This window comes from Castanea sativa, chromosome 12 (genome assembly GCF_040712315.1).
Source record: "Castanea sativa cultivar Marrone di Chiusa Pesio chromosome 12, ASM4071231v1".
Lineage (NCBI taxonomy): Eukaryota > Viridiplantae > Streptophyta > Magnoliopsida > Fagales > Fagaceae > Castanea > Castanea sativa.
The window spans coordinates 10,850,745-10,922,833 of NC_134024.1; the positions used below are offsets into that span (position 1 = coordinate 10,850,745).

The following is a 72,089-nucleotide window of genomic DNA, read 5'->3' on the forward strand; positions in this document are numbered from 1 at the left end:
CTCATCTCTCTCTCTCTCATTGTATTTTTTATTTTTATTTTTTGTAGTTTTTAACTTGGTAGATATGGTCCAAATTTAATTTCAGATGTTTTACCTGCTACTACTTTTGCTCTTGCAAAATAATATTAGTGATGTATTTTTATACTTAAGTCATGAACCATGCTCTTACAAAAGTTGAGAAATTTGTTTGATAAGTTTGTTGCTTTCTTAGGTCTCAAAGATCCGGTTTAAAACACTATTTACTATTTTCATGTATATTCTAATAAGTATTACTATTTACTCAACAAAAAAAAAAAGTAGGGATGTTTATTCCACATTGGTTGTGTGTGTCTAGTGTCCATTGTTTATAGCCCCAGTCTACAACTACAAGGGTTAGGCTCTTTTGTAGTTGTACTCTGATTATGTAATGTATTATAAACCTAGTTTAAAATATTAATATTACTATTTTCGTGTGATGCTAGTTTTACTGGGCACCCAACAACATCTTGCTCACTAGTTACAAACAAATGTGAACCTTTTTCAACCCCAAGTTTTAGGTAAATGGGCTCTAGATGCTAATTTTTTTGGTCTTAGCAATAGCAGCCTCAGGCCTTCCACTGTGTTAGTGGAAGCTGTAAATATTAATTTCAGTACCTCTGCTACTCTGTCTTCGATATAACCTCTGGTGGGCACCCAACATTACTTGTGAGGTTAACACTGATATCAATGGATGGGGTGGACTGTGTAAGCCCATTACTACTAGTACTACCAGATAGTTGCAAGGGAATGACTGAAGCAAGCTACTTTTCATCTAAGATCACATAGACATATAGTTTCAATACCAATGACACAGTTTCTCCATTTGGCAAAAAATAATATAAAATGGGCATTTCATAATTTCATTACCTCCTATCTCAAGTATCAACAACCAAACAGGATATGGGAGATTTCAGTCTTATGGCATTCTTGTTCTTTTGTTGCATTTCTTGAATCAGAAAATCAATCATGAACTACTAATAATCTAACTATATATGTTTTTCAGCATGTGGATGGAGAAAGAAAGGCATTCATTCAATTCGCTGCCTGCCAAAGATGGTGTGTCCTTGGCTAGGTCCTTTTTTATTTTATTTTATTTCTTCTAATGCTACGTTTGACTACAAAAAAAGTTTCTTACCCTCAATTGTATATGACAGTATGACACTTTGAATCACGTTTCCCTTAATGTGATGGTCAATGATTGGATCAAACGATTCATTCATCATTCCCACACAACAGCAATCTTGCAGTTAGATTCTACAAGCTCAAGCTGATGCAAATTATCGATACGTGGAGCCAACATTGGATCTGTTTGCAGATTAGAGACCAAGAGAATCCTCCTCCTAGCTCATTTCTAACTTTGATTATTCTATCCAAGTGCTCAAAATTTTTGGCAGAACTTATGGTGGAGTCTTTAACAACATTTCACAATGTATCATTAGTATGGTTAAATTCAAGGAATGGAGTCTTCAACAACATTTCATTGTGTCTCAGTGAAGTCAGCTCAATTTAACATAATATGCACATGCCATTTGTGGGATCAAGTAGGGGGATCGTGTACTTCTTGTATAACCATGCAATCCTTATGATGCAACTCTATTTTATTATGTTTTCTAAGTCTTGTAAATTATTGGCATATAACCCTTGTATCTTCTAAATTAGTGTTATTTGAAATTATTTTTTATCAGTCTCTCTTATGGCATAAGCTTTGCCAGCGTCAAAATATTCATCTGTTGCAGTAATTATGCACCGCTTATTTTTTGAGCTACCATGTGCGCTGCTTAATAATTTAGTGAAGTGAGGCCAAATGCACCTGGACCTGAGTGCCACTTGTGGAAAACAAAAGAACTTGCTTGAATTATATACCTATCACAAATGCAACTCAACTGATGTCAGTATAATTCCAAGTTTCACTGTAGAACTAAACTAGTGCATAAGTGTGCAGTCTTAGAATTGATCTCTTGCTTGTAATTTTAAACAAACACATTTGTGGTAGAATGTCAAAGAACTTAATATCAAATTGTCCCCCAATTGCTATGGGCATAAAGGTGGGAAAATTGAAGAATAATGACTAATAATTGTTTCTCCATGCAAATTTTAAACAACCAGCTCTTTCCTATATTCATATTTGAAATATATTTAGTAATCTTTAAACCATTTTTGAGTGACACATCCTTCTGTTCCTATGTTTTCAAAAACATTTTCCACTTAGTTTCTTCTATTTCTTATATTCATATTTGAAATATATTTAGTATTCACAAGCACTAGAGAACCTTATTTAACAACTTACAGATTCAATCGCAAGCAGAAGCTTTAACCACCTCCCTTGATGCCTATATTTTTCATGTGTTTTAACAAAAGGCATCTCCACAATCTTTGTCCCATGTGTTCTGGAGAACCATGAGGAAATCAATTTAGTTTTAAAGGGTTATTTTCTTAAGCTCCATGTATAAAGGCTTGCCAGCACACAAAGAAGGATATCTCACAGATTATGGACATACCTCAGAGATGCTGCAGAGATGATTTCATCATCCTTCTCAAAAATAGCCATATAAAAACGTTGAAAGTTTATCCGAGTCAAATTTAATCTGAAAATAAGGAGTTTTGAGATATCAGATTGTTGTTTCTTGAACTTCAACTATAGATTATGTGAAGAATAAAATTGAGCAAATAATTTGTTCAAGAAGTAAATGACAGAACATGTTGATAAGAGCCAGCACAGTTAGTGTATAAGATGTAGTACGTCATAGTTATCTAAGAATGAATTCAAAGGACTCCTTACACTTGATTGTATGTGACACTTTGAATCAAATTTTCCTTAGTGTGACAGTCTATCTATGATTGGATCAAAAGATTCATTCATCATTTCCCACACAATAACAATCTTGCTGCTAGATTCTACAAGCTGATGCAAATTATCAATATGTGGAGCTGACAGTAGATTATTTTGGCGGATTAGAGACCTTGAGTATCCTCCTCCTAGCTCATTTCTTACTCCAATTATTATATCCAAGTGCTCAAAAATCTTTGGCAGATCTTATGTCAGAATCCTTTCAACAATACTTCAAAAAAGAAATTGGCAACATAATTTTTCCCGCTTCTTTTTGCTACACTAACCGTATGACTCAGAAATTAGACATTCTCAAATAAAAATGTGGAGAGAACATGAACATACCTCCTTGCAGCTCTTCCAACAAAATGGTTTTATGGTAGGCAACCTGACTGGAGTCAATGGCCTATTAAGATCTACCTCGACTTCAAGATAGCATTACCAGTGATCTACAACAAGAACAAGTTAGGATATGTCACTTTAGAACTAAAATCATTAAAAGCCTTCAAAGAAGCTAAGAATCCCATCATCTTTAGGAGTACTCAAAAGTTCAAATCCATATAAATTTTTTGAAAGAAAACAACAATTTATATAGAATTTTTTTTTTTTTTTGGTGTGTTATCTGTGAAAGAAACTGCCCACCCTTAAACACATGCAATCTATATGAAATGTGGAAGGACACTTATCACAACATATCAAGTCCCCTCCATCCGCGCAGATAACATGAAAATTTTGTTGAAGCCTCTTAGGGGAGATGTTTCTGATAAAATTAGCTAGAGACACTCGCCAGTCAAGTAACTCAAATTATGTATAACTGTCAAAAATATGCTCATTTCAATCACTCCAAACCAGAGTTTTATTTACATTACTGTATACTCAGCAGGAAATAGTAAACCTCCTACAATGCTAGGTTTAAACTTTAAATTGTCTCATTTATTTACATAACCGTGTACTCGGCAGGGAATAGTAAACCTTGTTGATTAGCATCTTGATATTAATTTCTCATTTATTTTTTTCCCTGCCAGGATTAAACAATCTATAGAACTTGTCCACATTGTTTCTGAAAAGCAAGGGCTTAGAAAACCTTTTCAAGGCGTGATAAGCCTGGAAAATCTGTGGAAGAATTGTTCCAATCTATCAATGGAATTATCAAATCAAATATATTAGAAGCCTCACATTTAAATTAACGGAACCAGTATGGTAAAGGCTTCAACAACATTTCATAATGTCCCATTAAAGTCAGCTCAAACTAACATAATATACACATGCCACTTTGGGATCAAGTAGGGTAATCAAGCGTACTTCTTGTATACACATGTAATCCTTATGATGCAACACTGTTAAATATGTTTTCTAAGTCTTGTAAATTATTGCCATGTAACCCTACTATCTCATAAATTATGATTATTTGTATTTATTAAGTTTTATGGTCAGTGTGTAATGTCAATTATGGCATAAGCTTTGCCAGTGTCAAAACATTCATCTGTTAGAACACTTGGGCAACTCTTATTTTTGGAGCAACCATGAGCCATACTTAACAATTTCGGGAAGACCAAGCACAAATGCAGCTTCCAATCCGATAGCCAACTCGTGGAACACATTAAAACTTGCTTGAATTATATAACTCTCACAAATGCAACTCAACTGATATCAGCATAATTTCAATGTCAAACTGAACTAGTGCATAAAAATGTGCAGTCTTAGAATTGATGACTCCCTCGGATATGATCTCTTGCTAGTAATTTTAAACAACTTTATTTGTGGTGGAATGTCAAAGAACCTAATTTAATTATTGCTTAATTGCTATTCAGTGGGCATATGGGAGGAGAAATTGGAAGAATGACAACTAATAATTATTTCTCCATGCAAGTTTTAAACTCAGACCAGCTCTTTGGCCTTCGGTTGTACATGTGGAAATTTAGTGCCATATGCAGGCAAGTATAGAGCCCATGCTGTAAGGTCTATATTCTTTGGCCACTAGAGCTTGTTGAATTATTGGTGAATAATAATCCTGAAAGGCTGAAACCTGTTTACTTTGTAGAACAGCTTCTCCAATTCTGTATTTTTAGTTTGTTTGTATAATATTTTTGAAGTTCTAGCTTTCAGATGTTGAGATGTCCAGTTCATGAGTAGAAAGTATGTCACAATATGTTCAGGTATTTACAGATCAAAATGTCTTAGGAAGAATTTTTCACTAATCATGTCCATGCAATCTCAATAAGCCATTCTTTCTTGAAGTTGTTTCAGACATAAATGATGAATTTACACCCACATACAGGGGGGAAAAAGCAAAGAAAGTGAGGAAACAAATTTCCAAGCTTCTATGAGTACTTCCTACCACATCTTCTTTCAAAAAATTCCCAGAATAAAGCAACAAAAATTGTTTTGCAGTGGCCATAACAGTGTTATCTCCTCCAGATACACTCCAAGATTGGTCACCCAACAGGACAGAGAAAACAAAGACAACATAAAATGCCTTAGGCTTCATCATTGCAACTATCCAGGAAGGCCAGGCAGCATAAATTCAATGTGTGCCAACACTATATCTTGGATTACACTCCAAGTGACATCACAACTTTCCGCTTTTCTAGCAGCCTTTTGTTCAGAAGAATAAAACAGAAACACCAGAAAGCTCTTAGCAACCTTAAGTCCCTAACAACTTGAAAGAAATGAGCATATCAACGAATATGAATGTCAAGCCTCTGGCTGGTCAAGAAGAAATGTTGGCTTCAATTTTGAGTTCTTCAGAATTTGTTTTGGATTCCTCGTAAAATTCATTTGGAGTCTGGTCAGTATGCCTAATTACATCCTTGCTAGGATCATTAGCTTCAATATCGAGTTCATCTGAACTTGTGTCAGCTTCCTCATGCATATCATTGGAAGAAATGTTGGCTTCAATTTTGAGTTCTTCAGAATTTGTTTTGGATTCCTCGTAAAATTCATTTGGAGTCTGCTCAGTATGCCTAATTACATCCTTGCTAGGATCATTAGCTTCAATATCGAGTTCATCTGAACTTGTGTCAGCTTCCTCATGCATATCATTGGAAGTCTGGTAAGTCTCCTCATGCTTACCTGCATCTTTATTAGAACCATCAATTGCTTGAAGATCCTTAGCTCGAATTTTAACACGTTTTCCTTTGATGTATCGATATTCCCATTTTGGTGGGGGATATTTCTTCTTCAGTTTCTTGTATTTGTCCATCATACCGAGCTCCTTGAAGACATTCCCAACCATTGTAACAATTGGAACAGTTGGTCGGATACCAAGCTCTTCCATGTCAGCAAATATCTACAGGAGAAAATATGCATATTAGAATTCCTGATATTTAGAGTATCCAATTACAAACTACTCTTGTGCTATACACAAGAATTTCAGAATCAAAATAACAAAAGGGAAAATGATGTTTGGTGCTGTTAAAACACTATATTGATCAGGTACTTATCAAAAAAAAAATACACCATATTGATCAGTAATAGGAAATAAAACAAGAAGACTGAAATTGGCATAACAAATACAGAGATGCAGTGAATTAGACTCAAAAAAAGATGAAAAGGTAGCTTGCTGAATCAGCGATCATAGGATAATGTAATAGTTTTGACAAATTACTGATCAAATATAGTGAAGATACACACCTATTATCAAATAGTTTAGATGTTCCAATGGTAAAACTTCTTGATGGATATGTATATAGACTTTTGAACTATGAAATCTAGCACTTGTACATAGAAAGAAAATTGTACACAAGTTCGGAGTTCATTTTCTAAGATTCATTTGACTATCGAGTTAAGTAAACATAAGGTGTTAACAAGAGAAAAAATTGGAAGATAGATCTTATGGGATTGACACTGATGACAATATGATCTTTTAATAGTGAATCCATACTCACACTGTAAGCATGTCTATAATATGAAGGTTGTAACACATACCATATGATTGGAGCACATGATATAAAACAACGGATATTAAAAAGAGATGGCATAGCATTACCTCAAACATCTTCTCATGAATGCCCCTTTTATGGTAAATAGAAATCATTTTATCATAGAAAACACGAGGTGTGCTGTCTAAGTTCTCTGTAAATATTTTTGTCCAAAGCTCTTCAACCTCTTCAAGTCTCTCATCCTCTGCTAAGGCATTTAGTAATGTGAAATAGCTTCCCATTGTTCTTCCTTGTCCTTTGCTCAACATCCACTTCGTCACCTACAACCCATATTTAATTGGCTTGATATGATAATCAGAAACCATTATTTAGAAGAAGAAAGAAAAAGTCTGTCAAAATTTTTTTTTTTTTAAACCTGAATTATTCTCTTCCATTCTCTTTGATCCTCAAGAGTCTTCAATGCCTTCTTCACCGTAATTAAAGGGAACTCTAAATCCCAGGCAATGAAGGAATCAAGAGCCCCATAAACTTCCTCTTTGACATTCGACAATTTATTAATCTACAGAGAAACACAGATCTATAATGACCATCTCAAGAGAGCGAAATACAATAAAGAAATTTATCCACAAAGTGTCCTTAAAATGCTTAAACGATTCGCACTGCCAAATGGGCAAGTCAACATTTTTTCTATATGTTGGCACAAACTCATGTATGCTGTACAAACCAAATTTAGGAAAAATAAAAGCCAAAGCCTACACAGTCAACGAGCTTTGCAGACTTGGAAACAGTCCCAATTTTCTGTCTTTTTTTCCACACTCGAGGATATCTTGGTCTCGGACCTTTTGCAGCACATACCTGGAAAAAAAAAAAAAAAAAAAAAAAAAATCCAACAATTTTGTAGGTTAAATTGATATCATCTAAGTTTGATTGCCAAGAATTAACTGATAGCATAAAAAAAAAAAAAAAATCAAATTCCCATGTAAAAAATAGAGACTCAATTAGAATCACTAAAAGATTGCAATAGTTGGTAACATGTCATGATAATAAACACCTTCTTTCAGATATAAGCATAACATGGCTGCAATTCTAATAGAAGAAACTTACCACGACACTGCTCGAAGTCCTGCCTATTTGAATGGATTCCAGTCTTTTAATTATGAATGGCGAAGAGTATGTCAATGTAAACATCCTGGTAAACCATAAAAAATAGGTTGTAAAATCCACAAGTTCACTTAAAAATGAGACAGCATAGAGCAAGTTCACCAAAAGCCCCTGTATTATATTCTTGCTTCTCAAAGCTAAATTAAACCAAACAAAAACTTAGCTTTTATAAAGCAAGAAAATTTAAGCAACAGATACATTCAAAAGCAATAAGATTGAAATCCAACAGTTTCGCTAGAATGCGAAATCTCTCAACTCAAGAAAAGACCAATATTCTCAGCTCCAGTAAAGCTTCGAAATTTAATCTATTTTCATATTTAATTTTTCTCCACAAACCATCAGAGTATTTGAAAATTTTACAGAGAGAGAGAGAGAGAGAGAGAGTTACCGGGTCGAAGTGGAGAAGAGCGAGTTGGTGGTTGAGACCTCGGAGAGAGGCGTGCGTTGCTGGAAGATATTTTCTGTGCCTCTGTAAAAAAATTTCTCTCACTTTCTTCACATCCAAACAGAGAGAAATAATATCTTCTTCTTTTTTGTCTCACTGACAAAAGCGGTGCGTTTTGATGAATAGAGAATAAAAATAACGGTATAATTCTATGAGAGGCACAAAAAATAAGACAAGCACCACGCTACCACGGTGTACTCAAAGTAAAAGTTTCGGTTTTTTCGTCATTTCAGTAAATTTCCAAGGATAGTCAAGTAATTAAGCAGATTTAAACTGTACACTAACCACTCATATATTAACAAGTGCCCAGTTGCAAAATTTTTCACCTACTATCGCGGCAGGAAATCACTACCACATGCCTCATCCTCACAAAACAGTTCTTTGAGACTCAAAAGCAATAGTAGTAGATGCTTGTGGATCTCACACTTCGATAGAAAGCGAAAGAAAGTGGACGACGACGATGATGATCGAATCAGCCATGGCCGTCCGATTCCCCGCCGGCGCAAATGTCTGCTCCTCCACCGCTTTACCCTGTAACTCTCTCTCTCTCTCTCTCACTTTTTCTTGCATTTTCTCGGTTGCCAAACGGAGGATAGCGTATTGGTATTTGTATATATATTTTTGAACAGTTTGTTTCTTTAATTGTAGATTTTCGTTCAATGTGGAGCTCGGAGGATGTGAACGGAGTCAACGTCACCTCTTTCCGGCTTTCTCACCTTAGCGGCGGTTTCGATTCTCCGTGGTAGTAAAGCTAAGCTTGAATTTATAGAGCTTTTAGTATCTTTGAAGTTAATTTGAAACAATTATAGAATATTAAGGAAGGAAATGAATGCATTTTCAAGTTTTCAACTAAGCTATTAGGAGTTGTAGATGTTAGAATGAAGTAGTAATGTCAATGTGTGTTGTGTTAAGATTGATATACACTATACAGGAATAGAAATCGACGATTAAAAGGCGGTTTGATAACAACAAGAAGGAATACTCTTGTAAAGAGCAATAGAATTCGAGCAACTGCAGAGCATTTGGGCCCTAAAAAGCAGAATGGGGGTTCGCAGTACCATCCGTATGAGGACATTGCTGAGTTGACACCGGAGAATCGCGGAGACGCTACACTTACAGCTGCAGAAAGTAGTAGGACAATTATTGAGGTATTACATTGCGTTTGCTTTGTTGATCAGTCGAAACAACTTTCAAAAATGACTTCTAGTGCAAATATATGCTGTTTTAACTATGTAGCCAATGAGCTCTGGCTCAATTAGTACCATTAGGTGTGTTTGTATATAGGATTAGCTCTTGCACTCTTCACTTTGTTGAGACCATTTAAGCTAGAGCTCTACAGCGAGCATTTATGTTAATGATAGTTGTGAAATTATTTTGGGCAGAAAGGTTTGCGAGTCACATATCTGAAGGAGTGAGGGGTAGCTGATATAAATTTTTAGAAATAGAAATCCTGCCCCGATTCACCATAGATGTCAATCACGTAAGAGAAGAGAAATGATGATATCATAAGCACTTAACTAGGGGCGGTTCTTTGTTAAAGTTCAGCTCTTTTGTACTAGATTATCATCCAGCTTTACCTTCCTCTTTTTCTAGAGAAAGTTAGGCAAAAGAAGCAAAGAATTGGTAATAACCATCCATGACCAAACATCTGAAGTAAGCCTTTCATAGTATTTGTTGTGGTTGCATCCTGGTGTTCTGACAATTCTGGAATTTGAATTGCTGTTCTTTCTTATTTCCAGCCAGTTTTGCATAACTAATATTGCCCATAGTGTGTCACATTCAGATAAACAGCAAAGCGACACTTACGTTTTCCAGTATGATTAATGGTGAAGTTCATGAGAATCTCATCTTGCCCGAGTTGCCTTATGTTACTGATGAACATGGAAGTAAGCCAAGAATTTGATGTTTGCCATTGACATAGTTACACATTATAATTGGGCTTGACATCCTCATCTTAAAACTGTCGATGTGCTCTGGTGTTGCAGATATCTACTTTCAAGTGAACAATGATGACAACAGTGCTTTCCAATCCCTAACTTCAGATAACAACTTTGTGGTATGGAATGTGTCCTGGAAAACATGCATATATATATATATATATATATATATATATATATATATATATATATATATATATATATTTTTTTTTTTTTTTTTTTTTTATATTTGCTTGAATATATGATTTGATACAAGTATGAAAATGGTTTTCCTATTATAGACGTAACAAAACTTACTATTGCAGACGCATGATTTTCTTAATTTCTCTCTCTGTCTCTTTATTTCTGTGTGTGCCTGTGTTTGCATGTTTGAGTGCATGTGCACATGTGTTGTGCATGCATTGACATGTTTTGCTCCCTCATTTGACAACACTGTTGACAATCTGTCGTGCTCCTGTGCACAATTAAGAATAGATATAACTTGTCCATTGTGCGCAATAAAGACTTAAAACCCAATAACTTGGGTTGGATATTTCTTATCATAATTGTGCCATCTAAAATCTTTTGCTAGTAGAAATATAGATGATCATGTCTTTGTACATTCCTTTGACTATATACTGTTGACATCAATCACCTCCTTTGACGCGTTAATTCATTGGTCTTTGTTGCATATGGCCAAACATTTTGATGATACTCACAAATCTTGTGCACCATCTTAGGTTCACTCAACAATAGTCTCTTCTTCTCTTTTCTTTTTTTTCTTTTTTTTTTTTTTAAAAAAAAAAACTTCTTTTATCTATAAGTATTGTTGTTGCACTTCACATTCCTCACCTTATGATAAGAAACAATAGCTCAATTGAAAATTTCTTGTTTAGAGCTTGTTCCAGGCTCATGTGTTTTAACATGAAATGCAGCAAGTCATTATAGGCTTGGATACTATGGAAATGCTCAGTGACATGGAGTTATCAGATCCATTAGAAATTGATTTTGGAATTGAGGAAATTGAAGATGAGGATAGTGATATTGAAGATGAGGATGATGAGGATACCATTGAAGATGAAGATTATGATACGGTCTGATTATATTCTTTTTTGCTTTGATATAATTGTTCACATTATGTTTAGCTTCTCAATTGTGAGAATTTTAGCTCTCAAAAAATATTCCATCATATATTAGATTATTCTTTGCAGGACTGGGTTGCTGTTCATGATGATGAAGATGACCAGGATGATTCTGATGAGACACTCGCAGACTGGGCAAAGTTGGAGACGATGCGTTCTTCTCATCCAATGCATTTTGCCAGTAAGCTGACTGAGGTAACATTTCATTGTAAATTTTTTATTTTTAATGGGTTAATGTGCAAGCACTCTGGAAGGATGCAATTGAATTGAGTTTCCCCGCCCCCCCCCCCAATCACAGCTGATCAATATGCAGAATTGCTACTCTGGGTTTTAAATGCCCACTTTTAGTGTATATGAATCATAATGTTGCCATTTTAACATGGCCCATGGACATAGCTGGTCTTGTAATCTTATTTTTAATTGATTAGGTTGCTTCAGATGATCCTATAGACTGGATGGAGGAGCCTTCTGCTAGTCTTGCTATCCAAGGCCTTCTAAGACCTGCCTTTATTGAAGAACAATCTGTCATTCAAAAACATTTATCTGACCATCGGTCCAGTAATGCTGACATAAATCAGGCTGGGAAAATTGTAGAAGACAAACCAGAAGATCTTGGTATGATTAATGGTTACAGACCTGAATCTGGATCATCTGAGGATGGTTCAAACCAGGCTGAGGAACCTGAGAAGGATGAAATCCCTGTAAATGGGACTTCATTTTACAGGTTGGAGATGATTAGAATTCAGCTGTTCTCCTCACATGGACATCCGGTATGTTTAATGGGTTTTTAGGTGTGTTTTGACGTTTTGACGTTTTGACGTCAGTGATGTCATCCTTGACATGCATTGGAAAACACAATCTGTTTGATCTTGGTTACTTGTTTAAATACTGAGCAACAAATACAATCGTGGGTAGAATTATCATATTAAGCTTGTTTAAGTAATTACAGAGGGACTGAGCAACAAATACAATTGTGGGTAGAATTATCATATTAAGCTTGTTTAAGTAATCAAATAGGCAATTTGTTTAAGCAAGTTCCCTCCATGCTTCATGCAATCTGATCAGGATAAGTCCTAGATTCATGCACTGTATAGTCTGTATTGTCACTATTACCACTACTATTGCTAAGACCATTTTAATTAAAAGAATTTCAACAGTATACCTTACTTGAATAACAACATTCTCCTCTGCAGTGCCTTAAATACAGAATGTTTTGGTTTGTGGCCTCTCATACCCTAAAAACTAAAAAAGAAAAAGAAAAATAGTTTATTGATTGGGAGACATCTTTTCATGTGAACCAGTTGGCTTCAATTATCAATGTCTTCATGGTTTACTTATAAAAATACTAACAAGTGAGCATATGGAGATTAAAATAAAATTATTTAAGCACGTATAAAGGACCTAAATAGGGATGCGTTTTATTTGTCAACTGTGAAATGGTAATTTCTGTAACATGAATGCATCATGACATGACAATTCATATGTTTCATGCACCTCTCTGTGCTTGTTAAAAATTCAAATTTTATTTTCAATAAAATTATTCTTTTGTTACTCCTCCACAGACTGTTGTTGAGGTAGAAGACTTCGTGAAAGCTCAACCTGATGCTATTGCACACTCAGCAGCCAAAATTATATCTCGTCTAAAAGCTGGTGGAGAAAAGACCATACAGGCCCTCAAATCTCTTTGTTGGAGATGTAAGGGTATTCAAGTGGAGGTAACTTATAAAAAAATTTGTAATTTGAGTTCCTGGGACATTTATATGTGGCCAAATGATCTGTGCAAGTACATGTACGTGCCTAGCTTTGAGTTCTAGTTAGTTAATACTCTCTGCAAGTACGTGATGTGCAACTGGTCCATTTTTTAAGCACTTTAAAACACAATGCTATCCAAAATGTTGATTAGGTATGATAGGGAAAGGCAAATTGAATAGTTGGTTCACATTATTGAATGTGTTCATGATCATATGAGTGAGAGAAACGATAGTACCATGTGTGAAAAATCCTTTCTCCAGCCACCTTTGATGCATATTTCATGTATGCTGCGATCTTATGTGTATGTGTTGAGGTTTTTTAGACTCTGCTGTAGATAATTACTCCTCATTGCAATCATTACAGGAGGCAGCACTTATTGGTGTAGATTCCCTTGGGTTTGACTTAAAGGTTTGTTCAGGAACACAAGTACAAACATTGCGGTTTGCATTTAATACACGGGTATGGCAGTTATCCTTCAGCTAGTGTGTGTGTGTGTACATATCTGTGTATGCATTTTTTATTCATGCTAATCCTTTTCACCTCCAGCCACCACCTTATCCTTGTCATTGAGGGCTTTTTGATGTCTGGTTCACTGAATCACAGTTTGAGTTCTTGAAATTTACTTATATAAAAATAAATAAATAAATTCTTGAAATTTCAGCCAGAATATAGTGCACTACCTTGTTCAATTGATCCCAAAGATATTTCAGAAGTATTCAATCAAGATTGCAAAGTAGTCAACGGTCCTTGAAATAATTGGTATCTTCTCCTTTTTTATGGAAGAGGAGGTAAAATGTTCAATCACTTAGTAGTGCGGTAGTTGTATTTAGCTATTAGTAAGTTAAAGGTATTCTTTCTTGTATTTTGTGAGTTAACTAGTTTAGGTGGACTGCAACAATAACCAGTCAAAATTCACACCCTTAGGATTGCCGTCTCATGTCCAACAACAATCCATGTCATATTCTTGCACTGTTGCCTCTGTCTATACATGGTCATATCTTGTTAGTTTAGTTGCGAATTCCTCCTATATGTATATTTTTATCTTTCTTTCTTTCTTTTTTCCTTTTTTCTTTTTTTGGAACTATCTTTGATGTACAAACATATCCTTGTTAGAAAGTAATCTTCTATTGCCAATAAGCTTTTGCCTTAACCAACTTATCTTTGCAGGCCCCTTCAGAGTACAGTGCTGAGAGACAGCTTAATGATCTACTATTCCCTAGGATCCACCACAAGCCACAAATGATGAAACAAACACCAAACTGAGTGCTAATATTGATAAATAGCATATTCCAGTTTAATTCTGGATGGTTGTTGTACTCTCTTGGTCGAGATTTGAATGGAAAAGGTCGAGGGTGACAGAAAAAGAAAAAAATCCATAGGCAGTCACCAGCTTATGTAATTGTTCTTTGCAACTAATGTTATAGAAATTCAATTTTTTTTATCAAGCCTCTACTATTACTCATCCATACTCGCATTACTAGGGCTATTTAGTTTCTATGGGAGCACCATTGCTTGCTTTCTCATGAGCTTTCCTAATTTCTGTCATGAGTACTGTTTATTTTATCATAACGCCCATCACATCAGTATTTTTCTTTCACCAATTTGTCTCGCTAGAAAAAAATTGCCAAACATTATCCCAAGTTCAGAAATGTTGGATCTTGAAACTCGGTAATTTATCAAAAACTTCTTTGTTTGAAACTCTCTTCTCACTATTAATATAGTCAAGTAATAATGAAGAGAGTTTGCAGATTGTAATATTGTTTAGCAACTTGTTTGAGTTGAACTTACAGCAGTGTGATAGAACCATCTTAGGAATCAAATGATAGAATATTATGAACTTCAAAAATTCTGTGTCTTTTCCTATAAGAACAGAATGAATGATCACCAAAGCATAAGTTCAACCGAAATTTGCAAATGTCTCTCTAAAAGGTGCAAAATCGTGTATTAACTGTACTGTAGTTTGGCATATCTTTGTTTAAGAGGTTTAGTCTGCATGACTACGTAGGCATGAATTTATATCACAAAAACATATGCAAATGGTATAACATAGACATAGAAATTAGACAGAATAGCAACGTTAAAATTATATATAAAAAAACAAAATGTGCGAGAAAGAGACATAGAAATGTTACAATTAACAAAATCAAAATGTGCCAGAAAGAAAACAAATTGACAAGTTACTGCTTGCCAACATAAGTTTCATAAACCAATTGTGCTGCAAGAATGTCAACAATTGCAGAGCCAACAGACTTGAATACCGTTATCTCTTCTGAACTTCTTCTGCCAACCTTTTCTCCTTTAATCAACTCTACCAAATTTCCTCCAATATCTCCCTTCTCGATTACCCTTCTCTCAAAAGCACCCACCAATTCTCCAGCTTCCACCAATGCAGCCTCATTATCCACAAACACTCTTCCTCTCCCTATAGCTTCGTCATCACACTCCCTCATCGAGTGCTTGAAGGACCCAACCAAATCCAAATGCGCCCCTGCCTTCAACCTCTCGCCCTTCACAACTGGTGTTTCCGAATTCGTTGCACAGCTCACAATATCTCCCAATCCAACAATTTCTTCCAAACACCCATTACTCTCAAAACACACCCCATCAAACCCAGCATTTTCTCTCATTTCCTCGGCCAATTTTAGTGCCTTTTCTATTGTTCTGTTCCAAATGATCACTCTTCTCAAACTGGGTCTAGCCGAAAGATGTGCTTTGATCAAATGGGGTGCCATAGCACCAGCACCAATCATCACAAGCGTTTCACTGTCATTTCTAGCCAAAATCTTCGATGCTAAGCCAGAGACACACGAGGTTCTATAAAGGGTCAGCACAGTGCCATCCATAGAAGCCAAAGTTTGCCCAGTTACAGAGCTGAAGAGCACGTAGCTTGCATGCACTCCCGGCAAGTTCAGCGTGGAGTTTTGAGGGAAATAGGTGACGAGCTTCACACCTACGTAGGGGAGAGAAGGGGATGAGGACCAAGAAGGCATGAGAAGGAGAGAGGAGGATTGAGAAACGGAGTAGCTTTGGCGAATCGGGGTTTGGAGGGTGGACGAGGCTGCAGGGAGAGATGATTGCAAGTGATCTATTAGAGTTTGGTGAGACAGGATGGCGTGCAAAGACTCAGTGGAGATGAAGATGGGAATGGTGTTCATGTTATTGGGATTTGTATCGTTTTTGTTGGGATTTTCATTGTTGAGTGGATCGGGTATGGAAGCCATTGATGAGAGCTGGGGAGGTTTTGGTTTGGGTGATAATAGAGGAGGAACTTAATGAGGAGACGAAGACGAAGACCAGGTTGTCGGTATTGTCACGTAGAGAGGTCGGAAAAAAACAAAAGGATAAAATTTAGGCAGAGACCGAGACTCGTTAGTCTTGAGAGTTTTATATAAACACTTATATATTATAAAACCCTCGTAGTTTTTTACCGAGAAGGGGAAAAAAATATGAATTATATTTTAGACTTAGACTTTATATTTTAGAATTGGTTCGTTCTCAAAAAATAAAAATAAAGACTTTAGAATTGGTTTCAAATTAAACTTATATTTTTAGAAGTTTTAAATTAAACCTACATTTTTAAATACAATTCAATTCAAATAATAAATTCGTTACATTTGAAGTTGTTAATGGAATAATGATGTCATGGACTCATGGTAAATGGGAATATGGTTTGAATTAAACATTTCTAAAACTTAGCAACCAAAAAAAATAAATAAATAAAACATTTCTATAAGAGTATAATATTTTATTATTTGAAGATTCTAAAAGTTTAAATTATAATTTGCAAGCACCCTTAAACTATAGAATTTAAAATGTTTGTGGTCTTTACTTTTCTTTTTCGTTTTTAATGACTTTGGTAGGTGGGTGGAATGGAAAATATGACCACAACAGAGATTCCAAATTAACAAGTACGAGATTCTTAAAAAAAAAAAAAAAGTTAACAAGTACGAAAATTGAACATATGAGAATTCACCAATTAGAAATTTGCAAGAAGAAATTGATCTACTCGGATCAAATGCACTCCAACGGTCAAGTTAGTTAGTTAATTTGTTGAGTAAGATTAAGGGAAAATGGCAAAGTTTTGGGATCATAAGGTACACATACATACATACATACATACATACATACATATATATATATATATTCTGGTTTAAGGGTTCTCTAATGGAGGTAGGTGCTCGGTCTTGAATGACATGTCATCCTCTCATGATGCCTAAACGGGGGATATGGATCCAATGCAATAGGTATTGCACCGAGTGCAATTACTTTAATCCCTCTCACATAAATTTTTACCATTCTTAACTTTTAACTTTAACTATTTAACTTCTTTAACTATTTTTTAACTTTTTGTATTTAATGGCTGAGATTAAAAGTTACTTTTTTCAACTTTTAATTTCAACTATCCTAGGTATTGCATCTGATCTCAATCTCCTAAAGGGGTCTTGTTGGTGCCTTCCCATGGTTGAAGGTGTGAAGGTTTTGTCATGTATTAATGTTGGGTGTGAATGGAGATGATCTGTTGTAAAATGCTCATCATAAACAAGAAGTAAAATATAATTTCATTGGGAAAAAAATTTAAAAAGAATTAAAGAAAGCATCTATTGATTAATTACCAAATTATATACCAAAATTTAAAAACAAGATATTGTTTAAACCTGTATCCTTAAGCTTACCCAAGAGGAAAGATTGTAGTAAAAGCTAAAAGACGTGTATTTCCCTGGGGGGGGGGGGGGAAGGTATTTCATATGGAACCTGATGATAGAGATGTAAGAGAGGGGGAATGGGGTCAGCCATTTTAGGACTTGAGCATGGTCCTCTGATTAGCTGTGAGTGCGATCTAACTTTGCCGGAGAATCTTCATTATCAACTGCATAACTAACCTTCTAACTTGGGGCATCAAAGACTCCATTTGCCATAAGCTTGCCTTCTTATGTATTAAAGTTTCTGCAATCTGATCTAAAAAGTATAAGAATGTTAGCTAAACAAATGTTTAAAGATAACATTTTGTTCTCAGAGCAAGTTGTAAAAGTTTTTATTTTTATTTTTAAAAAATTCTTCCAGAAATACATATATACAATCATTTCGCAAGAACCAATGGAATTTCCATATATTGATAATGTATGTGGATTACATTTTTGCTTTTCCCCATAACAATCAGATTCCAAGTGAAATGATCTACAAACCGATTCTTCCATGTAAGATCACCAGATAGTCGAATACCAACGTGGCTTGCAGTTTAAATAGTAATGCAGCACTTGTTCTAGTTGAGTTGCCAGAAGTCGCTAAAATCTTTTGTTCAAGAGAGAATGCATCTGCATTGGTATACATGGCCAGAATGTTTATCAACCAACTGCCCTAACCCACACAGTTGAAATGGTTCAATTCGGCCTGGGATGCAGTACTTTCTACAGCTATCCACCATTCCTCATATTCATCTTTAATTCTCTCCTCCTGGCAAAAAGAAACATTGATAAGGTTACAAGAGAAAAAAGTGAAGATTGCATGGGTTCAATAGTTCAAATTCTTGCAAGCTTGAAGATGCATTATGCTTTGTGTCAGTTGTATTTCTGACAATTTCAAGGTCCTACCATCCTACCATCCTAGCGCATTTACTATTCAATGGTCTGGTTATTGGATGAGAAAAATATGCACTTCAAACCACAAATTCAAAAAACACTGCATTGATGCTGTTGAATGGGGATATGCACGATGCACCAATAATTTTGCCTTTGATTAAACCATCTGTTTATCAAAACATGCACATCCAGCCCATACAAAAAGCTGCACTCACTATTAACTAAATTTAAAACATGAAGCTCCTAGTTTTGGGTAAGGGGAAGACAGGAAGTGGTGGGAATGGAAGTTATTTCCTTGAACTTCTAACACTAAGCACATTTTTTACTTCATCATTTTCATTTATCTCATGCTTAAATGGTTTGACCCTTTATTTTTCTTTTTTCTTTTTCTTTGTTTATTGCTAAGTAACACAATCACTTGTGATTGTGCAATATGAACACAGGTCACACTCCATCCTATTCTTATGAGAAGAGCGTCAGTTTAATCAAAACTCATTAACATTCTACAGGCATAGCAATGGGTGGGGTCAGAGGTTCTCCTACCACAGTAAACCAAAAAAGAAAAACTCATCCTATAGCTGTTTTGACATGGAAGATGGCAGTAGGAAAGGGCAACAAATCTAATATGTATAAGCATCATAAATATACTAACCATGTTGCTAAGCTCTACTGTATTTTTCTTATTTTCAATATCATCTGCAACTCTTATGGCTTCAACCCACCAAGAATCTTTACTGCAGTTGTCTGTAATGTTTTCATCATTGTAAAGCAAAGCATGTTCCTCATAACTATCAACAAATTGATAGTTGAGGTTATTAACTCTTGACACACCATGATTAATTGTCTGATCAGAATCAAAGAAAACCAAAGGATCAGGGATGATATCAATCGGGATTGGTCGTAAGGGAGATCGGTAACCTGAAGCCATCAACACCCTTTGTTAAATGATCAATCATGCATTAAGAGGATATTAAAGTTGATAGCTTTTAAGGAAAATACTCTTATGCACCTCTGCAGTCAGGATCATGACATTTCTGATAATAAACAGCCCTTCTTAAGTCAACAATGTACATCACTGAACCAAAAAAACATTGATGCACATTAGTATCTATGACTCAAACATTAGCTATAAGATTGAAAAAAATGGAACAACATTTGTTTACTGCCAAAATAAATAAATAAAAATTCAAGTATTTTGATGGGTGGAGTCGTATATCCATGGGGTGGGTCCAGAGGGCCTTGCCTTGGTGAGGTTCTATGTCATAAAAAAATAAAAAAATAAATAAAGGTATTCTTCTGGCAAGCAGATACTAATAAGTATGACCAAAAGAACAAGAGCTTTGATGGGATGTGGATCCAAGTCAAGTATGGATATAAAAGGGGTCTTCAAAAAAAAGTGATATAAATAGGCCAAATATCAATTGAGAAGAAAGGGCAAAGAGTATGGACAGTTTAATGATAGGTAGCAGATGCAGAAATTAAATTTTTTATAAAAAAAATTACCATGATTGCTTTTATGCTGTCTACCAATTCGCTCACAGTATCTATTTCTTGACATGCTGTAGACCATCAATCCATATTCCGAGAACCAAAACCAGCTCTGTATTTTTCCTATAATTACATCACAATATCAACAAGTTGATAAACAAAATATAGAAGGCAGCATTATGTACATACATTGTTTTGCCACTGAGTTGTGAATGCAAAAAGTTTTAATACATTAATATTCTTCCAATCAATCAAAGGATAGACCAATTAAAAGCTAAATCAATTTATCCTCATTCTTTGTTCTTTCTTTTTTATTTTTGGATAAAAAACCTCATTCCTTAAATGAAGCTGATAATATACAAAACTATAATTAAAATACAAAATAATAAACTACTTGAATGTCAGTGACTGCAGGAGTGAGACCATCTAAAAATTCTTAGGATTAAACGCAAAGAATCTTTCTGTTAAAAGGGTGAAATTAGTGAGAGATGAGATAGACAGAAGCTCAGTACTGTTACTTGTGCAGACAGATATCTCAAGCAAACCCAAGTCTAAAAATATATCATATTGAATGAGAATCATCTCAAAGCCATGTATAAACTTATTAAAAAAGTTCCTGACCCAATCAAGCTTTAAGCAAGGCATAACATTCCATATATTAAAATAAAAATCAAGTTCTTTTACTTCATTGAAACTTGAAAGTATAGTATTAAACCAGCAGTAGCACCTGAGACATTGCCAATGGAGGCAATGAATTCTACAAATTTGTCTAGAGCTGGAAATGGTGACTTCCCCAGGAAGTATGTTGTTGTAAGATCACTTGTGCAAGCACTCAATGCAAATTCTTGAGGGGCACTGTAATAATTTCCAATATTATGATTCTCCTGCAGAGAGAAGGAATTCCAGTTGAAAAATAGATCAATTTTCAATACGAAATGTTCAGGCCACTACCTACTTCACAAACCAAAGATGGTTTATGCTTCATCTCCACAGTAGATTCAGACATGTAAAACCCATGCATTAGAAATAAAATAAAAATAAATAAATAAAAAAAACCTTAAGGCATCATGAGACATATCTAATATTCTAGTGTATTTTGACAATGAAAGATGCAGAGTCCAAAACTACCTCAGTATCAAAGAGCAGGGTTTTGACACAATCTAACTCCATTTTGCAGACTAGAAGCTTCTCGCAATCAGCATCCATATTGCAAATCAAGGATGCCATGAACATCTCTTCCTCACACTGTTCTTTCATGACATAAAAGTTTAATTACCACACGCTAACAGTCAATGAATAAGGCATGCCAAAAAACCACTCAAAAGACAGGTTTCACCTTTACATGTTTATTATAATGATGGATATTATTGTAAGGATTCACTTGGTGATGCATGATCCTAAACATCAAGTTTTCGTCCTAATCTTCATAGCAATGAAACTTAGCAACAGCACATGATATTTTAAAATTTAAAGGAATAAGCACAGATAATTTTTTGACAAATACCAGTATGAGTGATATAAGTACTAAACGTATCTTGCTTACTAGTCACAAACAAACCTCAACCTACATAAAATTAATGAAGCCAAGCCATCAAAGAGAAACCTTTGTTTTCCTCTTTGAGTGCCATAGGAGTGCTTAATAGCATGGTGCCACAGATGAGGCTGAAAATCTAAAACTAGATGCCGCTCACATGCACAGTAACCAAACTTGTTTCTTAGAGGAAAGCTAATGTAAAGAGTACCATTGTTAATGAGAGGAAGCATCTGAATAGCTCCTGCATTGCTTCATATATATAAAAACAACAACAACAACAACAGTAGTAATAATAATAATAATAACATAAAAAATAATGCAATGAGAGAATAATATTGCTTACTTTGAGATTATACATTCAAAAATTAATCAGTAAGAAGATATCATACCATGTCCTTACATTTGAATCGCCCCATAGGTAAAAGCACAGAATTCTTCCCTGCCTTTGATGATAGAGCTAAACGAAAGCAACGATTTCTAGAATAGACAGCAGTGTCCACGAAAAGTTGGCTTGATGGTTCGGTGGACGTTGAATCTTTCCTCACAAAAAATTTCTCAAATCTTTCATCACTCCTCCTTGCACTTAGAATCCGAGAGCATATCTGATAATATGTCATCATATAGTGACAAGAAATGATATTTCTACAAAAAGAGAACAAAAGATTCTAGTAACTCAAGCAAATTCTATTCTAGCAGGCTAACAAAAAAGAGGTGGTGGTACTTTGTATCACAGGGATATATAACTCTCCACCCACCCACCCATATATGGGTGGAGCTGAAGTGTTATATAACTCATGATTCAAAATAAAAAGTCAAAAAAGAGACTTCATGATAAAGACATCATAACTAAATTATATATTAACTTTATATTTCCTAGGTTAATTGGAATTAATAGTTAATATCGGAAGATGCAATAAAAATTTATAATTTTAACAAGAATATATACTTAACTTCATCTTTAATTAGCGACAAAAACAATGCATCTCAATCACTGTTAGATAAAACGTTGATATGCTTCTCATGGAGGCGTACCTCGGCAACAAATGCACCTGCATGTGAGTTGTCCTTGAAAGCAGTCTTTGGTATGCGAATAATTAAATGCCGAGAGAACTTTTCTGCACACAAGAATCTCAACTATCATCTACAAAGTTCATGATAAATTAAATGCAATACAGAATACTTTACATCTTATAAATATTCAAAGACCAATATGAGACACATTGACCATACAACTATAACTTTTCCTTGGAAAATTGCTCTCTCTCTGTCTCTCTCTCTCTCTCTCTCTCTCTCTCTCTCTCACACACACACACACACACAAGCACACATGCACGGGGCAAGGAATGGACTAGAAACCTGGTGGCCCAAGCCATTCAGTTTTTGCTTAATATATGCTAACTCCAAAAACATATGGACATGTTTGTTTGGTTCTTCAACAACTTAAAACTTGCTGCAGTAAACAGAATAACAATTATAACAGGAAAAGAAGAAATCACAGGCTGAATACTACCAATTTTTAAAACTTTATATGTAGGGGAAAAGAAAATGTTGCTTTTAACACCCCAGATGTAGGGGAAAAGAAAATGTTGTTTTTAACACCCTAGATGTAAGGGAAATGTTTTAACATCATGGGTAACCACTAGGATCTACACCTGCAACTTATTCAGTAGTTTAATGTCAATTTCAAGTCTCTCCCATGGTTGATACTGGTTCAATAAAGAAGGAACACGCTCTAAGACTTTCAAGATAGAAATGCATCCAACTTATAAAGAGTATTGATGTTCAACAGAAAAATTTCCTCACATAAACAAATCATGAATAAAAAGAACTGTGACTGTTGTTCAGAAAAAGGAAAACAATATTAGCACTCACAAAATATTCTTGCAAAGCATATGGCATATATTGGCTTTGTCAAGGACAATAATAAAACAACAATGCAAAATTTTGTCAAAATTTATATTCTACCATATCTTTATTAATTAAATGATTCCAATTAGACCAAAAATATTGTTCTCATCATATTCCAATTAAAACGAAAACAAATAATTCAGTACTCAACCCAAATTTATATCTTAATCCAGAATGAGAGCTTGATTTAGAGTTGCTGGCTACAACTCATCATGCATAGAAATGACGAAGAAGAAAGGATAACTATTTTGTGAGTGATTTAGAAATTGTATCGATCAAAATTAATCAGATTAAATTGTACATTATAATGTTGCTGACTAAATTTCATAATCTACATCAATGGAGGACATCACACAAAGACAATTAGGGACTTTAGCATGTGCTAGACAAACATACCTTCAGTGGAGGAATCGAGCTCTACTATCCATTCCAGGTTTCCTTGAATGGAGTATTTATCAAGTAAGGCTTCAAAAATGACTGATATCAGGAGATCAACCATTTCATCTCCGTTGTTTTCTGCATTCACTCTCTTACTGAATTCTAAATCAAAGTAAAGGTGGCATGGTAAACCCTGGAAGAAGAATAGTTACAAACTTTTGGACATGACAGAAAATTTACTCACAAATTCTCACACTTTTTGTTTTTGATAAGTAAAGTCTCACACTATTTCTCATAGGGTTGTTACCTCCTGAATCACTTCATAATGATGACGGAATTTGGAATCCATATTTTTGTACCTGAAATTGAGCAACATAGCAGTAGAAACACTATGAGAAGGAAAGAACCTCAAATAGTTACTAGGTGCAAATAATTATGGGAGGAAACGAAAATAGTAAAGACAACCTTTGCCAGAACTCCTTATATGTTGAGACAAGGAACCTTCGTTGTCCAGAAAAATGATCTTGATAACTAAAAACCCGAACATGCATGTGTCCTTTGGCAAACTTCATTGCTTCATCCTGCCTAGGAAATGTAGCCCATATTTCCTTCCTTAAAAACAAAGGACCAGGGTCAAGTCATAGGGTAAGAAACTAAAAATTATAGTATAAGAAAAGCACCAATTGAAGGGAAGAATAGGATCGCACACATACCTCGAGCTCAATTTATTTTGTTCGCTCAGATCAACACGTATTTGATGTAATAATTGCAACAAACTGGATGGTCTCTTTGGGGGCACACCATTTGGAGACCCATAGAATACAATAGGAGAGAACTGCTTCCCAGGATTATTTTTGTTGGCTTTAACTGTTGCTGTATCAAACTGAAGCAATAAAAAAAATATATAATTTAGTGATCTGAGCAGTAGAACAAACATCAGAGCATTAGTTTTCAACAAACCAGTACAAAAGGACAGCACTTTCAGCATTCACCATTAAAGCATGAAATGAAAGCAATGCATAGTATATACTTTCTCAATGGAGAGTTGCACATCTTTTGCTTTTTTGGGTCTTTCTCCAGCTGATCCTGAAGATGGAATGCCAGGAGATGTAGAGACCTCTTGTGTTGAATTCCCATGCTTCAATTTGTTCTTTCTTCTTTTTCTTTCTCTAAAAGCAGATTCTGAAACAGAAGTACCAACAAATTTCTCACAATCATGAGAACAAGTCACACAAGGAAATAATTGCCATGAAATCGCAAAAACTGAAATCCCTGAGGGCCCATATGGATTAAGAGGAAGTGGAGGAGAGTAGAGTAAAGTTGGCCGGAAATGGGCTAATTTTTGGCCAACTCTACTCTGCTCCCCTCCACCTCACTTCCTCTCCCTCAATAATGGACCATAAGGATGTTGAATTTTAGAAAAAAATTGTAAGGTTCAAACACTAGCATGCATTAAGACAACACAGCCGTGAAAATTCCAAATGCAGCAAGGACTGTACACGAAATTTGAGTGCTTTCGGTAACTACAACCCTCTTTCATTCCCAACTTATATAAATCAAATTACCAATACATATCAACCATCTCAATTCAGTACATATGGCTAATCATAACGTGCTAATACGAATGTCCTATGTACATATATAAATAAATACACACGCGTGAGCGCGGACACACACATATATAATGCCCAATTGACACCAACATAGAGAAATCCAACATAATGAACTTTATCACTGCTAATTAAAATCAATGTCCTTCAACCCTAAACCTTAGAAACATAATAATTTCCCCAAACCCTAGCATTGAAGCCACAGTGTGACTCAGAAATTACAATCGTTCTTAAATCTTATAAATTACAATCATTCTTGAAATCAGATAATTAAGATCCTTGTAACTTGTAAGTAATCAAATGATATACACTCAATTTTGTGAGATAAATATAGATCAAACCCCCTAATCTAACATTGTAAGTAAACAGGGAAAACAACAAAATAAAACAAACTTAACTCACTGTTGGTTGGCGAGAAAGTGTAGGAAAACGAAAAATGTGTAAATTTGTTATGTTTTCTCAGAGAGAGAGTGAGAGAGAGAGAGAGAGAGAGAGAGAGCTTACGGGGAGGAGAGACGCCGCACTTGAAGCACTCGAACAATCGATCAACGTCGTCCATGCTCTTAGCTGATACAGTATTTTCTCCTTTTTCCCGAATGAGTGCTTTTTGCCTTCTTTCAGAGAGCGGGAATTTTTACTTTTTGAATTTTTTTTTTTTTTTTTTCAACAGTTTTCAGCATTTTTTAGAAGAGGGGTGATACGTCCACAATATTTTTACAACAAATCATAGGTGGTTAGTTGTTATTGGTTCAAATTTGAACCTAACACTAAGATTACTTTTTTGCCCCAACAATAACAACCAGTAACATCCTGCCACTTAGGATTTGTTGTAAAAATGTTGTAAAAATGTTGTGGACATATCATTTCTCTTTTTAGAAAGATGTATGGGAGAAAAATGTATAGAAATACGTGTAATGATGTTTAAAAATTAAAAATTTGTGTTTAAGATGATGCACCAAACAGACCCTTAGGGTCTGTTTGGATACCACTTATTGTTGAAAGTTGAAAACTGAAAACTTGTGTTTAAGATGATGCACCAAATAGGCCCTTATGGTCTGTTTGGATACCACTTATTACTGAAAATCTGTGTTTAAGATAATGCACCAAACAGGCCCATAGGGTCTGTTTGGATACCACTTATTACTAAAAACTGAAAACACTGTAACAAAATAATTTTTAAATGTGTGAATAATGTCGTGGGACCTCATTTTAAAGAAAATTTTGCTGAAAAAAAAAAGTTTGTGAGTCCCGTGCACAAGACCTACTAAAAAATGTGTGAGCTAGAAAACGCACAAAACGCGCTTCCCAAACTCACACTTAGTGCACGTTTGGATAGCATTTTTAACAACGTGTTGCACATTTGAGTCTCCACAATGGGTCCCGTGCATTGTGGAGACGCAAATGCGCTATTTACACATTTAAATTTTTTTTATTAAAACTGGGTCTCACAATATTATTCAACTATTTAAAAATTATTTTGTTACAGTGTTTTTAATTTTCAATAATAAATGTTATCCAAACAAACTCTTAATTTATTTTTGTTGAGCTGAAATTCAACTTATTACATTAGGCGGAATAGAATCTCGCATTTAAAAATATTTAAAAAAAGAAGTACTGAACTAGTGTCTCTAAACCTACATCAAATATTTAAAATTTTGAAAAAAGAAGAAGCAAACAAAGAAAAGAAAACTGATTTCTTTGTTGGGTTTTGGAGAAGAATGCGAAAGAGTAAAGTACTAAACTTGGTGACAACTTTTGCCATTCTGAGAATCGTAGACTCGACCTCTATAAAACGGACATTAAGGGTCCGTTTGGATAGAACTTATTGCTGAAAACTGAAAACTGAAAACTGAAAACACTGTAGCAAAATAATTTTAAAATGTGTGAATAGTACCGTGAGACCCATTTTTAATGAAAAAATTGCTGAAAAGTGAAATTTGTGGGTCCGTGAACAGTGCACGAATGCACTGTTCACAGAAAATTGGGTCAACACTTGCGGCTGGTGGGAAAAAAAAAAAAACCAAAACGCGGACGCAGAAACGCCTATCCAAACTCCACCTAAGAGATTTCTTTGTCCTAGGCTTGGCCTTCCCATTACTCTGTCTCAATTTGATGTTTGGTGGGATCCCAACCAAGGTCCAAGTAGAACGAATAAGACACTAAGAGTATATTTGGTAACTGTTTTTTCCCCTTATCTTCTGTTTTCAAAAACAATTTTTCTATTTTTGAGACTAAAAAATTTGTTTGGCAATCCGAAATGGATAGAAAACAAAAACTATTCTCAAAGCTTAATTTGTAAAAGAAATTGAAAGCATGCAAAATGCTGTTTTCAGTTTCTAATTTTCAAAAGTCAATGAAAACACGCATTTACTTTAATGAATCTGTCTTTTTTTATAAGTTAGCATTAGAGTTCAAATTCTAGTAACAACATATTTTAGTATTTTCTATTTTTTTTTCTTCCAAAAACTATCTTTTTAATTTCAGCTAACCAAACATGTTTTTTATTTCAAAAATACAAGAAAAATGTTTTTCCTTTATACTCCCAAAAACAAGTTTTTGAAAATAGAAAATAAAAATTGTTACCAAACATAACCTAAATGGGGCAGTTGGACTCAGTTAAAAAAAATTGAAAACATTTAGCTAAGATAGTGGTCCTATTTTGTAAGCAATGTTTTAGTGAGAGTTATAGATATATTTTTACTTGGTTGTCCTTTAGTTGCGTCTCTACTTAAACATAAGGAAATATGGGTATTTTGGACTAAAAAAAAATCAATTCCAAATATAGAAAACCTCTTAAATAGTAGTATAGATAAATTCAAATTGAAAAGTTACATTAAACTTAAAATAAAAAAAGAGCCTCATCGCATGTGTTGAATGTGTGTGATGAGGCTAGTTTAGGTTTAAAATTGTAAGATGAAGTTACCATTTTTTTATTCTTCTTAAAAGAAAGTTACAGTACATTTTTTTTAATTATGAAAAGAAATTGTTGTAGATTTGAATTTCTTGAATTCTTAAATATTGTCTTTTTTATTAATCCAAACTGGATTTAGATTTTCTAAATTTCCTAGAGTACTCTACATATAGAATTCTTTAAATCCTAACCATTCTTTTATGATTTAAGGGTCTAGATTCTGTCATATTAGCATTCCACTAATAATACACTTAGAATAATAAAATAATGTTACAAACAAAACAATTAAGATTATTGTTAGGGAAATGTTAATATGGCAAAATCTAAACCATCCAATCATTAAAGGATAATTAAAATGGAAATCTATTTAGTAGAGTACGCTAAGAAATCTAGAGGATTTAAATCTATCTAAACTCTAAAGAAAAAAAAAGTTGAATTTCCTTTTAAAGAAATTTCTTAACCTTTATATATATATATATGAAAAATTCTTAATTTAAATTGTAAGCTTGAACATGATATATTAAAAATGTACGCTTTACACATTTTGTGTGTGGATACTGTTAGTTCAATGAAAATTAAAAAATTAAAAAAAAAAATCCTTTTAATTTTTGGATGAACTTGATTTAAGACTTAAGAGCGAAGCATTTAGCATTGACAAGTGTGGAGGCTCTTTGTATGTCAGTATCACCGACACACCGGATTGGCTAATATTTAAAGGCCCATCTGAAGATCAATTGAAATGAATTAGAATTGAGCCTCTCTCATCAGTCCTCACTTATAACCAAATCCACCAATTCATTCAAATCAATATAAAGATGGGAAGATCTGATTTACCTCAGGAAATGGTGGAGGACATCCTTTCAAGGCTTCCGGCGAAATCTTTAAAGCGATTCAGTTGCGTAAACAAGTCATGGTCTACCCTTTTCCAAGACCCATGTTTTATTGCCAAACACCAGCATTTGTCTCAAAAGAATTGGAGTATTTTCGCGTACGGCGTAGACTGTGAGGCCGATAAGCCTGTGGTGTTCTTGCATCCTAATCTTGATGATGATGCAGCTGATGATGATTTTGATTCTAGAGGAATCATTCTGGAATCGCCGTTTTTAGAAGAGCCAAAGCAAAGCGAGGAAATAGTGGGATCTTGTATCAACGGCATAATTTGTCTGAAATATTGTGTTGAACATAATAATATCCATGACTTCGCCTTATGGAATCCGGCATTCAGAGAATTGAAGGTGCTTCCATCACTTCCTATCCACTTTCCATCTAATGTTGACTACGAAGACGTTGGTTCTGCATTTGGTTATGATTCCAACTCTAACGACTTCAAGGTAATTACAATTCTCTCCTATTGGAACGATCCTGGCTACACAGTCCCATGGGACCCTAGCGTGATTATGCATACACATGTCGAGGTTTACACCCTAAGTATTAATTCTTGGAGGCAAGTCGACTGTGACACCGTTTCTCATATCAATTTTCCTGCTCCATTTGGTGAAATATACTTGAATGGAGTTTATCATTGGTGTGGTACTGCCCCTGGTATTGCCAAGGATTACGACGTCATTGTATCCTTTGACATGAGAAATGAGGTGTTTGGAATTTTAAGCACGCCGAATTTGAGCGATATTTTGGATCCTGCATATGTTTGGGAGGCTTTAGCTGTCCTAGGCAATTGTGTTGCTTTGGTTGTTTTCGATTCTCGACCGACAGATAAAATCTTTCATATTTGGGTGATGCGTGAATATGGCATTAAGGAGTCTTGGACCAAACAATATGTTATTGGACCCTTTTCAGGAATTACGAATATAGTCGGTTTCGAGCTCCAGATTCTTCTTTTAGGTGACAAGATTCTTATGGTGGAGGACAATGGACAAGTAGTCGTGTATAACTTGAGTGCTCAAAAAATTAAGAATCTTCGAGTTGGAGGGCTTCCAAGCTTGTTTAGAGCTTCACAGATTATGGTTTATGAGGAGAGTCTAGTTTCAATTATGGGTTGAAATGTCGATTATATCGAATTTGTCATGTCCTAGATCCCTAATTATTTGTATAACATAGGTAAAGACACATGCATCTTTCAATAAGTAATACACCTTGTCAGTGTTCCATAGAAAGATGACGTCTTGTAAAGATTATTTTTAAAAATCTTTAAAATTTCAATTCTTTCTTCCATGTTCAGTCTCTAGAATATGTCGATGGAAAGCTAAATTATGTGGATGACTTTATTTGTTGTCTGTAATTCATTTTGTGAAAATCCATTCTAGTTGAGACAAATCGTCCTGGATAAAGATTAGGGTATGGCATGTGGATTTACACCTAGGCAGCATGGACACGGCATGCTTTATCAGTAGCTGTTTCCCCCTTTGCCCTTTTAACTTCTCCAAGTGCTTCTTTTCAGTATACTTTGTCCATGGAGTACGATTTAATTCCACTCATTAGACCACATATATATATATATATATATATATATATATATATATATATATATATATATTTAGAGGAATCGATAGTAAACTTTATTGATAAAATAACATGGTATACAATTGAGAAGAGAAAAGGGGTATTCTTCAAACCAAGAATAGGTTTCCCCTTTGTCTTTGGCAACACTAGCAAGAACTAGAGCAAGAACTAGAGCAGCTTTATTACATTTTAAAGGCACACTAACAAAAGAAAAAGAACGAAAACTTTCACAAATTAAATTAAAGTCTTCAAGTATCACGCAACCTCAAGAAGGTAGACTCTATCAGAATTGAGAAGATCCATAAGCAATAATGTCAAGGAAATAATTGCTTTGACAGAAAAGTAAAGCCTTCCTCGTAACAACAGCAGCAGTCCACAGAGAATTTGAAGCTTTGCCTATTCGGTCACAAGTCGCAGCCATAACTTCTCCTTTGTGGTTTCGGATTAACAAGCCTATACCAACTGCATGAGTAGATTTGGTTTAAGAGATAGCCACATTGAGTACTGAGTTTGAAAGTAGAATCCGATGGAGGTGGGCACCATTTGACCGGCATTGAAGTCGAAGCAAAGACATTTTTCTTATTGGCTTCCATAAATTCCAGAGTGTAGAAGGAAGCTCGTGACCTTAAGTTGCCAGCTCTTGGGATTTTGTTTTCAAAAATCAGCTTATATATTCCTGAATTCCCAAATCATCCATGCCATAACACAGAGTATGTCAAAATCTGGATACGTATACTATAGACACATGTACATATTATTTGTGGCTTGGCTTTGATATGCTTCTAAAACAATTTTAAAAAAACTGCTTAAAAACAAATAAATATTTGTTATAAAACAAATTTTATAAGCTTTGAAATATATACATAAGCTTATACATATTGGATTGGTTCTTGATCTTACCTACCCCTTTTACATTTCTCAATTATATCTTCCTTTCAATTTTAATTAAATTTATCATGTTACCTACCTAATGGATACCGATGTTGATTTGAAATATAGGAATTGTAAATATTTTAAAGAAAACGAATGTATATATTTGCAGGCTGATATGAACTTCTACTTTTTCTTTTTTCATGCCATTGCTGGGTCTCATTTATGGATTGGATGATTGTCTACCTAAATCCAGCTCATGTAAGAAAGATATCATTCCCACTTCAACAAAAAAAAAAAAAAAAAAAGAGAAAAATATCTTTCCCCTTCCATATCTATCCATTATCTACTATTTTATCTATTCTCTGTTTGTTTGTAAAAAATACAAATTAAAAAGCTACAAGCATAAGAGAGAATTAGGTAGATATAGAGATAGATATGCGGAAGAGTGGGACTGGGAGCCTTCACAGAAATACTAGTACTGGTAATAGTATTTATTCGACTTCACCCTTGAGAGTGAGCACACCCCAACGCGGCTTGGGTTTGTGTTTACAAATTGCCCCAGGGCCAGCACTCCTCTCCTATTGTCTTCCCTAAGAAACTTAGCAAGGCCAAGGCTTTATTTTATTTTATTTTTTATTTTTAAATTTACTGTCCTACGCACCGTAAAATAAAATTTGACAACTCAAATATGGATGGTGAGTTAAAGGAAGACTGAATTGAGGAGGTTTGAATTTTAGAAAATTGAAATGACATAATGCAAATTTAGAAAACTGAAATGAAAAATGGTGAAATTTAGAGAGTAAGTTTTGCATTTTAGCATTCTTTTAACTATACTACTGATAGGCCCATTCGTTACATGGTTTTAAAAATAAATGTGTAACATATTCTTGATCTATCATTAGAAATATTTACAATAATTTATAAATTTACAATAAAATACTCACTCTGTCCCAATTTGTTTGTCCTATTTGAAAAGTCAAACTTTTTAAGAGAACATTATTTATTATCTTGTTTGTCTTATAAAAATGTATAAATTTACAAAACTATCCTTAAATAAATTTATCAGCTTTTTTTAAAAGAGTTATTCTTAATGAGGCAACTGAAAAGGTGCTCAAATTACATTAATTTATTTAAATATTTGTTAGTTTTCTCTTCAAATAGTTTTGAAAATAAAGTAGGGGTATAATAGGAACATTAGTAAACTAATAACTTTTATTTTTAGAAATAGGATAATATTTTGGGACATCTCAAAATAGAATAGAAGACAAACAAACTGGGACGGAGGGAGTATATAAATAATATTTATATATTATTGTGGGGGGTAAAAACTCCTGAACAGACATTTGGGCTTTGGGTCTGGTTGGCTGGTACCAGTTTGTTGTTGATCAGGGCCTTCAGGCCCACAAGTCAATCTGCACTATAAAGATCCGAGGAGCTGTCTGAGGAGGAATGTCTCCTCGGACAGGCCCAGGGATGGCCCTGGGACTTGCTAAACGGGTTAAAGACAAGCTTCTGGAAAAACTGATGGGTAGGAGGGTGATCCAAGCACCCTCTAGAAGCAAGGATGTGAGAGAAATATCTACGGAAAAGGCTGCTACCACCACATTAAAGACCCTGCATCTACCTCCCTAACTGCATTAATGGGGAAGTGACCTCTGAACAGTAGGGGGCAGCCCCCCTGTTATCTGTTTGAAGACTTCAAGGTAGCGGTGGAAGTGACGGGAATCCAAGGAGAAGATTTATATGACACGTGGATGAACCAGTGAAGGGGAAGTATATAATGAAACAAGAGAGGAAAGAGGAGGGGATCGACATTTTTCTTACTGAGAAAACAAAAACAGGAACTAAGAATTGTAAACTTGGGCATAGAAAGAGAATATTTATACAACTCGTCCTCGGCTTATGTCCGAGGAGACCCCTTTGTCACATTTGTTTATCATTTGCGTAGATTGTGGCACTCTAGCTTGTTAATTAACTTCCAACATCCCAAACCTAGGTTTCAAACTCATATTCTACAAATTTCATTGTATAAGGCTCATTGGGCCTGAGCCCATCACTAGTTTTTTGGTCCGGGTACAATTGTGCACTTACAATTGGCGCCGTCTGTGGAAAATCTAGCATTGAAGGAATTGGAACATCATGGCAGGCTTGGGTTCGCATCATGTAGAATCTCAGGGATCACAGCCCGAAGATCTTTTTGAGCGCCTTGAGCGCTGGAAGGATCGAGAAGGAAGTGTTCATACCGTATATCATGGCGCGAGTCATACACGCGGCGGAGGCAGTGCCACCCATGAGGATGATGTCAAGGGCATGCAGAGGGAGATTGACCACCTCAAGAAGAAGCTGTGCCGTGTCAGACGAAGACAGGCTTCACCCCCATCCAATCCTTCTTCAGGGGAATCCCGGGGAAGCAGTTATAGCTCAAGGTCCGGGACTCTCCCCAGCAAAACCTTCTCTTGCGAAGAGGATGAACTACCTAGTCGTAGGCATCAGAAACTCCCCTCCAGGGGCTTGGGGAACGACGCTATGAGCCGAGCATTACACCAACTCTCCAAATCACCCTTCTCACGCAGGATTGAGAATGGAAGGCTCCCTAGGCGGTTCACCCAACCCACCTTCACCATTTATAACGGCCGGACGGACCCAGTGGAACATGTGAGCCACTTTAATCAGAGAATGGCGATGCATTCTCACAACGAAACCTTGATGTGCAAAGTCTTTCCTTCTAGCTTGGGACCTGTTGCTATGAGATGGTTCAATGGTCTAAAGTCGGGGTCTGTCGGTTCATTCAGGGAACTTACTAGGGCATTCGCATCTCGATTCATTACATGCAGTAGAGTTCCTCGACCGTTGGACTTGCTATTGTTTATGGCCATGAGGGAGGGTGAGATGTTGAAAGCCTACTTTGACAGGTATTGGGAGATGTTCAACGAAATAGATGGAGATTTTGACGAGGTGGCAATCAATACCTTTAAAGTAAGCCTTCCCACTAACCACGACTTGAGGAAATCCTTGACCAAAAAGCCAGTACGGAGTGTATGTCACCTTATGGACCGTATTAACGAGTACAAAAGGGTTGAGGAAGATCAACAGCAGGGTAAGGGTAAGGCGAAGGTTATCCCGCAAGAGAGAAGGGATTACAGGTCGGACAGGTATCACAATAATAAGTCGAGGAGAGATTACTCTAAGCAATCTGGCTCAGCCACTCCTCAAGTAGTTAACACTGTATTCCGAGAACCAGTGCACCAACTACTGGAGAAAGTTCGTAAGGAACCCTACTTCAGATGGCCTAGTAAGATGGCGGGGGACCCTACGAAGCAGAATCAAAATCTTTTTTGCTAGTACCATCAAGATGTGGGTCACACTACCGAGAAGTGTCAGACCCTCTGGAACCATTTGGAACAGCTTGTTAGCGAAGGGAAATTGAAGCAGCACCTGTACCAACCTAACGGACAAGGCAGTCAGTCAGGTTCAAATAATCAGAAGAATAATTCATCTCGGCCACCCTTGGGAACGATTAACGTTATCTTCGCTGCACCTGGCAGGACGGTTCTTGTCCTACCAGGATGATGGTGGTTGCACACTCCCAGGCCAAGGAGTCAGGCTTGAAGCCGAAGAGGATTAAAGGGAATGTGCCTGTCTTGAGATTCTTAGAGGAGGATAAGGTTGGGACCATCCAACCCCATGATGACGCCCTGGTGGTCACTTTGAGGATAGGAAATTACGACGTCAAAAAGGTGATGATCGATCAAGGCAGCGGTGCAGATATTATGTATCCCGACTTATTCAAGGGGCTAAGGTTAAACCTGGAGGATCTCACTCCCTATGACTCCCCACTAATAAGCTTTGAAGGAAAGACTGTCATACCAAAGGGGCAGATTCGATTGCCCGTACAGTCTGGATCAGAAACAGTCGAGGTGGATTTTATTGGGGTTGACGCGTATTCCCCATACACGGCCATTCTTGCCAGGCCTTGGTTGCACGCTTTGGGTGCTGTCTCCTCGACTTTGCATGTTAAAGTAAAATTCCTCTCGAGGGAATTCACCGAAGAAATTCGTGGTAACCAATCAGCGGCAAGGCAATGCATATCGACTGCAGTATTGTATCAAGCCAAATCAGAGTCCTCAGCCTCAGTTATGAAAGACTTATAGCAATTAACGACTTTGGATGCGCCCGATGCGGTGACAGTAGAGGAAGCCATATGTGAAGATTTGGAGAAGTTTCTGATAGCCGATAATCCCAAAAGGTTCTTTTAAGTTGGTGTACATTTACCACACCAAGAGAAGATGGAATTGCTAGAGTTTTTTAAGGACAACATCAATGTCTTTGCCTGGGATCCCTAGGAGGCTCCGGGGGTTGACTTGAGCTTCATATGTCATCATTTAAACGTCAACCCTGCCATCGTTCCTAGGAGGCAGCCACATCGGCGTTCCTCTAAAGAGCATTCTGAGGCTGTTAAAGAAGAAGTTCTCAAGCTCAAGAAGGCTGGGGCTATTAAAGAAGTTTTCTACCTGGAATGGCTGGCGCATACAGTTGTGGTAAAAAAGAAGAACGAAAAATGGAGAGTATGTGTGGACTTCATAGATTTAAACAAAGCCTGTCCAAAGGACTCGTTCTTGATGCCACGCATCGATCAGCTTATGGATGCCATGGTCGGACATCCTCGGATGAGCTTTTTAGATGCCTTCCAAGGCTATCACCAAATTCCGTTGGCAGCAGATGATTAGGAGAAGACTGCCTTCATTACTCCAACAGGGAACTATCACTATAAAGTGATGCCGTTCGGATTGAAGAATGCAGGGGCTACTTACCAAATGATGATGACCAGAATGTTTGAGTCGCAACTTGGAAAGACCATTGAGGTATATGTGGATGATATGGTAGTGAAGAGTAAGACAATACCCACGCACATGAAGGATCTGGACGACACCTTTCAAATACTTAGAAAGTACAAGCTGCGCCTTAACGACTCAAAGTGTTCTTTTGGGGTGGGTTCCAGAAGGTTCCTAGGCTACATGGTGACTCATAGAGGGATAGAGGTGAATCTGGCGCAGGTCAGGGCAATCCAAGGCTTACAGCCACCTCGGAATCCAAAGGAAGTTCAGAAGTTGATCGGAATGATCGCTGCTCTCAGCAGATTTATCTCTCGGTCAGCTGCCGGTGCAGGCCTTTTTTTCCAACAGTTAAATAAATGAAAAGGATTCTAATGGTCCAAGGAGTGCGCTTTAGCCTTCCAGCGACTTAAGGAATATCTTTCCCGGCCATCTCGACCGGAGGTTGATGAAGTCCTGTTTGCGTACCTAGCTGTGGCTGTCCATGCAGTCAGCCTGGTCCTTATAAAGGACGACAACGGGGTACAAAGACCGGTTTATTACGTTAACAAATCCTTGAATGAGGCTGAGGTGCGTTACTTGCCCTTGGAGAAGGCACTTCTGGCCGTAGTCCATGCCACGCGAAAGCTTCCTCACTACTTCCAGTCCCACACTGTCGTGGTTTTGACCCAACTACCTCTCAAGTCGGTGTTACGAAGTGCTTACTACTCCGGAAGGGTAGCTAAGTGGGGAACTATTTTGGGAGCTTTTGATATCAAATACGTGCCACGCATCTTGGTGAAGGGCCAGGTTCTCGCAGATTTGGTGGTGGAGTTTACTGAACCATTGTTGGAAGAAACTGCCAAGGAATCACACATGGATGAAAAATCAGTTGGCATGATCATGGACAAAGGACCTCCGATTTGGAAAGTGTCCATTGATGGAGCAGCTAACCAGAGGGGGTCTGGTGTCGGACTTGTTTTGGTATCCCCTGAGGGAATTGTCTTTGAAAAATCATTGAGATTAGCGTTCTCGGTAACTAATAACGAGGCTGAGTACGAAGCGGTCTTGGTCGGTATAAACATGGTGCGCAGGATGGGGGGAAAGGAAGTTCATATATTCTCGGATTCTCAGTTAGTGGTCGGCCAGGTGACGGGGACCATGGAGGCTAGGGATCCATAAATGCAAGAGTATCTGACCCAGGTCAAATGTTTACAATCAGAATTTGATTCATTTATCCTTTCTCACGTTTCTAGAAGTGGAAACACACATGCAGACTCATTGGCCACCTTGGCGATGTCCTCGGCTCAGTGTCTACCTAGGATTATCCTCGTTGAAGACTTGCTAGAACCCACTCTGACCACTGTAAGGGCCGTCCATATCCATCTGATAAGGCCCAGACCTAGCTGGATTGACCCTGTGGTATCTTTTCTGAAAAACGACGTTCTTTTCGAGGACAAGTCTGAAGCAGATAAGATCCGTCGAAATGCGCCTCGTTTCTGGCTATCCAAGGATCAGAAATTGTATAAACGCTCCTTCTCCGAACCATACTTGTTATGTGTACACCCTGAGTCAACGGAAGCACTTTTGGAAGAATTGCATGAGGGAATCTGTGGAAGCCACACTGGGGGAAGGTCCTTAGCCCATAGGGCTCTGACTCAGGGATATTGGTGGCCCAATATGTAAAGGGAAGCTCAAGACTACGCGAGAAAATGTGACCAATGCCAAAGGTTTGCTCCCAACATTCATCAGCCTGGGGGAGTCCTTAATCCTTTGTTCAGTCCTTGGCCTTTCGCTCAATGGGGATTGGATATAGTAGGGCCTTTTCCGAGGGCTGTGGGAAACAAAAGATGGTTACTCATGGGAACCGACTACTTCACCAAGTGGGTTGAAGCTGAGCCCTTAGCAAATATTAGGGATATCGACTCCAAGAAGTTTATCTAGAAGAATATTATCACTAGATTTGGGGTACCACACACACTTATCTCAGATAATGGTGTTCAATTCGATAGTAGAGCTTTCAGGAAGTATTGTAGTGACATGGGCATCACAAACAGATACTCCACCCCAGCTTATCCTCAGGGAAATGGGCAGGCCGAGGCCGTTAATAAGGTCATAGTCAGTGGACTCAAGAAAAGGCTGGATGATGCAAAGGGCAGATGGGTAGAGGAGCTACCTTATGTTTTATGGACGTATCGGATTACGCCGCGCAGATCCATTGGAGAAACACCATTCTCTATGACTTATGGGGCTGAGGCGGTGATACCTTTAGAATCTGGTTTTCCCACACTAAGGACAAGTTCTTTTAGTCCAGAAAATTATGATGGTCTCCTGCAGAAAAGCCTGGATTTGGTTGAGGAGCGGCGAGAGGCCGCTATAGTCTAAATGGCTTATTATCAGCAAAAGTTTAAACGAGGGTATGATGCCCATGTGAAGCTGAGGCCACTAGCGCCTAGGGATCTGGTGTTGAGAAAAGTTGTGGGTACTGCCAAAAACCCAGCTTGGGAAAAGCTAGGACTAAATTGGGAAGGACCTTATTGGATCATCTCTGTAGCAGGCATAGGATCATATCGGCTAGTTGATCTAGATGAAAAAATTGTACAACGCCCCTGGAATGTAAACAACCTTCGAAGGTATTATTATTAATAAAAAGTGCTTTTATCGTTCGTAGTTCAAAATATGAATATGTATTTGGGTTTATCTCTTACTATTTTTAAGAATCAAACAGAAACTTGGTCATGTATGGTCCTCGGACAACATACCTTGTGGAAATTGATATCTTATTAAGTATCAAACAGAAACTTGGTGATGCAGTGTCCTCGGACAACATACCTTGTGGAAATTGATGTCTTATCATTTGTTAAACAGAACCTTAGTTATGCTGAGTCCACAAACCTTCTACTTTAGGGAAATTAACATCTTAAGTTACAATTCTTAAGAATCAAACAGAAACTTGGTCATGTATGGTCCTCGGACAACATACCTTGTGAAAATTGATATCTTATTAAGTATTAAACAGAAACTTGGTAATGCAGTGTCCTCGGACAACATACCTTGATGAAATTGATGTCTTATCATTTGTTAAACAGAACCTTAGTTATGTCGGGTCCACAGACCTTCTACTTCGGGGAAATTAATATCTTAAGTTACAATTTTTAAGTATCAAACAGAAACTTGGTGATGCAGTGTCCTCGGACAACATACCTTGTGGAAATTGATGTCTTATCATTTGTTAAACAGAACCTTAGTTATGACGGGTTTACAGACCTCATACTTTGGTGAAATTAACGTTTCAAGTTACAGATTCTAAGTATTAAATAGGAATTTGGATATGTATGGTTCTTGACCCATATACCTTGTACAAATTGATATCGTGCTTACCATTAAGACAAATTTTGTTTATGTCAGGTCCTTGAACACTTCACTTTCGAAATACTAGCAAAAATCCATGTCATATTAGTGTTGAGATGTTGATGAAGCATTTTGATCACTTTATGCCTCAAATTGAATTCTAAGTTAGGTTTTTAGTCGTGCATCATTGTGTCACACATGTTATACTCTTGAGGCATAATTTGTAAAGTATAAGCTAAGCATGTGTACTATTGTTTAAAGTTATGATAGTTCAAATATTGAAAGCGGAGTTAGTTGTTCCACTCCTTTTTTTTTTTTTGCTCATGAGAAATCTTATAGTAAAAAAGTACAAGTCAAATGAAGATTAAACAAGACAGTCTTTCATTAATTGCTTCTAATAAATATTACAAAGGAAGTCTTTGTTACATAACAAAAAAGGGAAAAGTCCTGGGCTCGGCCCTAAGATTTTGAAGGAGGGTCCTGCTCGGGAGCGCTGGCCGCTTCAGTACTTTTTAGCTCCACTTCAAAGGACGATTGTGCTTGTTTTTCTTTATTTGTTGCTACAGGTGGAGGGACGATAGGCTCGGCGCTGTGGCTTGTAGCTTTCTCAGCACCTTCACCCTGTTCTTTCTCTTTATTGGAGCTCGTAGGTTCTGTAGGAGCAGGAATGGGCTCTGGGATCGCAGGAGGGGGCATGGAAGGAGCTGTCTCAGGGGCAGGGGTGACAGGAGGAAGCTCTTCTATCTCCTGTATGACTAGGGGAAGCCAAATGTTCTCGGGTTTCCTCAGCTCAGAAGTTGAAGGAACCCCTGCTACATTTAAGGCTTCCCCCCAAACTTACTGGCAGTATTCTCGGCACAGCGCGGCGAACTCCTCTGTCAGTTGGTCTTCTGTCGCCGCTACCCCTTCCTTGTAAGCAGCCTTCTTCGTGGCCTCCAGCGAGTCCTTCAAGGTGCGGGCCTCGTCCTTCATCTTGGCAAGCTCCTTCTTCAAGTCAGAGTGTTCCTGCTGAGCTTTGGATAACTCTTCATCCTTCTGACGAAGAAGCTTGCGTTGCCCCTCCACCTGGGTCTTCATCGTCTTCAAGCTGGCCTCGGCGCCGTCCCTTTCCCTTTTTAGCTCCGCTAGCTGTGTGGTGAGCTTCTCATTTTGCGCAAGGGCCTGACCTAGGGACTTCTTGGTCTTTAGCCGAAGCTCCAGTTCAAGCCCAGCCTTCTTCCGAGAATCCTCCACCCACTTCTCGGCGGCAAAGATTTCCTGGACGGCTTGTGACAAGATATCAAAATGTCAAAATGTTAAACGCGTAAAAATGTCTCCTACAGTGAGGTGTGATAAAAAAAAAAAAGGTGAAGATAAGATTTAAAAACTTACCAAGGCCAAGTCCCTTTTTAGCGAAAGGAACAGGTGGGACTGATTCATCTTGTCCAGAGCCTCCATGTCCTTGGGTAGCAGGAGAGGGCATTCCAAGGCATCGGCCAGGTGGAGAGCATGGCCTTGTTGGAACATCCTGATATTGGACTGACTAGAGATAGGTGCCCCGTCCAGTTTAAGCTCGGGAGACCAGTTAGCCGGTGCACGGCGCACTTCGGCAAGATCCCTGATCTCCCCGCTTTCCACTGACGAGGCACGTCCCTTGCCTTTGTCAGGTCTTTGTTGCTGGGGTTGTTGTTTGTTGTTGTTTCTGCTTCTTCTGCCTCTCCCCATCTGCCTCCTCGGCCTCACCCTTCCTTTTCTTCTTGGGCTCCGCAACGGGAGGCTTAGGATCGGATGGAGGAGGGGGTGGGGGCAAAGATGGGGGGACCTGTGACCCACCTGCTCCCTTCTTAGAGACTCTCGCGCCCCTTTTGTGCATCAGCTCCTTCAGGGCGTCCATCTTTTCTTCTTTGGAGCTGGAGTCAGGGCGGGCAACTACCAAACCTTGTATCCTCGAAGTCTTGGCAGGCTCATGCTCCTCGTCCGAGAGGATGACAAACGGGTTTCCTCGAGGCCTTTCGACGTCTTCGAGTTGAAACTGGTCTATCTCCTCGTCTAATGAGTGCGGTGAGGATGCTTACTCTTCTTGGACGGAGACGGAGGTTGTCTGAGAGTGCGCCGAGAGGGGAATTGTTGCAATTGGGCACGTGTACAGAATGATGGTGGGATCGTCGGGAAGATCGTGGTCAGAGAGGAAACTTGGTCGTGCGACGTTTATTCTTCTACGTCGCTTATCCCCCGCGATGATTGCGTTTTCTATTTCTTGAAAGTCCGATGATATAAGGTTGTATCCTAATATCAAATGTGCTGCTCTCACTTGTAAATCTTCACTCACGAAGACTTCTGAGCGCAGGACGCGATTTAAGTCGGCAACGTTGCAGAAGCTCAGGCGTGGGCGTACGTGCTGTTTATCTGTGAGAAGAGGCATCCGAGAAGACAAACATGGTCAGATTCTTAATAAACATCAAGACCAGAAGCAATAATGTGCAATAAGAGTTAAAGCATTAAAGGCGGCGGGATTGAATCACGGGTTAAGTAATTTAACTCCTAACGAGTCACACCTGGATCTCCCTATATGACCGGGCAGTGAGGACCGTCGTACCAATTCCCTGAGGTGATGAGGTAGTCGTCCTTCATGCCTTTGTTGGATTTAGGCAGACAAGAGATCAGCCTAACTATACTGGACCGCGACTTAATGTAATACCCTATATTTTTGAGTTTGTGTCATTCGTACATGAAGGCAACATCGTGCCATGTGAGGTTTAAGCCCATATGCTTATTTAAAGCGTCGACACTACCTAAGACCCTAAACACGTTTGGTGTGCACTGGTCTGGGTATAACCTATGGTTGCGAAGGTATTCTCTAGTCACATTTCTCATAGGGAGAGTCATTCTACCTTCTATGAAGGCGATCATGAGAATGATGACTTCTCCCGTTTTTCTAGCGCCGCCTATGGCTTCTACTGGGCAATACTTTAGACCTACGTCGTTGGGAATATGGTACTTGGCCCTAAACCCTTCCATACCGGCATCGGTATCAACCAGGCACTTAAATCTACCCATCTAGGAGAATCGAAAAGGCAAGTTTAAAGAAGAAAGAAGTTTAGAGGGGAGCCGAGGATAGAATCTGAGAAGGAAGGAGTAAAGAAAAGCAAAAACTTACTGGAGTTGGTTATGCGGTTCTTCACGAATTTTTGGAGAGAAAAGGTGATGGTTGATACTTTGATACGATTGATTTCTGCAGAAATGAATGAAGGCGCGGGTTTCCAAGCGTTTTGACGTGCGGGAGGCGGCCTTGAAATTAGATTTGTCCCGCTCAAATTTTCAGGGGGCAACTTGGACCGTTGGATGTTCATCTTACTGTTGAACGTGGGGAACTGGATGTAACTTGCGGTCATAAATGCGCGCATTTCGGATTTCGAAGCGTCAGAAGCGTTTTTCAGGGAACGAAAAGATCCATACACGCGCGGTGGTTTTTAAAGTGTGTGGGAGGTAACCTGGTTGGATCAAAACTCTATTTCTCTCCTCGGATGGGTGGGAAAAATAAAGTTTTGAGGGGCTATTGTGGTGGGTAAAAACTCCTGAACAGACATTTGGGCTTTGGGCCTAGTTGGCTGGTACTAGTTTGTTGTTGATCAGAGCCTTCAGGCCTACAAATCAATCTGCACTGTAAAGGTCCGAGGAGCTGTCCGAGGAGGAATGTCTCATCGGACAGGCCCAGCGATGGCCCTAGGACTTGCTAAATGGGCTAAAGGCAAGCTTCTGAAAAAACTAATGGGTAGGAGGATGATCCAAGCACCCTCTAGAGGCAAGGATGTGAGAGCAATATCTAAGGAAAAGGCTGCTACCACCACATTAAATACCCTACATCTACCTCCCTGACCGCATTAATGGGGAAGTGACCTCTGAACAGTAGGGGCAGCCCCCCTGCTATCTGTTTGAAGACTTCAAGGTAGCGGTGGAAGTGACAGGAATCCAGGGAGAAGATTTATATGACACGTGGATGAACCAGTGAAGGGGAAGTATATAATGAAACGAGAGAGGAAAGAGGAGGGGATCGGCATTTTTCTTATTGAGAAAACAAAAATAGGAACTAAGAATTGTAAACTTGGGTATAGAAAGAGAATATTTATACAACTCGTCATCGGCTTACGTCCGAGGAGACCCCTTTGTCACATTTGTTTATCATTTGCGTAGATTGTGGCACTCTAGCCTGTTAATTAACTTCCAACATCCCAAACCTAGGTTTCAAACCCATACTCTACAAATTTCATTGTATAAGGCTCATTGGGCATAAACCCATCACTTGTTTTTGGGTCCAGGTACAATTGTGCACTTACAATTATTGTTTAAAATTATTATTTTCGTGCGTGTTCTAATAAGCATTACTGTTTACTCAAAAAAATAATAGGGATGTTTATCCTACATTGGTTGTATATGTCTAGTGTCCGCTATTTATAACCCCAGTTCACAACAGTAAAGGTTAAGCCCTTTTGTTGTTGTACTCTAGTTATGTAATGTATAATAAACCCGATTTAAAACACTATTATTATTTTTGTTTGGAATTGTGTATGTCTAGTATTCGCTGTTTATAACCCCAATATGTAACTACAAAGAATAGGCCCCTTTGTTGTTATACTCTAGTTATGTAATGTATTATAAATCCAGTTTAAAACACTATTATAATTTTTGTGTGTGTTATAATAAGTATTACTTTTTACTCAAAAAAAATTATTATTGTTTAAAATTATTAACCAATCCCGATTTGAATTATGAAAAGATTATCCCTATTTGAATATTTTCCCTATTAATCATTTCTATTCTCATAAAAATAATCCCAGCGCTTTTATTTATTTATTACTTTTATTTTTTGTGCAACACTTGTATACCAAACTATATACTTCCAAATTTAGTTTTCAAATGGATAGACAAAGGTATTAGTTTACGGATTATAAATGTGGAAATAAATATGCACAACACATGCACAAGAAGAAAAAAAAAAAAAAAAATCTTCGTACTAATTATTACAAAAAATTAATGACACAGTGAAATTGATATCTAACTTGAAACTAAAGTATGTGTTTACGTGTGTGTCTTATGCGTGTGCATTAGAAGTAAAGGTAATTTACACAACTTTTATGGTAAGACAATAAGCAACATGACTTTATGGTAATTTAGAGTGATCATTTTTTGAACCATCCTCCTCTTCTCGGAAAATTATTGTGTACTTCCGGAGTACCATAAATGCGTACTCTCTTCTCTTACATGAATGGTGGGTCCCACTAATTAAATTCGTGGTATGACCCATCATTCATGTGAAAGGGGGGGACTACGCATTTATAGTACTCCGGGAGTACCTAATAATTAGGAATGTTCACCAAACTGCAAAAACCACATCAAAACCGCCAGCAAAATGGCATAACCGCACTGCACCACAAGTACTAGTGCACCGCACCGCACCGCATAGTGTAGTGCGGTTTTATAATAAAAAAATCGCATAAACCGCACCTCACCCTCTCTATATATTAGTATATTTATTTATTTTTAATATTAAATATATTATTATTAGTTTAATAACCCTGGTTTTCAAAAAAAAAAAAAAGTTTGATAGCCCTAGCAAGTGTTGACTAGAAAAGTCAACCCAAAATAAAGAAAAACTAACTCAATAATTTAAAACTTGGCCCAAAAAAAGGAAAAAATTAGTTTTGGGTTGGGTAGGAAAAGTCCTAAATTTGAAAAAATACCGATTTCAAATTGCATCTTATATATAGCACCACACATGTGACCGCAAAAATAAAGTCCGGTGTGGATATGGTTTTAACTAAACTTTAAACTGCACCACACCGTACCCCACCGCACATGTGACCGCAAAAATAAAGTGCGGTGCAGTTATGGTTTTAGCTAAATCGCACCGCAAAGTGCGGTGCTAAAAATGGCCCGAAACCGCACCGCACCGCGAACACCCTGCTAATAATTTTCCCCTCTTCCCAGTCTTCCTAAGCTTAGATCAATGAGGTATAATAAGAAACTTGGCAGATCCTGTAATAAATACATATAATAAAAAAAATACCGGAAATACTACTACATGCCATACAAAACATAATACATACCATATACAAATTTTATTCCGAAGACACAAAATTGTACTGATAAATTGATTCCTTCAAAACTATTTTTGTGCTTAAAATTGTACAAATATATATTTTTTTAAGGAAAATTTGTACAAATATTAAACTGAATAACCATGCTAGATGTGTCATCTAATAATAATCTCCATTAAATATTTATCCAATGTACACCAATCAAAATTTGATACTAACCTCAAAATAATGACAATCATTCTCAAGTTCATAAAAACAAAACAATCAATCTTTTGCCACATAATACTCGGTCAACCTGAAATTCTTAATACATAAAAGAAATATGTGAGAAAAAAAAACATTAAAATATATCCAAAAAAATATTTGAGCTAAGAGCAAGTAATATATAAAAGAATAAGGTTAAAGATAAATCAAGAATTAGAGAGAGGAGTAGTAGAAGACCATGGAGATAAAAAAAAAAAAAATGCTTAGGAATTATAATTTCCTCATTGCAATTTCTAAGCATCATTGAGATAATGCAAATCTTATAAATATAGAGAGATGAGTTTGCATATTTTATTGAGGATTGGGAATAGTTGTAGAGGAGTTTCATACGTTTTGGTAACAGTCCTATCAAAATATGAAAGGTTGGGATAAATCTATAAATATAATTTTTTTTAAAGAGTTAATTAAGTCTAAGAAAATTAACAGCAAATCCCCATCATAATGGGAAAGAAAAAAAAAAGCAATTGTCAATCGACATGGTAATTAAGAAGGAGAGAGAGACGCAGAGAGATTTGCTCAATTTCTAACATTTTTTTTTGGATATAAGATAAAATTTTTACTCTAGCCTAATATAAGTGTATATGTGTGTGAAGCTCCCTCTTAGAGACTTGAACCCCGACGCTTGCCCACCACACCCCACAAGCACTTATATTTGTGGAGTGACTATCACACTAAAGGTGTGCGGTGGTAAAAAATGACAATTTCTAACGTTCATGGAGATTAGTTGACTAATAGGAAGACGAAGTAATTATGAGGTGAGAAAGTATAGGTGTTAAGATTTAAATAAGGGCCTAAATTTAATAAGGATAGAGTGTAAAACTTTTGTTTTACACTATTCAATAAGAGATTATCACGTCAGTTTTTTAAGAAAAAATTTTAGGTACTCTTAGAGTGCGAAGTAATTGTACTTCCTCCTCTCACATTCATGGTAGACCCCCCCATGAATTTAATGAGTTGATCCCACCATGAATGTGAGAGGAAAGAGCACAATTCTCTGTGCTCCGTGAGTACCTAAGAATTACTCAGCTTTTTATATAAAACTTAATACATTCTACCACACATAATAACATCTCAATAAACTCACAATTAAGTTGGGTTTTCAAATGGGTATTAGAATTGATTGAGTGTGATTATGTCTGTTCTTTAATATGTGATATGATAATGTGGTATGTTGGGATTGAAGGGGTAAAACTTGGATTTTACACCACATCCTTATTGAATTTAATTTCTTACTATATATATATATATATATATATATGTAGGTATGTATGTATGTACACACACACACACACACACACACACATATGTTCAAACACTTTGTCAAGAGTTTTGTAACACAACTTGTTGGACTTCTTGATATTTTTAAGGCATTCATGATTCAAATTTCCACTACTCAATTATCAATTTATTAAAAAAAAAAAACTAAGTGCCCATTTGGGATGCACTTAGCCAACTTATTTATTATTTTTTCTACTATTTGCATGTCTCACTTATGTCACCTACTTATTTTATTTAGCCTTTACATTTTATTTACAATATTTTTAACAAAAAACTAAATAAACTATTTTCAATCGGACACTAAATAACACTTTAATATGTGGCTTACCAAAAAAGCTACTATCTTGGAAGCTATTGAGTAATTAACTTCAACAACCCGAGCCCCCACCGTCCTTGAAAAAAAAGGGAAGAGTTCTTATATTACATTTTATTTATAATACTTTTAACCAAAATTTATTTAAACTATTTTCAAACGGACACTAAATAACACTTTAATATGTGGCTTACCAAAAAAACTACTCTCTTGGAAGCTATTGAGTAATTAACTTCAACAACCCGAGGCCTCACCGTCTTTGAAAAAAAAGGGAAGAGTTCTTATTTATTGGTTACCACCTCCCTTTCTACCCCGTAAATATACTTTTTAGTTTTTACCGGTAAGTTATACTTTTTCCGATACAAGAGCCAACAAATAATAAGAACAATTAAATACATATTTTCCCATAAAAAATAAGTTGTCTATTTTTACTCCCCTCCCCCCCTCTTGTAAGTTGTACTTTTTCCGATACAAGAGCCAACAAATAATAAGAACAATTAAATACTTATTTTCCCATAAAAAATAAGTTGTCTATTTTATTGCAACGAAAATCTAGTATTGTATAAACCTATTGCTTTTTTTATTAAAAAAATAACCTATTGCAACGAGATTTTCAAAGTAAATCGTTGCAATATATGGAATTTTTGCAACGAAAATTTAATGTTGTGTAAACCTATTGCCTCGGAGTTTATTACAACGGCTTGCATCGACTTTTTTGTCGTTACAATAACACCTATTATTGCAACGACATTAGTTGCTATTGCAACGACTTTTTCTGTTGTATTAAGTCTTTTTTTTTTTTTTGTAGTGAAATAATACCCATGCCCACTAGTAAGAGATACTAGTTGAGTTATAATGTTTTTAACCTACTTCTAATAATAATAATAGTATGTAGTATCAACAAAATGTAATAACGAGTTACATTTCAATAAGAAACAAACATTAAAAAGTAGAGAAAGTATCTAGTCTACCTTATCAAGAAGTTAAAGCAATAGTTACCAAAAAGAGCTAGCAAAGAAAATCTGCTGAGATTTTGTTTAATTTGTGCATGACGCAGACATAAATAATTGTGACACCTTATTAAGATGTGAGCCACTAGTTGAAATCTTTCCTTCCTCTTCTCATTCGGAGTAAAATATATATTAATTATTTCCCTCTAATTTTAGAAATAGGGTTTTCAATGGCACTTTACTTTTTTCATGAAACGTAACTTAATCAAACTTCTTGCGCAACGCTTTAGGATCATTGCTAATATTCCTCAAATCAGGTTTCTTTTTCTTCATTCTTGAAATATTTAGAATCAAATATGCCCATCTTATCAATTTTTTTTTCTAATTTATAATGTGAATTCATGGATTAAACAGCTACCATAAACAATGTATTGAAAGATAATGTGTTGATGGTTACAGCATTGTGCAACTGTTGAAAAGAACACACACACACACACATATATATATGATGGGAAATTGGCTATTATAATTATCACAATAATAAAAGATTGGTTAATATGGACTCCATCAAATGGATTTGATGGGGTTTTGTTCATTTTCACCAACATTAACGAAACTTTGTAACAATTTAAGATATTCATTTTCTCAGCCAAAAAAAAAAAAAACAATATATTATAAAGTTTTTACTTCTTTCATCACATAATAAAATACAAATAAAAATAATGCAAATGCTTCATTTCATAAAAGTAGGTGTGTTATTTTTACTCAAATATACACATTTATCCACTATGCCTTCATTTGGCTAAGCGTACCCTTAAAGCTTGAACTACTATGTTTCTCACCATTAATTGTAGTTCACACCAACTTATTTGATGATGGTTGTAATTATTTCCCTGTTTACAACTATAAAGGTTAGATTATTTTATAGTTGTATACTGATTATGTAATATATTATAAACCCGGTTTAAAACACTAATATTACTATTTTCGTGTGTGTTCTATTAAGTATTACTGTTTACTTAAAAAAAGCTTCATTATTTTCAAAAACTTGATATGAAAATACATAATTTTTTTTTTATAAACATGAAAATACATTGTTGTAATACGGAAGGTTGTATTGCTGCCTATAAATAGACCTCGAAATGAAGAGATAGAGCATACTTTAGATATTTGCTTTAAGAAAAAATGAGGTTCTTTGTCTTGTTTCTCTTCTCTCTCTCTATTTCTCCCTACTTTTTTGCTTTTGATTACTTCCAACTCGTCCTACAGTGGCCACCAACCTATTGCTATGGCCTTTCACATTGCAGAAACTTGTCTCCTATGAACTTCACCATACATGGTCTGTGGCTAAATGACTCCACCAAAAACCAAAAGATAACTTGCCCTGCAGCCACTCTAGACATTAACTTGGTAAGTTTTTAGATGTAGTAATATAAACTCTTGCATATTTATGTGCTTGTATAAGTCACTACAAGAAAAAAAAAAAAACCATATTTTTGCAATAGTCATATTGTTGTAATAAACCTCTATTGCAATAAAAAAAATTTGTTGCCCACTGTTGCGATAAAATCTATGACAATAAACTATTGCAACAAAAATTTCGTTGCAATAGAGTTTTGTTTTAATAAATATGTTGCAATAAATTATTATTATTATTATTATTATTATTACTTTATTGCAACAGATAACTTGCCCAACAGACACTCTAGACATTAACTTGGTAGTTTTTAGATGTAGTAATATAAACTCTTGCATATTATGTGCTTGTATAAGTCACTACAAGAAAGAAAAAAAAAAACCCTATTGCAAGAAAATTTTTTGTTGCAATAGTCAAATTGTTATAATAAATCTCTATTGCAATGAAAAAAATTTGTTGCCCATTGTTGCGATAAACAGATAAAGTCTGTGACAATAGACTATTGCAACAAAAATTTCGTTGCAATAGAGTTTTGTTTTAATATAAATTTGTTGTAATAAAAAAGGCTAAAATGCAAAATTGATTATCTAACTTTCTTCAGATTTCATTTTAGTCTTCTAACTTTACTTTCGTTCATTTTAGTCCTCTAAGTTTCAGATTCATTTTAGTCTTCTAACTTTACTTTCGTTCATTTCAGTCCTCTAAGTTTCAGATTTATTCAATTAAGGCCTTTCCATTAACTTCCTAAAAAAAAAAGGTCTTTCCGTTAACTTTTGTTAAAATTTTTTGAAAAAAAAAATCTGGAAAATATTTTTCAATCATTAATTGAATTTTTTTAAATTAAAATTTTGAAGAAAAATTTATAAAATTGGAAAATTAACTACAACAAATAACAAAAGTTGATGGAAAAGCCTTAATTGAATAAACTTGAAAGTTAGAGGACTGAAATGAATAAAAGCAAAGTTAGATGACTAAAATAAAATTTGAAGAAATTTAGAGGGTCAGTTTTACATTTTACCGAATAAAATTATTATTAAAAATACTTTATTGCAACAAAAAATATTGTTGTTATAATTTGTTGCAACAAATCTTTTGTTGCAATAGGTTACCACAACAATAATTTTTGTTGTAATAAAGTATTTCTGGAACTTATTGCAACAAATCTCTTTGTTGCGATAGGTCACCGCAACAGTAATTTTTGTTGCAATAAAGTACCTATGAAAACTTATTACAACAAAACATTTTGTTGATATAAGTTATCGCAACAATAATTGTTGTTGCAATAAATTATATATATTTTTAATTTATATTTTTTTCCCACTAAATACATCATATTTAGCCTGTTAACAATATAAACATATCTTCACAAAATCAAAAAAAATCTACAAAAGACGCAAATGTATTATACTTTATCCATGCTCAATATATATATTCAACCACATTAATTCATTATCATGTTGGACTAAACTAATATCACCAAGCTCACGAAAATTGCGTTCCATGTTCTACCACTCTTCCAATAGCTTTGTTTTTTCCTATTTCAACTCAAATGCATATGTTCTGTAGTAGTTGATGGCTTTCTCAAAAACCCCTAATTCATAGAAAACAAAAGAAAAGTGTTAGAGCTTGTTTCATTGGTGATGAAATTTAAAAATAATAAGATTATCCGTAGTCTATTACTCTAGTTTGCAACCAAGTTAAGCTATAAACAAGAAACATGCCCAATTAGCAAACAACTTCAATTCTGATTCAGACCAATCCAAAAAAGAGAGCCATTTCACGCTTGTTAAACAAATATACGGGAAAAACAGTCAAACTTATATTTAGGTTGTTTACACAGATTCCCAACATGCAAAATCTTGCAGAGTAATTTTGTTTTACACTTTTAAGCAAGACTCCATATATTGAATTTTACCACAAAGCTACATATTTCACATAATTTCAAGACCCATCAGGATTTGAATTAGTAATTCTTTTAGCTACAATGTATACTATGAACGTTGATTGCTAATTAGAACATTCAATTAAGCATCTCTTATATAATATATATATATATATATATATATATACAATTCACCCAGAAATATCCTAAAAACATTCCCTCTTTCTTGTTACTGTTCATATGTACAGTTCACATTTCACAACCCCTAGATTGATGCAAATTGTCAGCCTCCTTTCGCCTCTTTAATACCAAATCAAACACTTATCCTTATTCCTTTAAAAATCTAAAACCCTATACATTTTCCCTAATCAAAACAAGCTTTAAAGCTCTGCTTTTTGTTGCCTACTAGGGAATCCCACAAATAGTCTTGCTTTCAAGAATTGCTCTCTTGGCCTATTAATCCGATCTTTTACTAACTACAAAAAAAATAATCCGCGACACCAAATCCCTTAAAGCACAAAATTTCCAAAATCTCTTGCACCATATACGCATAAATAGGTAGATTATCATAATTGCCCTGTCAATTTAGTTCTTACTATTATTTTTTAGATGAAAATTAATGACGCATATAATAGCTAAAATAAAAAATTAGTTTTCGTCCTTTTTTTTGAAGAATAAAAAATAAGTTTTTGTTGATGTGACAATACACTAAAATTTTATTTTGGCCGTTTACCCAAAGTAATTTTATGGATTTGGATGGAAAGTTTTTTTAAAAATTGGTCAGACCCATAGAAATATTTTTTCACATTTCATTTCTTCCCTCTATTATCTTCTAACTAAACAAAGGAAAATGAGTCATTTCTCTTCCCTTCTCTCCCTTTCCCTCGAGCTAAACATAACCTAAGAATCACATCTATCTATCTTTCTCTGTCTCCCTTCTCCAAGAATCTTTGATTTAGTGATCACTCATTTGGACGTTTGACAAACAAATATGAGTGTAAGATGAATAAACCAATGGCTTGAGCATTCAGTGAAGCTTAATGGTGGAACACAACTGTTTTAGGACTTCAAATGTTTGTTTTTAGGGAAAAACCTGGGAAGTATCTAACTGGTAGACCATTCATGGTTTGAAAAACCGACTAGTTGGATGTCGAACGATTCATAGGAAATTTGTGTTTATCAATTTTTTAGGTTTTGAAAACCAGAAAAGTTACTAATTCCCAATTAACTTGGTCCAACTGTTTGGTCCAGTTTTTACAACTATGCTAAGAGCATCCACATTGGTGAAGCTATAATTTTAGCTATTTGGCACCACAAAAAACTTCTTTATTTATTTTACCTTTTCACTTTACAAAACATCCAACATCAATAGTTTTATTTTAATTTTCGACACAATAAAATAATATAAATAATACAATAAAATAATATATCTACTAATTCTCCCAAAAAAAAAAATCCCCTGCAATGAACAACAACCACCTTGCCACCGCCACAAACTTTGTAAAATGTAATTGCTACCTACTAGATGATAAGTCAAATAATAATAATAATAATAATAATAATAATAATCCAGCTGGGTTCACATTCCACACAAAGACAATCTAGACCCTTCCTTAAAAAATTCATAGAATATTCCATCTACCATTTAAAATCCTAACCGTCCATTGTTCAATTAACCTCTCCACATCTTCACTCAGTTAATTCAACTGCATTTCCTTCCATCAACACCTCAGTGTTCTTTTGATGTGGGTTTTGTGCCGGCAAAGAGTTTTGAAAGGTGATCAAGAAGAAATAGAGAATTATGGTCCAGATGGAGATTAAGAAGAAATGTTTGATGGTAGTGAAGGACAACAGCTCAAGTGAGAATTTTTGTTTCTAGGTGAGAGTTTTTGTTTTCTTTTTTTGATTGAGAGAGAGGTGAGAGTTGAGAGTGTTTTTTTGAGAATCAGAGAGAAGTGAGAGGTGAGAATTGAGAATGGAGAATGAATGAAACGGAGGAAAAAAAGAAAGAAAGAAATATTATTTTCACGAGAGCCAGGAATGTAAATCATTATTTGATTTTAGTTTTAAACTACAATGCACAATCATCTATAGCTGTGCACTGTAGCTAAATTGGTAAAATTTTACCTATATCACCACTAATGTTGGACATTTTTTGTTTGTGGTGCTAAAAATAATAATTTAGCTTTTTAAGACTACCAATACCAATACTAATACTCTAATAGCTACAAGATTGAACCAACAACATTAAGAGTTCAAAACAAAGGACATAGGTTAACCTGATCCAACCGTCTGGGCCAATTTTTACAACAATGCTAATGGCTATAAGATTGAACCAGCAACAATATTGAGAGCCCAAAACAAAGGACATAGCTATCCAAGGATCGCTCCTTCAAACGCCCCAGTTGTAGCACAATACAATGTGGAGGATTGCCTGTTTTGACTATCATCCCCGGCCTTGCTTTGACATCCTAGCCTATTCCCTTCACAAATTGTTCCTCTATGAGAACTTCCCCATCATAACATCTTTTATCTCTTTGAATCCAAATTAACTTTCACTATGCTAATTCCTTTCCCATGTGTCTAAGTTGTTCCCAAGTTGTAGCATAATTGAACTTTCCATTTGCTGATGCAGTCCAAATTTGCTTATCTTGCTCACCAACTCTAACAATCTAATTAGGTTAAGTTGACTTTAAATATTAACCAACTCCTCTGATTTGGCAAGAGGTCAGTGCCCCTCTCCACCTTAGCATCAATGGAACTAGTTGCATCATGTACAATTGTTAGGACTTATAGTGTGTTGGCAAATTCCATGACAAATTGGTTGTATATTTTATCATTTTAATTGAACATTGGGAGTCAATCTATACATTGAACAGGAAAGAGAGAACAGAAAATTTGACAACGTGATCTATATAAGATGGAATATAGTCTTTCTATGAAACACTGAAAGCAAATTTGATAGACTATGAGTATTACTGTATTACATTATGAGACATACGTATGCCTAGTTATAGGGAGCTAGGCTAGACTAATTCTCAATGACATTTCGACCCGTGATTGAAACCAGGCTCTCCACATAAGCTATAGCTTGTGTTACATAATACAATGGATGCCCACTAACTTGAACATTCTTAATTTGTTGAGCATTTAAGTTATACACAACTACTTGTCCATTGTCCTCCACCAGAAAAATCTTGTCACCTAAAAGAAGAATATGGCCACTATTGGCAGGTCCTACTAGCTTACGAATTCCTGAAAGGGGTCCGATAACATATTGTTTGGTCCAAGACTCCTTAACGCCATATTCATGCATCACCCAAATATCAAAGGTTTTCTCAAGTGCGCAAATATTGTAAACAACAGAAGCAACACAATTTCCCAACACAGCTAAAGCTTGCCAAATTTGATTGAAATGTGAAATATTGTTCAAATCTGGCATGCTTAATATTCCAAACACCTCATTGCTCATGTCAAAGGATACAATGATGTTGTAATCCTTTTCCTTTGGCCTACCGGACCAATGATAAGCTCCATTCAAGTATATTTCACAACATCCACCAAAAATATGAATATCAGAAATGGTGTCACAGTTGATTTGCCTCCAAGAATCAGTACCTAGGGTATAAACCTCAACATGTTTATGTAGAACCACGCGAGGGTCCCAAATGAGTGAGTAGCCTGTAACGTCCCAATAGGTGAGAATTGTAACTACCTTGAAGTCGTTAGAATTGCAGTCATAACCAAACCCAGAAGCTGTATGTTGGCAGTCAATGTTAGCTGGAAATTGGACAGGAAGTGGAGAAACCACCTTAAATTCTCTGATTACTGGATTCCATAAGACAAAGCTGTAGAAATAGTCTCCTCTTGTACAAGCTTGCAGGCAAATTACGCCGTTGCTGCAAGCACCCACTATGCACTGCAATTTTATGTCCTCTCCTGTAAAAAAAGGCGTGTCCAGAATGATTCCAGAATCAAAATTATCATCATCAAGATTAGGGTGCAAGGACAGTGCTCTCTTGCGGATTTTATGGTCTAGGGTCTCTAGGCCACATACGAGAATACTTGAATTTTTTTGAGACGAATGGTGGTAGTGTTTAGCAATGAAACAGGAGTTTTGGAAACGAGTGTACCATGACTTATTTAGGCAACTGAATCGCTTTAAAGATTTCACTGGAAGCCTGGAAAGTATGTCCTCCACCACCGCTTCCGGTAGCTCAGAGCTCACCATGTTTATATTGATTGAATGATTTGGCAAATATTGTGATAACAAATGGGATAGGCTGAATTCTATTCATTTCAATTGAATATGTAGCTATAATTCGGTGGTTCAGTGACATATTGACAATTTGACAGGCACGTATCTCACCTGTACGTGACATACCAATCATTGATTTAATAATAAATAAATAAAACTATACCAATCATCCAATCAAATATAAAAGTCAAACTTGGAAAAGAAAATAAAAATGTTATCATCTTGCGGATCGGTGTCAGACTGACAAAGGACAGCTCCAAATCCACCCGTATATGCTTCACAAGTAAACCAGTTGTAGTGTTAAATAATACTAATACTAATAATAATTAAGTTTGTCTTCTAAAAAAAAATAGTAGCGAGTTTGTTAGCCTATCATTTTTGCCCCTAAAGATAACATTGGTGATAGTAGTTGTGAATCTTCAAGAAATTTTGGGACGCTTTAATGAAATTGATAGTTTTTTCATTTTGGAAAGAGTTTCAATTTATAGTGTCAGTTCTTGATGTTAGAGTTTTGTTATCAGACAAAAACACCAATTGATTTTTGATGTAGACGGGATTGAACCACATATCTTTTATTTAACCATAAAAAACTTTACCAGTTGAGTTAACTAGAACCTATTAATAAAATTTCCAGTTGAATCTCTAAAATCTTTTTGAAAGAATTTAATGGGATTTTATATCTTTTTAGTATTATTGTTGTGATGTGAAAGAAATTAGTGTTAAGGTCTAGTGTTAATGGGACTTTATCTTCTCTTTTTGCATTCTTGTTATTCTCTTCATTCTCTTCCTCCTTTTGCAATGAGTCAATTTACTTCTTTCAGTTTATTAACCCAATTTAGAATGGATCCATAAACATTGTTATTCCATCATCTAAGATTTTGTTTAGTTTCCTTGATTTTTTTTTTTTGCAAGGATGAACCGACGAGAGCCCCTAATTTCCCCGTTTCGTGCCTCTTTAATAGCTATGGAGGCTTTGTACTTTGATTCTCAGTTTGTTCATTAGTGAAACACTTTCTGGCTTTCCTCAAAAACAAAAATAGAACAATTCCAAAACTTTGGAAATCTCATTTCTAATCCTATAGCTTCTTTGAGAGTTTGGGGCCATATCTTTGCCCACCTTTTGGCCCAATTGAATAGCTTTTGTAAGATGAATTGGGCCAATTCTCATCTAAAACATGTTTTTCTCTATTTGCAAGCTTTGGATAGAGATGAAATTTGGCCCAACTTTTTTGTTTCTTCTTCCATGTTTCAAAGGCAATAAAGTAATTATAAAAAAAAATAATAAATAAATAAAAAGTTCGAGGGCCCACTATCACAACCATTTGCATTTAGGATTCTTATGGTGAATCTTCTCTTAAAAAAAAAAAGATTATTATTGTCCAACGCGTTCTTCACTTGGGCTTTACTAAATGGGAAAGGATTCTCCATTAAATTTTAAAATTTATGTAATAAATTTATTATTATCCTTAATATTACTCATTAAAAAAAAATTAAAAGTATAGGGTAGAAAATAATAAAAATAAAAAAAAAAATTTGGGAGGAAAGATACACGCTGCAGTTAATTATATAGGCCCTTTGCATCTTCGAAGTTCCCTCTTGCTAAAAAAGTGATTGGATGGCCTTTTGAAAATTAACCATTAAGATTCTTCGAATTTTTAATCGAGAAATTGGAAGAAAAACCTTGAAAAGAATGCCATAAAATTTGTCAAGTTATAATCCAACACATGTCGATACCGGAAGGCTTTATATATACACACACGTGCGACTTCAAATCTATATCTATATATTATTATTATTAAAAGCTACACATTTAATGTTGCTACGCTCACGCTAATTCACAACAGTAGCCACGTCATTATTTTTTGTTTTCAATTTTTCTTATATATATTTTTTAAAAATTTCTTATTTAAGGTGATTTAAAAACTTTATTATTTAAAAATTAAAATATCTTTTATTATTAATTTTCCAAAACTCTCTAACCCTTTTACCTCTTCATATATCTCGCACTATTTTCTACTTTAATATCATTCTTTCTCTACCTTTTTATTTCCTTTATTTTGATTCTTCTTATTCTCAACATCTTACTATAAATTTGACATTTTCTTTTTCATTTTTCTCACACAAAAAGGTTACCTCTCTCTCTCTCTCTCTCTCTCTCTCTCTCTCAATTTTTTTTTCATTTTTTGTTTGATTTTTTATTTTTATTTTTATTGCATCAATTCTTTAGGTTGATGAATTTTTGTGTTAATTAGAATTCTACTTTGGGTTGATGCAATTTAGTTTTGTGTTTTAAGTTGCCATCTTTTATATTCTCTTTGATTAAATATTATCCTACTGCATTATACATACAATATATAATAATAATATAATTGTAAGTGCACAATTGTACCCCGACCCAAAAACAAGTGATGGGCTCAGGCCCAATAAGCCTTCTACAATGAAATTTGTAGAGTATGGGTTTAAAACTTAAGATTGAGATGTTGGAAGTTGATTAATAGGCTAAAGTGCCACAATCTATGCAAATGATAAGTAAATATGACAAAGAAACCTCCTCGGACGTAAGCCGAGGATGAGTTATATAATACTTCTCTTTCTATGCCAAATATTACAATTCTTAGTTCTTTTTTCAGCTCAGAAGCAGGTCTTCCCTTCTTTCCTCTCTCGTCTTCTTATATACTTCTTCTTCTTACCTTTTTCATCCACGTGTTATACAAACCTTCCCCTTAGATACTTGTCCCATCCACCACCTTCTTGAAGTCTTCAAATAATAGCAGGAAGGTTGAATTCTACTATTCAGAGGTCATTTCCCCATTAATGCGGCCAAGGAGGTAGATGTAGGGCTTTTAATGTGGTGGTAGCAGCTTTTTCGTCAGATATTTTTCACACGTTCTTGCTTCTAAAGGGTGCTTGGATCACACTTTTACCCACCAGTTCTTCCAGAATTCTGCCTCCAATCCGTCTAGCAAGTCCTAGGGCCATTGCTGGGCCTGTCCGAGGATATACTCCTCCTCGGACAACTCCTCGGACCACTATAGTGCGGACTGACCTGTGGGCCTATGGACCTTGACCAAACAGACTTGTATTAACCAATCAGGCCCAAAGCCCAAACGTTTGTTCGAACATTTTTACCCCCACAATAATATTATTATATTACATAGAATGACTTAGATAATTTGATATTTATTGCTATCTATTTTATTTTTACTCTTTTTTCCTCTCATCTTATTTTATTCAACATTAAAATCCAGTCACATCCTCCATACTATTAAATTATGCAACACAAATCAAGAAAATAGCTAGACACCAACCTGCCTTCCTTTACCATAAATTGGGAGAATCAAAATATTTGTGTGATAAAGGGTCATATAATTTATAATTTAGATAGCACCCTTAGAATGTGTCTAGACCCATAGATTGAGAAATTTGTAGACTTAAAAAGCTATTTGAATGAACTTTTTGAATCAAGTCTAAAAAAATATGAACTGCTATATATCATTTAGATAAAAACTTTTATCATAGATACATTAATATATTTTTTTTGCCACAAATTTAAATCACACAAACTTAATAATTTTATATTACACGTTAGCATTGTTTCTACTTCTTTTCTTTTTTTCTCAAAAATATTATGTATCATCTTTAAAGGATGCCAAAAATATTGATCTTCTGGGAAAAGTTATATAAAATATTGAGAAAAAATGTTTTATATTACAATCTATTAAAAATATATTTTTTAAATATTTAAACCTTTCTATTTTTCATATCACTAACGTGTTTTACAACTAGCACATGTGTTAACTTAAGTCTTAATATTCTCAAGTTGTTTCGCGAAAAAAAAAAAAAAAAAAGGTTGTCACAAAAGAGGAGTTCATTTAAAGTTTTTTGCAAAATGAAATATCTATTTTGTAAGGCCACCAAACTTGATAATTTGCAAATGATGGAAGCACTCGCAACAATATTTGCATAGTTATATAGTTCTAGCTAAAGCAATTGTGTATACTTTTAGTCTTCAAAAAACACACATCTACCAATGGTTAAACGTTCATCTTGGGTAGTTTTAACTTTTCATATAATTTTACCTTTACATATTCATCTATTTCAATTTAGGATTTTTTTTCCAAAAAAAAAAAAACTTTAATTTAGATATTTATAAGTAAACAATGAAATAATGATTCATGAATATTAAAAATAAAAATTATCTATACATATTTATCTTGTGCGGTTGTAACTTTACATATAATTTTGCATTTATACATTCATCTACTTTAATTTAAATGTTTATAACTTAATAATGAAATCTATAAACAAGGTTATTAAAACAATCATATTTCTACAATTCAAAAAGTCACAATTTCTTTTTTCAAAAAAAGACCTTCTACATTTCCTTGGATTTATTTTTTAAATTTTTTTATAAAACCTTTGACATACCACTAACCTAACCACTTCATACATTAAAAAAATGCTCATTATTACTTCCGTAAATATATTATGAATATCTTAATTGATTGAGACCAAACTAGAGAAATTCCTTTCATATTTCATTGAAAATTCAGAAGGAAAAAAAAAAGGTGGTCAAGAGGAGTAAGAAATAAAATAGAGACATCTATACAAAGGACATTGAAAACTTTATAGTGCAATAAATCAACCATTACATTCACTTAATTAAATCAATAATCAACAATTAAATATAATAATGCAAAATTTAAACTTAAAACTGATCAAACTCTAACTAGGGAAATGATATATATATATATATATATATATATATATATATATATATATATATATATATATATATATATATATAATATCATAATATTCATACACCATGACTTAAAAAAATTTAATGAATAGTTCTACCTCTTATTTAATGTCTATGTTATGCAAATTATCAACCAATAAATATATGATAATGGTAAAAAACGATTATAGACAAGATTATAACTATTTTTTTTTAAACTTTTTATAAAGTCTAAGGATTAAAATAGTATTTTATCTAAAAAAATTATTACGCGCAATGCGCAGGTTTGCGACTAGTATTTCTAATTTCCAATGTCTATTTTTATTTGTATTTTTTAACTCAAAACTAAACATTTAGCCCAAATATAATTAGATTTTATATTTTTCAACCCCCCAAAAAAAAATTGGAGCTAAACTTGAAAAGGCAACCTACAAAAAAAAAAAAAAAAAAATCAATTTAAGGCCCAATTAGTCCAAAATGAACCGAGGAGGACAATTGACTGAGTGGAGCAAATTGGACCGAATGGGATTGAAGTAGACTTGATTGGACTGAATGGAAATTGTTTAAGTTTTAGGGAGAACAAATTATTTTCAACAAATTTTAGAGAAAAAAATTATACATTATATTACAATTACAAAATAATTTATTATTATCATGCATCGCATGGGTTTGTGACTAGTAGTTATTTAATAAGTCAAGTGTAACTACTGCCCACTTTTGGTGCAATGGTTACTCCACAAGTATAAGTGCTTGTGGGGTATTGGAGAGCAAAGGTAAATAGTTATTCATCTTTCACTGCCTTGATATTTTCCAAGCATATGAAAGTTATATAGAAATAATCTAATTTATTAGTTATGATGCACTTTAATGTTGTATAGAATTTCATAAGGTTTAACTTGAATTTAATCTTTCTTTTTCTTCCTAATAAATAAGGTTGTGAGTTTTCCTCATCATAGATGTTGGAATTTATGGAAATTAGTAAGGTTAAAGATTATTGTAAAAAAAAAAAAAAAAAAAGTCAGAGATTCTTTTTATTGCTTAAAAAAAAGTCTAAAATGAAAGTTTTTATTTACTTTCTCTTTTCAGAGTAGTTGTAGAGAAATAATTTTAAATATTCATGACTTAATACGGTAGATTCTATCAACAAAAAAAAAAAAAAAAACAGTAGATAGTTTAAGAATGAAACTGAAATATAACATATAATTCTAGACCCAACTTATATCTTGAGACAACATTTTATTTTGGACAAAGTTTATCTACAACCTTACTTAATACTTTTTTATTAGAGATGGATTTTGATGACAAATCCACCATTGGATGATATATTCTTCTTATATTCTCCATACTTGCAAAATTTCTAAAAAATTAAAAATTAATAGTTATGTCATCAATAAATTATTTAAATTGCAACTTTTTGTAGTTTAAAATCTATATCTATCTATATATTATTAAAAGCTGAAACGTAGCATTTAATGCTGCTGCACTCATGTTGAGCCTCTCTAGCGTCCACGTCATTATCATTTTTCTTTCCATGTTCTTATAATTATTTTTAATATTTTTTTATTTCATATTTACACTTCTCCAACCTTTTTCTCTCCCTTACCTTTTCATCTCCCCACTACTTCTCCAACCTTTTTCCCTCCCTTACCTTTTCATCTCCCCACTACTTCTCCAACCTTTCTCCTTCCCTCACCTTCTCATCTCCCCACTACCCTCTACATTAATATCATTCTTCATCTTTCTCTTCATCTTTCTCCAACATTTCTTATTCACACCCTCTTACTATAAATTTGTCACTATCTCTTTCATTCTATGCATAATTTTCCCTTACAAAAAATGTTCTCTCTCTCTCTCTCTCTCTCTCTCTCTCTCTCACACACACACACACAATTTTTGGGTACATTTTTATTTTTATTTTTCTTGCATCTTCACTTTAGGTTGATCATTTTTTATATTCTTTAATCTACTTTAGGTTAATGCGATTCAGTTTTATTTTATTTTTAATTGTTGCGTTCTCTCTCTCTCTCTCTCTCTCTCTCTCTCTTTGATTGTTAAATGTTATCCTATATTGCGTTATAAAGGATTAAATATAAATATATAATATTATTCTACTACATAGCATGATTTGGATAATTTAATTTGGTAGTTATTGAATTTGATAGCATGATTTTAATAGTGCTCAATTTAGATGTTAAACTATGAGACTTTAATAATTTTTGTTTATTTTTCAATCCTTTGTAGTGGACAAAGTACTCATAATAATTTTATTACTCTATAATGTCATTTATTTAGAGAAAAACAAAGGTTGTCTAAACAAAAATTATCGGATGAGAGACAAATTTTATCTTTCCCAATTTTACTTTAATAATAATAATAATAATAATAATAATAATAATAATTATTATTATTATTATTATTATTTTATAAGAATGCATATATAGAAATTTAATTATTAGATTTTGCTAATAATTATTTATTTGATAATATGTTTTGGGTGGATGAAATTATAATTTCTGCAAAGAAAATAACCTTAGTAGATTATAAATAACAATTTTTTTTTCCTAATTGGTCCAATTAGTCATAGTTAAGTTTTATTAATTTTTTTAGTTACTTTTTTCAGTGTTTTGGATTGTAGGCAGAAAAAATAAATTTGAGAAAGTTTGTTTAAAACTAAAAGAATAGTTTTCAAATTTTATATTATTTTTAATGATTCACAAAATGTTATAAATAACTTTTATTAAGAAATAAATATTTTCGTTAACTTGCCTTTTGGAATTCTAAGAAAATTTATATTTTTTTCATTTTAGATAACAAAAATTATTTGATTTATGATTTATGATTATTCCTATATTACATTTATGATTATTCTTATAATAAATAAAAATATAATCACAAAATACATTACTCTTTATTAAATTAGTTTAAATCGTATAAAAAATTAATAAAACCACCATTAAAATAATTATCATACGCATCGCGTAGGTTTGCTGCTAGTTATACATAAAATATAAACTTATAGATTATAAAGTAAATAATATTCGATTGACACAAAATTTAATATGTGTATTAAGAGCATAAAGAACATATAATTCAATGGTTAGATTTTCAAAATCTAATATTGTTTATTTTATTGGGTAAGGTTGTAGCCTAATGCAACAACTAATTTTATAGCTAAACTTTCTCCTTTTATTTTGACTATTGCTTGAGGGAAAGGCAACTGTCCCAGTGATCTTTCAGGTGTGGGAAATTTGTTTTCACAGTCCCTTTGCTAGGCAGGCCAAGCGAGACAATTCTCCACATGGACCGTTTTTCCCACAAGTTGGGGTGGTCAATGGTTGCTGTCCTTATTATAAAAGGCAGAAGCCCCTCAAAGTCCTCAACAATCAATAACGGTCGTTAGAGAGTAATTTTCATTTTGTTTAATGTTTACCATTCAAACATGAAATTCCCTGTTCCCATTTCCAATTCTTCAGGTACTAGACCAACTTGTCTCTTTAGAATCAGTAGAGACAAAACTTGGATATTGGACTTTTTGGGTGTGAAGATTCTATGTCTACTATGCAATGTTCATCAGCTTCATCCATAATTCACACACATGTTGAACTGCCTATAACATTATAACCTTTTCTTCTTCTCTCTTTTTTTGGCACTTCAATCTTGTTATTGAAATAGTAGTTCACAATGAGAGAGGATGATGAACCATGTTGCCAAGCCATGTTTTGGCTGTTTCTGTTCATACGCTTTCTCCTTTTGTTATTTGCCGGTATCACATCAGGCCATGCTTTAGGACTCTTGTCCTTCAGCCAAGTTGATCTCGAGGTCATCATCAAGGCCGGTGAGCAAAAAGCACAGAAGAATGCAGGTTGTTTAATTGCTACTACATTATGAAATCAATGATGTGGTCCTTCAATTCATCTTCTAAGAATCTAAAGCTTTATCAACTGCTTGTTGATCTGCAGCAAAGATTATGCCAATTGTTAAGAACCAGCATTTACTTTTATGTACCCTCCTCATTGGAAAATTGCTGCACTGGAGGTATGTCATACATACACACACACACACATTGTGAAGTCTATATTCTAAAGTAAATTGGTTCTAAATGTTGGCGTTATTGAAGGCACTACCAATTTTCATGGACACAATTCTACCGCCTTGGGCTGCCATTCTTATGTCAGCGCCCCTTGTACTTGCATTTGTAGAGGTAAAGTTTGTATTTCCAAGTGCAGTTTATTATTGAAACAAAATAAGACATGGTTGTTAGGTTGTTTATTCTATTTGTTTTCTCTAGATCATCCGCCAAGCTTTGTCTTCATGTTATGCACTAAGTCTCGGTGCAAAACTTGCTGGCTGCCCTTGTTAGCTAGCTTCTGTTTCTCTTCTTCCCCATATCATATCCAATCAGTAAGGTAATTGCTATGTCTCTTATAACTTGCATCATATTTAACATTTTTTTGATTCATGCCACACATTCTTCCAAATATATAATTGATGGGTGAATGAGTTGGAAATTAAAATTCTCAGTGCTGTTGATCTTATATAAATCGAGTAAAAAAGCAATACGAAATCATTGATACAACTGAAATTGCATGATTTAAGAGTCAGTCAGTGGCATGCTTATGGCACTTGACTGGAGTACATGTACATCCCTGTAGGATACCACAATATTGTCAAGCTTCAGCACACTCACAGATACCAGATCACATAGATTGCTTGTACTTACACACAGAATTTGGGGAGGAGAGGGTTGGGACCAACCTCTTGTAATTAGGGAAGAATATAGAACAGCTAAGCATTGGCTTCACCATCCAATCCAACAGCTATTATCTAATTGATACAAACATAATGACGAGTCAAACTGAATGAGGTGCAAAAAAAAAGTGCAAATCCTGTTTCTTACTCATGTATGTATGTGATATATGTTAACTGAATGGCTCAATATTGGCCTAGTCATGGGGGAATCCAGGACATGCTTAGCTCGATTTGTATTTTGTTTTGGATGAATAAATATGCTTAACTCAATGATAAAAGGAGTGATTTTCAGACCAAGTTTTTGAAGCAAGTAAAGTAAGGGATAACAATGATACTTAAAGAGTGTAAATTCTTGTATTCTTGTACCTATGTTTTGCTTGAAAATGGGGAACTTTTCTTTCACAGTATATGTTTGAAATTCTTATTGTGGCAGCTCTTGGATTGGTTCTTTGGGAAAGGGCATTATTTACTTTTCAGACGAGCACAGCTGAAGACATTGGTTGATTTGCATGCAAATGAGGTTGGCTTCTTATATTCTATTTGAAACCGCATAGCATATGATTGCATATGTGGTGGTAGATAGTGCAATTAATTGTAGATATGCTGTTATCCATTATTAGGCAGGGAGAGGTGGAGAGTTGTCGCATCATGAAACTTCTATTATTACCGGTGCTCTGGATTTAACAGAAAAGACTGCTAAAGATGCCATGACACCCATATCCGAGACCTTTTCCCTGGATATAAATTGCAAACTCAACATGTATGCCCCTCTGTTCATCTCTAACTGATTATTGCATTTGCTTTATACCTCTTGTTGCTTTCAATTGCAATTCATCTTCATCATTAGGCATACAATAGGCCTAATAATGAGCAAAGGTCACAGCAGTATACCTATATACTCTGGATATCCTACAAATATTGTAGGCCTCATTCTAGCGAGGAACTCAGGAACTAGAGTTTACTATCAACTGATAGGTCTGAGTTACTTTCTTGCAAGGACCTTACTTGACTCAAAGCTTTCCATATCTCTTATTGCTTACTTCACGCTTGTGCAGAATATTAATCTATATGAACCATCATTACTGGTTATATGAATTGGTAAATTTGTATACCTTTTAAAGGAAGGGTAAGTAGTAAGAAAGCACTTACAGGAAGATTTCCATGCTGTTAAGGGCATGTTTAGTACATGTGTTTAAACATATATTTTCAGTTTTTAAATAACATTACACGTATTTCCACACATTTTTTCACCCACGTATTTCCAAAAAAACTGAAAACTGTTATTTAAACACACATACTAAACAAGCCCTAATTGTTTCCAGTATAATGGAGGGAATAAAAAAATGCTCAGATGATACTCATATTTAGGACAGTTATTTAATACTGCAATATCTTTGGTGTTATCTATTTACAAATACCTTTTCTTTTATTTTTTAGGATATAGGTTAAGGCTTTGATCTTCTGCCTCCTTGAAGATGAAATGCCAATCAAATATATGGCAATCAGGAGTATTCCTAGGTATAAGAATTTCTTTCACATTTCACAGTATTTAATGCTAAAGTTGAAGCTAACAGCATAACATGCTATTTCATATTAAAATTATTTGTAAGTTTTTAAAACATTACAAATTCGTGTTCAATGTTTGTGCTATTTTTCTTTGCCTGACAATGGGATAACATTGTATAATCTTCTATAATAGGATATATGACAATTGGCCACTGTATGATGTATTGAACTTATTCCAGGAGGATCACGGCGACATGGCTGTTGTCATTAAGAGCAATGAGGATGCTAAAACCCCAGCAAATAGTTCAATCAGCAATCCTAGCATGCTTACTATAAACACCAATACAAGTTCATGTCCAATGCCAGCAGATCATAGAGGTAAAAACTAGTGTCATATTTACATTAGTTGTAGTTTTTTTTTTTTTAATATTATATTTTAAATTAGTGCCATAGTCAAATTCATTGAAAACAGAATTACCTACATACAGGAGTATGTCCAATTGACGAGAAAGAGTATCTAAGTCTCTCCACATATTCATCTTCTCTTTTTTCAATTGACACAGATTACTTTAGTGCTAGAACGGCAAATGTCATCAAGCAAGATGAAGATTTGGCGTCACAGTATAAACGAAAGGAACAAGGAGATGGAAATGCTTTACATGAAAATGTAGTCTCATCCAGGTAATTCGGATAAGGAGGTCGTTGGAATCATTACAATGAAAGATGTAATGGAGGAACTGTTACAGGTAATGTGAAAAAGTTATAGTTCATACCATTGAAATTTAACTGGAGTTCATTATTTATGATTCTCATTGTAGATTAGCTTCTATTGAAATTGAAATTCATGATATTGGCACGAGTTTTTTAATAGACATCTTTAATTTAATAATGAATTACAATTCAAAAAAAAACTACAAAGTACTATCCGGTCCATCTTATCAAGGAATTAATGCATTAGTTACCAGAAGAAGAGCAAAGAACTAATCCGAGGAAAATTATTAGGTATTCCCGGAGTACCATAAATGCGTACTCCCTCTTCTCACATGAATGGTGGACCCCACCATGAATTTAATTAGTGGGACTCACCATTTATGTGAGAGAAGGGAGTACGCATTTATGGTACTCCGAAAGTACACAATAATTTCCCAATCCGAAGTTGGATTCTCCCCTGAAATCTTGTTTTTCGCATGATATAGAGTATAATTACCATATAAGAATGTTATTAATCCTTCCAGGCAAAAACAATGCCCCCTCTATAAACACACGTACTCTATCTCTAAGTTTCATACAAAGTTTCTAGTGGTATGTTCCATCAGCTATTACTAAACCAATGTAATTGTGTAATTACTTAATGATTATAATTCACAATGTTGCTAAAACTTCTCCAAATAGGTTGCTCTCTCTTCATTCTTGAAATATTCATATAAGAAAAAGGTGTATAAGTGGAACATTCTAGATTGGATCAGAGTGATTGATACCACATATTTGCGTGCATTTAGATTAGTGTTTTTGATAATACAGTTGTTCCTAGAAAAAGTGGGGCTTTAAAAGGCCGTATATAGCATAAATTAATCGAAAAAATGCTAGTAGATATCATGAATTGTGGATTAAAATGCCAACTTGGGATCAATATTGATTTCTATTTTTGTTCTTACATGTTTTAAGAAAGCTAAAATGCTTTTACTTGTGTTGTCAAAGAAGATATATGGGATGAAAATCACGGGTATATTGACGTCCACAACAGGTGAGTAATAGCCATTAATTTATATGTTGATGCTATATATATACTAATCCACTCCATTTTTTGCTGATTTGAATGAGCTCATGTATGTTAATTTGTTTTGTTTTCAGAATAAGAATCAATCTGCTACCATTAAGAAGATCATCATCAAGTTCTAATAGTAATAATATTCTTTATGGAACTCCAGAGGTATATCTGCCGCACTCCGAATCATTCAGAGCCAGAGAATTGCACATAGATGCCCTGGTCATAAGTCATTGTTTTCCTATTAAACAATAAAAAAGATTTGTCGTTTTGATTGAAAGTTGAAAGTTTAAACATTAAACGTTTGTTTGGTATTGCCGTATTGGTGAGACAGTTAAAACGTCCTGTTGTTTAATTGTCATGAAACGGTTGGAGGAAATTTTAATGTGATCCTTCTCCTTCTTGCCTTCATATCCCCATCCTATTTGAGAAAGTCTAGGCATATCACAACATTTTCATTACACTATTATTTTTTAGTTGGCGTGATTAAAAATATGATATTTTAATAATTTTATATTGGCCTACATGGTAGGCGTTCCTCAATTTGTAGTAAAAATATTATTACATTTTATTGTGCTTTGTAGAAAAACTCATCTTATTTGTGTTGATATGGTGCTTAAAATTGGGATTCTAGACAATGTGCAATTCATGTTGGTAGGTCATATTCATAACATGTTTAGGTAAAGGAACTTGACTACGTCGATTAATTTAAACATAATTCATCTAATAATTAACCATGTCAAAATTTCTCAACTTTAACGTAACTTGTTTACTAAGTGAGTTGATACTATATAACTCATGTAACGCGGTTAATAAACAAGTTATGTAGAGTCAACAAAAATAGAATCCATTTCAATCTATTTAAAAATTGATAAAAAAAAAGAGTAAATATATTTATATATTTATGAGTGAAATAATTATAAATAAATAAATAATACGGTGTTCTTTATTCTCAAATCTCACGTAATAATGAGTTCTATCCATTAAATAGAGTACCACGCACTCCAAAAGTTCCATCAATACAGCTTGCACTTCCCTCAAGAACAATGATTTTAAAAATCCTCTCGTATGTGAAGGAATTCCTACTTCTAAATTCTAATATAGTCAGGCACGAGGTTATTGGACAAGTTGGAACTTGGGATGTCATGTTAGTATCAAAAGTTGGAGGAGAACTTGAGTTACGTTTGAATCCCTCTCTCTCTCTCTCTCTCTCTCTCTCTCTCTCTCACCTAATGACCTAATGCATGGGGAAAAAAAGTTGGTGACTATTTCTTTTATGTTTTGTTGGGAAAGGTCAAAATTCGGTAGCACCAAACAAAGGGTTTCTTATTAAGGTGATCGGTTATGAGTTAGTGGACAAATCATTAACAATAATCAATAGTTACGGGTCTTCTTATGGTATAAAAAGGAAAAGAAATATCTTACCGGTTTTATTTTATAATGATTTATAACAATATTTTTACGTGCAAACTTAAATTCGCGAGGAACAATTAAATTGAGCTTGCTTAAGCTTTTACGAATAACAACAGCTCATACTAAGGTTCAAACCCTCAAGAGTCAGAGAATTGAAGCAAAAAGAGTAATAACATAATCTTCACATGGTCAAATGCGCCACTGCCTTGCTCCCCCAGTTTGATTCAGATAATTACTTAGGAATATAACTCATTTTATGATTCAGATTAAATATAATATTAGAAATCTAAAGATATACAAACATGACTGATGAAAATGATAGTTTTTCTGCTACTTATAGAACTGTTTGTTTCTCATACATATATGGCTAGCATATATGCATGTTTTCGCTGCTGGTTTCATCAGCGCTGATGAAATCTAGCAGCGAAAACATGCAATGTGTGATTGTCTAAAGGGTTAGTTTATGAACACACGTGGTCCTAATTAAAAATGCAAGTCCTCGTTGATAGACCGGAGTCATTTTTTTATGATGCATGGACTCTTCCATTTGATGTAAACTGCATGGAAAATCATTGTCTATCATACTTCATTCATGACCAAGTCATTTTTTTAATGCATGAATAGCTCCGCATGCGTAATTCTTTTATTTTTTTTCTTAGAAAAATTAACCAAATAAAGAGCAAATTTAGATTCCAAACTATTCTAGAACACCGACCAGACACGATCTAATTGTCAATTAGAGATTTATGCATTAGTCTAGATACAATGGTGCATACCAACTTTGTGAATACAGTATTAATAGAATTGTAGTTTCAAACTCTTTGTTGATGAGTAAGTTGAGTTTCAAACTTTTTGCTGCGTAGACTTACCTTCAATTAATGTACGCTTTTAGTACTCCACATGCCCAAAGCTTATGCAATGCAACCAACCTTAAAACCCCACACTCAAACGTGAGCTTAAGACAGATAAATAAAAACTTTAAGATTAAGTTGCAAGTAATATCAATAAGTTGTCTATGGAGAAATAATTAATAATCAAAGATAGAAAAAACTTGTTCTACACCAACGTCAAAGTCAAAAAAACGTAACCAGATAGCCGGCAGGGACAGAGCCATTAAAAGTCCAAGGAGGCCATAGCCGCCTAACCCCACAACTTTTTCTTTTATATATATAAGGGTTGAGTTCAAGTTACACCCGGTGTAACTCTAAGTAATATTATACTAATCAATATTTTTTAATTGGATGTGAATTTTGACAAATCGACCGTTGGATTACATTATGTTTGTATATTCTCCATGCTTGAAAAATTTTAAAGTGATCAAAGATCAATAATCATGTCATCTATCAAAGGTGATCAAAGATTATTTTTGTAGTTTAAAATAATACATAAAAGATGAGTTTATGGATTAAATGGTAAATAATATCTGATTAATATGAA

The 72,089-nt window shown here is 34.9% G+C and overlaps 6 protein-coding genes and 1 pseudogene across 7 annotated transcripts; 3 read left to right on the forward strand and 4 right to left on the reverse strand.

Moving 5' to 3' along the window:
- Positions 1–5,018: 5,018 nt before the first annotated feature.
- Positions 5,019–8,433, reverse strand: LOC142618308 (pentatricopeptide repeat-containing protein At4g21190). The gene is made up of 6 exons (XM_075791218.1): positions 8,276–8,433; positions 7,831–7,915; positions 7,483–7,581; positions 7,142–7,285; positions 6,834–7,046; positions 5,019–6,134 (listed from the first exon to the last, which is right to left on the reverse strand). The coding sequence occupies exons 2-6, from the start codon at positions 7,912–7,914 to the stop codon at positions 5,556–5,558; spliced, it is 1,119 nt and encodes a 372-aa protein (XP_075647333.1). The 5' UTR covers position 7,915; positions 8,276–8,433; the 3' UTR covers positions 5,019–5,555.
- Positions 8,434–8,717: 284 nt separating this feature from the next.
- LOC142618527 (uncharacterized protein At3g49140-like) lies at positions 8,718–14,587 on the forward strand. Of its 2 annotated transcripts, XM_075791478.1 has the most exons (11): positions 8,718–8,865; positions 8,981–9,074; positions 9,264–9,480; positions 10,116–10,218; positions 10,318–10,388; positions 11,184–11,342; positions 11,460–11,585; positions 11,819–12,160; positions 12,953–13,105; positions 13,506–13,601; positions 14,310–14,587. In XM_075791478.1, the coding sequence occupies exons 1-11, from the start codon at positions 8,793–8,795 to the stop codon at positions 14,403–14,405; spliced, it is 1,530 nt and encodes a 509-aa protein (XP_075647593.1). In that variant the 5' UTR covers positions 8,718–8,792; the 3' UTR covers positions 14,406–14,587. The 2 variants fall into 2 exon arrangements, with proteins under 2 accessions (XP_075647593.1, XP_075647594.1); XM_075791479.1 differs by lacking the exon at positions 13,506–13,601.
- A 614-nt stretch (positions 14,588–15,201) lies between these two features.
- Positions 15,202–16,495, reverse strand: LOC142618824 (protein SAR DEFICIENT 4). The gene has a single exon (XM_075791858.1). The coding sequence runs from the start codon at positions 16,361–16,363 to the stop codon at positions 15,320–15,322; it is 1,044 nt and encodes a 347-aa protein (XP_075647973.1). The 5' UTR covers positions 16,364–16,495; the 3' UTR covers positions 15,202–15,319.
- A 1,701-nt stretch (positions 16,496–18,196) lies between these two features.
- LOC142619166 (uncharacterized) lies at positions 18,197–26,249 on the reverse strand. Its single transcript, XM_075792244.1, has 14 exons — positions 26,141–26,249; positions 25,057–25,208; positions 24,740–24,909; positions 24,492–24,638; positions 24,334–24,385; positions 24,045–24,219; positions 22,773–22,855; positions 22,130–22,342; positions 21,335–21,451; positions 20,934–21,090; positions 20,222–20,329; positions 19,728–19,793; positions 19,371–19,636; positions 18,197–18,593 (listed from the first exon to the last, which is right to left on the reverse strand). Exons 1-14 carry the CDS (start codon positions 26,193–26,195, stop codon positions 18,498–18,500), a joined length of 1,857 nt encoding a protein of 618 aa, XP_075648359.1. The 5' UTR covers positions 26,196–26,249; the 3' UTR covers positions 18,197–18,497.
- Positions 26,250–29,307: 3,058 nt separating this feature from the next.
- LOC142621161 (F-box protein CPR1-like) lies at positions 29,308–30,810 on the forward strand. Its single transcript, XM_075794478.1, has one exon. The coding sequence runs from the start codon at positions 29,363–29,365 to the stop codon at positions 30,545–30,547; it is 1,185 nt and encodes a 394-aa protein (XP_075650593.1). The 5' UTR covers positions 29,308–29,362; the 3' UTR covers positions 30,548–30,810.
- A 24,441-nt stretch (positions 30,811–55,251) lies between these two features.
- Positions 55,252–56,451, reverse strand: LOC142620164 (F-box/kelch-repeat protein At3g06240-like). The gene has a single exon (XM_075793578.1). The coding sequence runs from the start codon at positions 56,449–56,451 to the stop codon at positions 55,252–55,254; it is 1,200 nt and encodes a 399-aa protein (XP_075649693.1).
- Positions 56,452–64,900: 8,449 nt separating this feature from the next.
- LOC142620165 (DUF21 domain-containing protein At5g52790-like) lies at positions 64,901–69,330 on the forward strand (annotated as a pseudogene).
- Positions 69,331–72,089: the final 2,759 nt, after the last annotated feature.

Bases quoted from the DNA above. Each gene is read 5' to 3' on its own strand.
- LOC142621161 (XM_075794478.1), top strand. From the start codon at position 29,363: ATGGGAAGATCTGATTTACCTCAGGAAATGGTGGAGGACATCCTTTCA.
- LOC142618824 (XM_075791858.1), bottom strand. From the start codon at position 16,363: ATGGCTTCCATACCCGATCCACTCAACAATGAAAATCCCAACAAAAAC.
- LOC142618527 (XM_075791478.1), top strand. From the start codon at position 8,793: ATGATGATCGAATCAGCCATGGCCGTCCGATTCCCCGCCGGCGCAAAT. The intron at 9,075-9,263 runs GTAGTAAAGCTA...TACACTATACAG, and splicing joins GGCGGTTTCGATTCTCCGTG to GAATAGAAATCGACGATTAA. The intron at 11,586-11,818 runs GTAACATTTCAT...TTAATTGATTAG, and splicing joins TTGCCAGTAAGCTGACTGAG to GTTGCTTCAGATGATCCTAT.
- LOC142618308 (XM_075791218.1), bottom strand. From the start codon at position 7,914: ATGTTTACATTGACATACTCTTCGCCATTCATAATTAAAAGACTGGAA. The intron at 7,286-7,482 runs GTAGGCTTTGGC...GTTTCTCTGTAG, and splicing joins CTGCAAAGCTCGTTGACTGT to ATTAATAAATTGTCGAATGT. The intron at 7,047-7,141 runs GTTTAAAAAAAA...TATGGGTTGTAG, and splicing joins AATGGAAGAGAATAATTCAG to GTGACGAAGTGGATGTTGAG.
- LOC142619166 (XM_075792244.1), bottom strand. From the start codon at position 26,195: ATGGACGACGTTGATCGATTGTTCGAGTGCTTCAAGTGCGGCGTCTCT. The intron at 22,343-22,772 runs GTACGCCTCCAT...ACATATTATCAG, and splicing joins CAGGTGCATTTGTTGCCGAG to ATATGCTCTCGGATTCTAAG. The intron at 21,091-21,334 runs GTAGTTTTGGAC...TTCTCTCTGCAG, and splicing joins CCCTGCTCTTTGATACTGAG to GAGAATCATAATATTGGAAA.
- LOC142620164 (XM_075793578.1), bottom strand. From the start codon at position 56,451: ATGGTGAGCTCTGAGCTACCGGAAGCGGTGGTGGAGGACATACTTTCC.